Source organism: Mercenaria mercenaria, chromosome 11 (assembly GCF_021730395.1).
Source record: "Mercenaria mercenaria strain notata chromosome 11, MADL_Memer_1, whole genome shotgun sequence".
In the NCBI taxonomy this organism is placed as follows: domain Eukaryota; kingdom Metazoa; phylum Mollusca; class Bivalvia; order Venerida; family Veneridae; genus Mercenaria; species Mercenaria mercenaria.
In genome coordinates, this window is record NC_069371.1 from 12,691,240 (window position 1) to 12,763,328 (window position 72,089).

At 35.2% G+C, this 72,089-nt stretch overlaps 1 protein-coding gene across 1 annotated transcript; it reads right to left on the reverse strand.

The window, feature by feature from the left end:
- Window positions 1-8,410: 8,410 nt before the first annotated feature.
- LOC123543331 (uncharacterized) lies at window positions 8,411-26,770 on the reverse strand. The gene is made up of 14 exons (XM_053517950.1): window positions 26,462-26,770; window positions 25,791-26,017; window positions 24,732-24,866; window positions 24,110-24,235; window positions 23,104-23,235; window positions 22,313-22,376; window positions 21,848-21,990; window positions 20,470-20,725; window positions 20,124-20,201; window positions 19,378-19,487; window positions 18,194-18,411; window positions 16,853-17,299; window positions 13,507-13,730; window positions 8,411-9,077 (listed from the first exon to the last, which is right to left on the reverse strand). Exons 1-14 carry the CDS (start codon window positions 26,617-26,619, stop codon window positions 8,984-8,986), a joined length of 2,412 nt encoding a protein of 803 aa, XP_053373925.1. The 5' UTR covers window positions 26,620-26,770; the 3' UTR covers window positions 8,411-8,983.
- Between the last annotated feature and the right edge of the window lie 45,319 nt (window positions 26,771-72,089).

The following is a 72,089-nucleotide window of genomic DNA, read 5'->3' on the forward strand; positions in this document are numbered from 1 at the left end:
TGCAGCTCAAATAACTGGTCACAAATGACATGTAAACATATTACTATAAATAAAGTATGCAATATGTATTTTAATTGATTAATTCTTTGCGCATCCCTTTAATTAAAGGAAAAACAAGAGCTGTCTCCATAGGATGACACATGCCCCCGATGGCACTTTGAATGAATAGTAATGGCCGATGTTAGAGTTTAGGACCTTTGACCTACGGACCTGGGTCTTGCGCGCGACACGTTGTCTTACTGTGGTACACATTCATGCCCAATATTTTTAAAATCCATGCATGAATGACAAAGATATGGACCGCACACGCCCATCAATGCACTATCATGAAATATGACCTTTAACGTCTAAGTGTGACCTTGACCTTTGAGCTACAGACCTGGGTCTTGCGCATGACACGTCGTCTTACTGTGGTACACATTCATGCCAAGTTATTTGAAAATTCATCCATGGATAACAAAGATATGGACCGGACACGAATGCACTATCATGAAAAATGACCTTTAACGTCTAAGTGTGACCTTGACCTTTGAGCTACGGACCTGGGTCTTGCGCGCGACACGTCGTCTTACTGTGGTACACATTCATGCCAAGTTATTTGAAAATCCATCCATGGATGACAAAGATATGGACCGGACACGCCCAACTATCATGAAAAATGACTTTTAACATCTAAGTGCGACCTTGACCTTTGAGCTACGGACCTGGGTTTTTCGCGCGACACGTCGTCTTACTGTGGTACACATTCATGCCAAGTTATTTGAAAATCCATCCATCGATGACAAAGATATGGACCGGACACGAAAATTGCGGACAGACCGACAGACTGACAGATGGTTCAAAAACTATATGCCTCCCTTCGGGGGCAAAAAAATTGCAAAAGTTGTGTATTTCTATTTCACCTGACAAGACAATGTGTTATTTTAATATTTTAACCCTTACCATACAGGACACAATTGATTCTGCCTTTGCGACCAGTGAAGATCATGATCAGTCTACACATCTGTACAGTCTGATAAAGATCTGCACTGTTCGCCATTCAGTCAGTCTCTTTTTGGCTAGCACCCTAACAGTTAATGGTACTATCCAAATTGAAAGACAGACAAGTTCATTATAGAAATTTAGCAGGATAAGGGTTAATACTCTACACTTAAAGGAATGTTGTGAAAGTGGACTGAGGTATTCTAAATGTCATGTCCAACTTATACATACCAGCATACATAAAAAAAAATAAAAAATTCAAAATATTTCAAAAATATTTTCTAGAAGACGATGGTACTCTTTCTTAAGTGTGTAGATAATTTGAGTTCTGCAAAGTTGCTCCAGCATGGATAGATAGAGTACAAATCATTTTGTAATATTGCAAAATTATGAGATACAATAACTGTCATGCATAGCAATACAATTTAAACAAGGAGCTATGTTCAATAAACACTTGATGCCCCCAGTGGCATCCTTGTCGACAGATTTTGCACCTAAGTCCAAAACGAGGTCTAGGTCAAGGTCAAATTGAGGTCAGGTGATGTTTGAAGATGAGGAATAGTCACAGTTTACATCTGTATTGGTATCAATTCATTCTTGTAAAAACACTATGCATCACTACTGTAAATCAATCTCGTTAGTTGAACAAATGACAGCAAAATATTCTTCACAATTAAATTTATAACAAAATGTTTGACTTTTATATTGTCAAGAGTTAGTACCATAATAAGAAAGGACGGAATGGTTTCTCAAACAAAAATATTTTGTTTAAATTGATAACACAAATCAACATATCCAAAAAGGATAAAATGGTTTCTCAAAACCAAAACATATTGCTTACATTGGTTACACAAATCAACAAATAATGGTAACAATGTACCAATACACTTCAACAAACAAATCAATGAAAACTGAAAAAATATACGTGTACAATCAACATTATATTAAGAGACCAACCAAGGGACTGCTAAAAAGTGGTCTCTTAATGCAATGGTCTCTCAGGTACCTGGTTGCTTAATAGAGTTTTGTCAAATATTTAACCTGTCAGAATTACATTAATATGGCCACTAGTCATTTAATAAAAACAATTTAATGGAATGAATTTATGTACTGAAAACGTTCTGCATGGATTTTAACCGTTTTTTTTTTCATAAAAAATTGTTTAATAGAGGTGGTCACAAGTACAATATCGACTGTACACCAAGTTATGTAAAACACTGCATATATAGTACTTATATTCAAGTAAAATCAAGATCTGCATCTAAGAAATTAAAAGGAACATGTTGCTAGGAGCCTGACAGGAACAAAACAGGGCCAAGAATATTATTCTGATGTCCTATGAAAGCAGGGTACGGAAAAAGCTCAGCCTGGACATAACCCCTCCCACCCAGTTCTTATGAAGCAGACAAAAAAACCTCATTCTACAACTAGGACATAGGATTTAGATTGATTTTGTTACATTCTTATAACAATGGTTGTCTATTATACCCCAGTCACACATACGGCGCGGATAGCTACGTTTAGCCACCGATAAAAACGTAGTAAACCCTATCTATCCGTACCTGAACCGTACCTGAAAGTAGTAACCATATCAATTCGTAACATTCCGTACGGCTCAGGTACGGATCAATACGGATTACTACGTTTCTACCCGTAGCTAGACGTAGCTGTCCGTGCCGTATGTGTGACTGTTATAACACAGAGCCCTAGACTTTTCGACAATTCCTAAGTCAAAAATGGGCCAATATTAACTTTCAATGCAGTCAAGCAAGACTAACATAGCTAGTTATATTATTACAATTTATTTTCATTATTGCAATGACAACTTGTATGCAAAACTTCAGCCAAATTATCTACGTCAAATAAGGGTCATTATGGGAAATTACATACAGTTGTTACTGAGATGCAGTTTTATAGTAACATGCTAAATTTTACCCAAAGCTTAAGTTTTGTCTAGACAAACAAGAGGACCATGATGGTCCTGAATCGCTCACCTCTTCCCACATGACCCAGTTTTGAGTATGACGTCGTTTTTTCTATTATTTGACATAGTGACCTAGTTTTTGAGCTCATGTGACCCAGTTTTGAACTTGACCTAGATATTATCCAGATAAAAATTCTGACCAATTTTCAAGAAGATCCATTGAAAAATATGGTCTCTAGAGAGGTCACAAGGTTTTTCTATTATTTGACCTATAATTGACCTAGTTTTCGAAGGTACGTGACCCTGTTTTGAATTTTACCTAGATATCATCAAGGTGAACATTCTCACTAATTTTCATGAAGATCTCATGAAAAATATGGCCTCTAGAGAGGTCACAAGGTTTTTCTATTTTTATACCTACTGGCCTAGTTTTTGATCGCATGTGACCCAGTTTCGAAACTGACCTAGACATCATCAAGGTGAACATTCAGATCAATTTTCATGAAGATCCATTGAAAAATATGGCATCTAGAGAGGTCAAAAGATTTTAATAATTTTAGACCATCTGACCTAGTTTTTGACCGCAGCTGACCCAGTTTAAAACTTGACCTAGATATCATCAAGATGAACATTCAGACCAACTTTCATACAGATCCCATGAAAAGTATGGCCTCTAGAGAGGTCACAAGGTTTTTTTATTATTTGACCTACTGGACTAGTTTTTTAAGGCACGTGACCCAGTTTCAAACTTGACCTAGATATCATCAAGTTGAACATTCTGACCAATTTTTATGAAGATCCATTCACAAGTATGGCCTCTAGAGAGGTCACAAGGTTTTTCTATTTTTAGACCTACTGACCTAGTTTTTGACCGCACATGACTCTGTTTCGAACTTGACCTAGATATCATCAAGATGAACATTCAGACCAACTTTCATACAGATCCCATGAAAAATATGGCCTTAAGAGAGGTCACAAGGTTTTTTCTATTATTTGACCTACTGACCTAGTTTTTGATGGCACGTGACCCACTTTCAAAACTTGACCTAGATATCATCAAGATGAACATTCAAACCAACTTTCATACAGATCCCATGAAAAATATGGCCTATAGAGAGGTCACAAGGTTTTTCTATTATTTGACCTACTGACCTAGTTTTTCAAGGCACGTGACCCAGTTTCGAACAGGTTTTTCTATTATTTGACCTAATGACCTAGTTTTTGAAGGCATCTGACCCACTTTTAAACTTGACCTAGATATCATCAAGGTGAACATTCTCACCAATTTTCATGAAGATCTCGTGAAAAATATGGCCTCTAGAGAGGTCACAAGGTTTTTCTATTTTTCGACCTACTGACCTAGTTTTTGACCGCACATGACCCAGTTACGACCCTGACCTAGATATCATCAAGCTGAACATTCTCACCAATTTTCATGAAGATCCATTGAGAAATATGGCCTCTAGAAAGTCACAAGGTTTTTTCTATTTTAGACCTACTGACCTAGTTTTTGACCCCACGTGACCCAGTTTGAATCTGACTTAGATATTCATCAAGATGAACATTCTGACCAATATTCATGAAGATCTCATGAAAAATATGGCCTCTACAGTGGTCACAAGGTTTTTCTATTTTAGATCTACTGACCTAGTTTTAACCCACGTGACCCAGTTTCGAACTTGACTAGATATCTTCAAGGTAAACATTCTGACCAATTTCATGAAGATCCATTGAAAAATATCGCCTCTAGAGAGTCACAAGGTTTTCCTATTTTTAGACCTACGACTAGTTTTTGACCGCACATGACCAGTTCAAACTCGACCTAGATATCATCAAGGTGAACATTCTGACCAATTTCATGAAGATCCATGAGAAATATGGCCACTAGAAGGTCACAAGGTTTTCTATTTTTAGATCTACTGACCTAGTTTTTGACCCATATGACCCAGTTTCGAACTTGACCTAGATATATCACGGTGAACATTCTGACCAATATTCATGAAGATCTCATGAAAAATATGGCCTCTAGAGAGGTCACAAGGTTTTTTATTTTTAGATCTACTGACCTAGTTTTTAACCCCACGTGACCCAGTTTCAAACTTGACCTAGATATCATCAAGATGAACATTCTGACCAATTTTCATGAAGATGCATGAGAAATATGGCCTCTAGAGAGGTCATAAGGTTTTTCTATTTTAGACCTAATGACCTAGTTTTTGACCTACGTGACCCATGTTTCAAACTTGACCTAGATATCATCAAGATAAACATTCTGACCAATATTCATGAAGATCTCATGAAAATATGGCCTCTAGAGAGGTCACAAGGTTTTTCTATTTTAGACCTACTGACCTAGTTTTGACCCCACGTGACCCAGTTTCGAAACTTGACCTAGATATCATCAAGGTGAACATTCTGACCAATTTTCATGAAGATCTTGTGAAATATATGGCCTCTAGAGAGGTCACAAGGTTTTTCTATTTTTAGACCGACTGACCTAGTTTTTGATGGCACATGACCCAGTTTCGAACTTGACCTAGATATCATCAAGATGAACATTCTGACCAACTTTCATAAAGATCCCATGAAAAATGTGACCTCTAGAGTGGTCACAAGCAAAAGTTTACGGACGCACGGACGCACGGACGCACTGACGCACGGACGGACGACGGACGACGGACACCGCGCGATCACAAAAGCTCACCTTGTCACTTTGTGACAGGTGAGCTAAAAAGTGGTAGGGGTTTTGTCCAGTCCTTAAAGAAACAGCTGTTTGCTAGGCAATTTTTCTCTAAATCACAAAATATGTCACAAACACTAACAGACATTAATTATACAAATTCAACAGATTATTCACCATTTCTGATGAGGATTAAAATGTTTGTTCATTCAAAGGCAAGTCATGTGATGTTAAAAGCAAAGTTTTATGGCACACTACTGCAAACAGAGTTTGCTGTGTAAACATGTGAATCTTCAACTAATGAAGATACAGTAAGCCAGACATATTCTTCTGTCTCACTCTTAACCCTTATGTTCACAAGAATTCTGTTTAAAAATGCTCTCTACATCTTTATATTTGTCTATGCCTGTGCTACATTAAGTAGTATGGTTGTCTTCATAAAATGTATAATCTTTTATTTTCTCTACATTTTAAGTATAGTCAAGGTTTTTACATATATAATTACATATTTGACAGTACTACAATATTTCTTGTAATAGCTACTGCTTGAAACCTAAAATATTCATTGTTTTAAAACCAGTCAACTTAAAACTCCTTTATTTGTACACAGAGTAAGCATTTCTACAACTTTTCTTCAGGTGCCTTTGCCTTTGCCATCTAAGCTCTAACATTACACCAAAATGAGATATATTCATAAAGTAAAAAGGCACTGTTTAGGTATCACTGACTATTTACATGCCAATACAATAATAATATTATTGCAGTCATATGCAGATTTTAAGTAATTTTTCTGAACTCTTTTCTGCTCCTTCATTCAACTCACTTCAGGCTAGAGTGGCTAGAGTGTATATGTGTATATTTTTATCAAATCAATTAATAAACAACTTTGCTTGGTCCGCTACTTTTATCCTGCACCAAGCCAGTCACATAGACTGGTCCTAAAATAAAAATTTATCATTTTGTTCTCTTTCATTACATTTTACTTGACATAATGTTTTACTATTGTTATGCAATTTGGGAATACTACTTCCCAGACACTGATATAGATGGAATTGAGAAGAGGAACAACAACTCTGAGAGAGATAAATGAGCCGCGCCATGGGAAAACCAATATAGTGGCTTTGCGACCAGCATGGATCCAGACCAGCCTGCACATCCGCGCAGTCTGGTCAGGATCCATGCTGTTCGCTAACAGTTAACTAATTGTAATAGGCTTTGAAAGCGAACAGCAGGGATCCTGGTCTGGATCAATGCTGGTCGCAAAGCCACTATGTTGGTTTTCCAGTGGCATTGCTCAAATTGTCTTTTTGGACAAAACTGACAACTTCCCTACATTCAGCAGAGGTAGAGGTGGATAAGTGCAATCACATACCATATCTGTTCAATTGTCAATAACAACATAGATCCAGACACCACGATTTTGCTAATGTGATAAATTATTTTGGTCAGTTATTTTTAACAAACATATATAACCCATACAACACTCCCCAATCTTTAAATACCAATAAGACAAAGACCAATAACATACAAGGTATACGTATTTGAGTAAACACTTTAAATGAAAAATAAAGACCTTATATCCAAAATTCTGAAAGAATAATAATAAATCTGTTTTGCAGGAGTAACCACTTATATCATACTTAGCTGACTACAAACTGTTCCATCTGTAGCTACAAATGTTGCTTTAAACATTTCACAAATTTACTGTAACATGGTTTTAACCATTGGTAAAAACTGTATACTTCCTGAGTATGATTTTTTAAAATTTAATTTCATTTACCTTGGCTATGGCTGTTAAGCAGTTTCGAAAAGTGTGATTTATGTAACACTATACATTTCTCAAATCAGTAAAAATATATATGTATAAAAGAGATATGTTTTTTGTTTTGTAAAATAAGAAATTTATAGTCATTCTTATACAATGTGTAACAAGAATAACAAAATGATAATAATATATCATATAATATTACACATAAGTAATAAGTGCATAACTGCCTTAATTAAAATACAAATTGAAGAACTTTTCCACGTTTTCACGCTGAGGTAATGATGTGTTAGTAGTGGGGTTAGTTTTCTTACAATCATGGCTAGTTCCAAATCAATATATCATACATACAAATTATTTTTAAAAATAATATAAATTATAATACTGTTCATTAAAATTCATTTTGTTAATAAAATGGACGGATATTGATTTGTAAAAAATATTTGGTATGTCTAAACAAAACAGAGTTTGACATTAAAACCTATATTAGCCTGCAAATGTCTGTCAAAAATGATAAAAGTTTTTCAATTTAACCAGAGTGGTCAATACTTTAAATATATGATGAAAAAACGAAACAACATCCTTTAATCTTTAGCCTGCTGGTGGCAAGTGATTCTACCTTTGCGACCAGTGCAGACCAAGATCAGCCTGCACATCAGTGCAGGCTTATCATTGTCTGCACTTTATGCTATTCAGTCAGTAAATCATCAGTGAACACCCCTTCAGATAATAAATGGTACTGCCCATATTGAATGATGGACAGTCCATTACAGAAATTTAGCAGGGTAAGAGTTAAAGTAGTGTGCCCGTAACGATACTTGGCAATTTCCGTGTGATTGCATACGTTCCTTTTTCAAATCAGTATTGTTAAAAGGTAGATTTACTTCAATGCCTACATTGCTTTTCATGAAAAATGGAGAATGCCTAAACTGCATAATTATGGAGAATATGAAATTTGCTGTTAGTCACTACCTGAGTACATGTATGTATGTTCAAAATATATTTAGCCAAGTGTATCTCATAAGTATTTCTGACAACTATACTTCACAAATTTGTTAAAAAAAAAAAAAATACAGTTAATATTAACATATTGTTACAAACTTCCACTTCAACTATACTCAAACAAAAAAAAAAACATGTTACTTTGTGCAAAAAGAATTACCAACTAAAAGTATATATTTTTTATGATCTTCTTTCCATTTTCAAGTTTGCTCTTAAAAAAAAAAAATCTTCCTGCAGTAATTTTCTTTTATTTTCACCTAGCAGTAGTTCGTAAAGTACCTCTCACCACATCTAAAATCTACATACTATTACACATATAATTTATACAACTATTGTTGTAATATTTCTTGGAACACATTAAATCGATCTCCTTTGTGAAATCAGGCACTGGTGAATCCGAAATTAAAGTTGGTTCTAGAAGCATGTAATGTAGATTTTCTTTGTTTGAAACACTGCTTTTTGGTGTAATAAGCATGTTGCTTTTCTATGCATGAAGCATGATCAATTTTGGCATTTGTTTGTGCATATAGGTTACTTATATTATTATAAGCATATCTGTCCATATAGGTTTCTGGTGTTATTACAAGCACGTTGGTTCATTAGCTGTAAGTTAGCAGATTCACTAAGATTCTTACATTCTTGGAATACATAACAATGTTGGTTCATAAACAACTGTGTCCGGAGATATACCCTGTCCGTAGATTCTCAGCAAGCCATGGTGAGCTCTGAAAGTGGAACAAAAAATAAACAGAAATTAAATACCAGCTTTTCTGCAAGTCCTGCCATTTCCCTTTTTGGTTTGTTTTAACACGACACTGTCACAGTCATAGGCGATATGGCAACTTTCAAGCTGTTTCTGGTAGGAAACATTCCAGGTGTTCCTTCTTGTGTTATTTCAGACAGGATGCAGTTAGAACCAGTGATTTTCTGTACGCCATGCAGCTGTTAACTTCCTCACATGAAAATACTGTACATCCTGATAAAGGTTTCAAACCCAAGGGAAGGGTAAATGATTTAAAGTCAGCAAGCCTACCATTCTTAATATCAACAACATAGAAAATGATTATAAATGACAGGAATAGTTAAAACTTATAAATCACTAGCTGATGACAATACTAGACAACCATGAGAGCCTGTATCACTAACCTGATATTGTACCTGTGACATCAGATGACCTGGTTTTAAAACTGATCTAGGCCTCATTGAGAAAAAAAAAACTCTGATAAAGTTTCATGTATATACACTGACCAAATTTCACATATTAGTGGGAAATGAGGCCTTCAGAGTGTTAAAAAGGATCTTCTATAATTAGACCTTGGGAAATATCTTTAAAGTTATAGAACAGACCTAAATTTTATCATGACAAAACTGATCAGTTTCAATGTATATCACTTTGGAGTGTTAAAAAGATTTATCTATAACTTGACTGAGTGACCCTATTTTTACTTCAAATGACAATGTTTCTAACTGTACCTATATTTAATCAAAATAAACAGTGTGACCTGGTTGGCTTAAAATTTGTGGATGATGATGTGTCACTGAGAAAAAATATCATGAAAATTTAAAGTAAACAAGAGCTGTCCGTAAGACAGCCAAGCTCGACTATTCGAAATATTGTCCCAGAGGCAGGAAAATATTACCTAAAAACGTTAAATATCAAAAGAATTTTAAGTTCAAAAGGGGGCAATAATCTGACCAAAATGCATATCAGTTATGGGACTTGCTGCTATCAACTAGTTTTATAACCCCTAAGGCACATGTGAAGTTTTAATTCAATATCTGCATTAGTTTTGGAGATAGAAACTCGCATGTAAAACTTTAACCAGAATTTTCAATGTCCAAAAGGGGGCATAATTTGCCCAAAATACATGCCAGAGTTATGGAACTTGACCCAGTGAGGTTGGTAATTGATCTAGAAAAGAAACAAGAGCTGTCCATAAGACAGCCAAGCTCGACTATTCGAAATATTGTCCCAAAAGCAGGAAAATATTACCCAAAAAGGTTAAATATCAAAGAGTTTTAAGTTCAAAAGGGGGCATAATTTGACAAAAATGCATATCAGTTATGGGACTTGCTGCTATCAACTAGTTTTATAACCCTGAAGGCACATGTGAAGCTTCAATTCAATATCTGCATTAGTTTTGGAGATAGAAACTCGCATGTAAAACTTTAACCAGAATTTTCAAAGTCCAAAAGGGGGCATAATTTGCCCAAAATACATGTCAGAGTTATGGGACTTGACCCAGTGAGGTTGGTAATTGATCTAGAAAAAGAAAAAATAAGTTTCAAATCTATATGCCTTTTAGAAATAGCTGTATGTACTTGCACGCAAAACTTTAACCAGGATTTTCTAAGTCCAAAAAGGGGAATAATTTGCTCAAAATACACGTAAGAGTTATGGGACTTGATCCAGTGAGGTTAGTAATTGATCTAGAAAAAGGAAAAATAAGTTTCAAATCTATATGCCTTTTAGTAATAGCTATATGTACTTGCACGCAAAACTTTAACCAGAATTTGCTAAGTCCAAAAGGGGGCATAATTTGGCAAAAATGAAAGTCAGAGTTATGGGAATTGATGCGTAATTCCTGTGTGACTCTGACTCATAAAATGGCAGGTATGGGGCATGTCTTAATGTATGACCAAGTTTTGGACCAGACATTAAACATAACCTAGAAGTATTGTTCTCTGTGACCTTGACAATGAAGCTAGGGTCTTAAAAATTATTTCAAAATGCTTAATGGATGGTAGAGTTATGGACACGACATCAAACTGACCCTAAGATATACTTATCTAATATAAACTGTTACCTTGACCTTGAGGTTAGGGGCTTGAATTTTGCACAAAGTCTAAAAGGGTGAATAATTTGCTCAAAATACATGTCAGCCTTATGGGACTTGACTCAGTGAGGTTGGTAATTGATCTAGAAAAAGAAAAAATAAGTTTCAAATCTATATGCCTTTTAGAAATAGCTGTATGTACTTGCACGCAAAACTTTAACCAGAATTTTCTAAGTCCAAAAGGGGGCATAATTTGGCCAAAATGAAGGTCAGAGTTATGGGACTTGCTGCTATCAACTAGTTTTATAACCCCGAAGACACATGTGAAGTTTCAAATCAATATCTGCATTTGTTTTGGAGATAGTAACTTGCATGTAAAACTTTAACCAAAATTTTCTAAGTCCAAAAGGGGGCATAATTTGCTCAAAATACATGTCAGAGTTATGGGACTTGACCTAGAGAGGTTGGTAATTTACGTAGAAAAAGAAAAAATAAGTTTCAAAGCTATATGCCTTTAATTGACGGCTGTATGTACTTGCATGCAAAAACTTAACCAAGGTGTGACGCCGACGCCGACGCCAGGGTGAGTAGAATAGCTAGACTATTCTTCGAATAGTCGAGCTAAAAATAAGTTTCAAATCTATATGCCTTTTAGAAATAGCTGTATGTACTTGCACGCAAAACTTTAACCAGAATTTTCTAAGTCCAAAAGGGGGCATAATTTGGCCAAAATGAAGGTCAGAGTTATGGGACTTGCTGCTTTCAACTAGTTTTATAACCCCGAAGACACATGTGAAGTTTCAAATCAATATCTGCATTAGTTTTGGAGATAATAACTTGCATGTAAAACTTTAACCAAAATTTTCTAAGTCTAAAAGGGGGCATAATTTGCCCAAAATACATGTCAGAGTTATGGGTCTTGACCCAGTGAGGTTGGTAATTGATCTAGAAAAAGAAAAAAATAAGTTTCAAATCTATATGCCTTTTAGAAATAGCTGTATGTACTTGCACACAAAACTAACCAGAATTTTCTAAGTCCAAAAGGGGGCATAATTTGGCCAAAATGAAAGTTAGAGTTATGGGACTTGCTGCTATCAACTAGTTTTATAACCCCGAAGACGCATGTGAAGTTTCAAATCAATATCTGCATTAGTTTTGGAGATAGTAACTTGCATGTAAAACTTTAACCAAAATTTTCTAAGTCCAAAAGGGGGCATAATTTACTCAAAATACATGTCAGAGTTATGGGACTTGACCCAGAGAGGTTGGTAATTGACCTAGAAAAAGAAAAAATAAGTTTCAAAGCTATATGCCTTTAATTGATGGCTGTATGTACTTGCATGCAAAAACTTAACCAAGGTGTGACGCCGACGCCAGGGTGAGTAGAATAGCTAGACTATTCTTCGAATAGTCGAGCTAAAAAGATAGTTGGAGCTGAAGGGGGTAGGAGAAGCTTAAAGGACTTTGGTACAAGGCCACCAAAGAATATCTGCCAGCAGTTTCAGAAAAGAGGATTTAGCCATAGCCATATCCGCTCCTTGGCGGAAATGTTTTTTAACAAAACAGAAAGATTTGAAGGAACTTAGTAAAGGTTCACTATGGGGCACTGTTAAGAAATGATATCTATATTGGGCCAGCAGTTTCTGAGATGCTTTCACTTTCTTCAACATTCTCATTGGTGACCTATATTAAAGAAATTTGAAAGGGGACCGACCATAAAGCATTCTTTTGAAGTAAGTTTGGTTGAAATTGGCTTGATGGTTTAGAATAATTTCTTTTAAGAAACTGTGAACAATACATTAATAAACAGATAACAGACATTCAGCAGTCCTTAAACCTCACCATAAAAACTTGATGCTCTGGTGTGCTAAAAAAGTAGTATGATACAACAACTTGTTAGGATAAAGTGTTTTTGAAAGCTTAGATACTTGACCACTGAAAATTTAACAAATGAGCCATGCCATAAGAAAACCAACATAGTGGTTTTGCGATCAGCATGGACCGAGACCAGTCTGTGCATCTTTGCAGTCTGGTCAGGATCCATGCTGTTCGCATTCAAAGCCTACTGCAATTAGAGAAACCATTAGCTAACCATATGGATCCTGACTAGACTGCGAAGGCTGGTCTAGATCCATGCTGGTCACAAAGCCATTATGTTACTTTTCTCATGGCGAGGCTCAATTAGTATTTGGCATTTGGTGGATCACTTCTTGCAAATCCCTGTTGTGCCAGAAACTGGAAATCATAAATGGCAACAGCTCAATTATAAAAACTTTGTCAGTTACATACAAAGCATTGTTAAAGTTTACAAGAAAGTGTCTAAAAGGACCATTTATATCAATCATTACCTTAGGTAACACAATAAATTCTAATTTACCTAAAACTTAGAACATCTTCAGCTTTGATCTCATTGTCAATATTCCAGACAGATTTCATTCTCATTTCTTCTTTTGCTTTTTTCTTCTCTTCTTTCTTCTGTAACCTTCTATTCCGTCTGGCTCGATCTTGCTCAGCAAATGTTGGTCTATAAGCTGGTCCACATAGTCTCTGGTCTGCAGCAAGTGCTGATTTCACTGTTCTCACACCCACTGAATTGATGGACTGTAAAAAATACTCTTTTCATTTAAGAATGGAACAAACACTCCTAAAATGCTCAAAAAATACTTTGCAGAAATATTTTATTGAATCACAAAGGACAATGAATGCATCTGAAAAACAAACATTTACTAAAAATGGAAGACCTGATAAATCATAATGTTGATAAGTTCATGTACCGGTTGTCAAAATCAGCAAAATAACTTATACGGAAGCGTAATTCCTCTGTGACTCTGACTCATAAAATGGCAGGCATGGGGCATGTCTTAATGTCTGACCAAGTTTTGGACCAGACATTAAACATAACCTAGAAGTATTGTTCTCTGTGACCTTGACAATGAAGCTAGGGTCTTAAAAATTATTTCAAAATGCTTAATGGATGGCAGAGTTCTGGACACGACATAAAACTGACCCTAAGATATACTTATCTAATATAAACTGTTACCTTGACCTTGAGGTTAGGGGCGTGAATTTTGCACATTGTGACAAGGCAGATTATCATGTTATGGTTAGCATTAATGTTGACTGATCAAATAGGGTGGTTATGATGAACCTAGTCTGTAAACTAAGATTCAAAGTTGGCCTGAATAACTTTGGTAGACAGTCTCCCAAGAAACTCTGCTGTAAAATTACTTTAAAATTTGACCTGCGGTTTCTGAGATGTTCAAAAATTTTCCAAATATCCATATACAGAGAAAACTAGTCCAGTCTCTGTTAGCCATGTTTTTAGACAAATCATAAGGACCTGAAGGAATTTGTTAGAGTGTCACCGAAGGAACATTGCTGTGAAATTATTCTGAAATCAGGCTAATCGTTTCAGAGGTTTCAAGAGAAGACATTCAAAGTTTTCTAAAAGGCTATATTGGGAAAAGTAGTCCTGCCCAGTTGCAGTCAAGTTTGTAACATTTTAACACTAGATGCCTACGGGCAACATGTCGATCCCACCAACAGCCAAAAGGACTTGGTAGTTGCACATGACACCTTGTCTTACTGAGGCAAACATTTATGCCAAATAAAAAATGACTGCAAAAAGTTACAATATAAGCTATTTATAGTAACAACAAAGGGAAGTAATTCCAGGTTCTTGCACATGACACTCCGTCTCATGATGATGAACAATTGTGCCAAAATCCCTCCATGCATGAAAAAGAAATGTTCCGGACAAAGTCATTCTTGTATCTGACATTTGACCTCTACGTGTGACCTTGACCTTAGACCTAGAGTCCTGGTTCTTGCGCAAGAGACTCCGTCACATGTTTGTAAACATTTGTGCCAAGTTACATCAAAATCCCTCCATGCATGAAGAAAAAATGCTCCAGACAAAGTCATTATTGAATTTAACATTTGACCTCCAAGTGTGACCTTGACCAATAAGGTAGGAACCTGTGGTTTGCACAAGACACTCTGTCTCACTGAATATTCATGCCAAATATAAACGAGATTGCTCTTTGCATGTCAAAGTTATGGTCCAGACAAACAAATCCTGAAGCACGCATGCACATACATCGAACAGCCATTTGGACAACTATGTCTTCGCTTCCGCAAACGGGCTTGACAAAAATGACATAAAGGCCTCTGAAAGTCCCCTAAAAAACTTTCCTGTGAATTTCAGCCATACAGAAAACACTAGTCCCATCTCCTAAAGGCAGTCTTCTGAATGAAACAGAATTATACCAACGAATTTAGTTGAGGGACACTCAAGAAACATTGCAGTGAAATTATTTTGGAATGGTGCTAACATAAATGTTCCATATAGAAACAAGAGCACCGCCTTGCGGGTGCTGACGCTCATCTGATTTTTTTGTATAATAGAAATATTGTCCTACCCATGATTTTCTAAGTCTAAAAAGGGCCATCATTCTTGCAAAAAGCAGGATAGAGTTATGTTTCTTGATGTACAGCGTACGCTTATGATGGTGAGAAACTGTTGCAAGTTTTAATGCAATAGCTTTGATAGTTAATGAGAAAAGATGACTTAAACATAATACTCAACCAAGAAAACTGATTTTCTAAGTGCAAAAAGGGGCAATAATTATTGCAAAAAAGCAGGATGGAGTTATGTTTCTTGCTGTACAGGGTCAGCTTATGATGGTGAACAAGTGTTGCAAGTTTCAAAGCAATAGCTTTGATAGTTAAAGAGAAAAAGTTGACCTAAACATAAAACTTAACCAAGAAATCTGATATTTTCTAAGTCCAAAAGGGGCCATACATCTTGCAAAAAGCATGATGGAGTTATATTTCTTGCTGCACAGGGTCAGCTTATGATGGTGAACAAGTGTTGCAAGTTTCAAAACAATACGTTGGATAGTTTAGGAGAAAAGTTGACCTAAAACATAAAACTTAACCAAGAAATCAGATTTTCTAAGTCCAAAAGGGGCCATAATTCTTGCAAAAAGCAGAATGGAGTTATGTTCCTTGCTGCACAGGGTCAGCTTATGATGGTGAACAACAGTTGCAAGTTTCAAAGCAATATCTTTGATAGTTTTGGAAAAAACCCTGACCTAAACATAAAACTTAATCAAGAAATCTGATATTTTCTAAGTCCAAAAGTGGCCATAATTCTTGCAAAAAGCAGGATGGAGTTATGTTTCTTGGTTTACAGGGTCAGCTAATGATGGTAAACAAGTGTTCCAAGTTTCAAAGCAATACCTTTGATAGTTTAGGAGATAAGCTGACCTAAACATAAAACTTATCAAGGCAATGCCGAAGCCGACGCCGATCAAGTGATGACAATAACTCATCATTTTCTTTTCAAAAAATCAGATGAGCTAATAGAAGGAAAACTAGACCTGGACCCTGGCAGTCGTTTTTAGGAAAACAGAATAATTTGAAGAAATCTGGCTTAGGGTGACCCAAGGAACATTTCTGTGAAATCATCTCAATTTCAGGCTAGCAGTCTCTGAGCAGTTTTTGAAGCTTTTCACTTGGGTTGCCACAGCAACTAGGCCTGCATGGATGACCCTAAGATTTGAAAGAATCTGAAAAAAGGACCACACAAAGAACATTCCTGTGAAGCTTGCTAAATTGTCAGGGGTTTAGGGGAAGGTGCTCTACACCCTTCTTAGGCATAAGCTATTGTGCAGTGTTCTACATCAGATACAGCAAGTACCAAAATAATCGAAACTTACAACTATTTCCCCTGAGTTGTCACTATCACTGTTCTCATCATCGTCATCATCATCATCATCATCGTCGTCTTCAGAATCCACTGAATTATAAACTTTTATTGATGTCTCTGTGTTGGTACGCTTTAATGATTTTGATGAAAACTGTTGAACACTTTGTGATTTTTTAAATGGCGGTTTTGACTTTGTCGTAGTTGAAAGAGATTGCACAGTTTTACTGGTAGAGTTACTGCTCTTTGATAGATTATCTTCCTCATCGGAATCACTTAATTCATTTATATCTAAAATTTCCATGGATTTTGTTGCTGCGCCCATATGAAGGTTTTTTCTGCGCTCAATTTCATAGTCAATTTCATTGAAATTAGAGTCATTGTACTTAAAACCAGTTGGTAGTCGAAGTCGAAATCTCACTTCTTTAACACGCAACACTTCTATAAATGGGAAATCAAGCTGAAATAAAACAACATTTATGTCTTTAATATATACTGGTTTGGTCTAAATTATCGTATATTGTTTATATTTTATGTTACACTGCTTTACAATAGTCAATTACTAAGCCTAATAAGTAATTTTAAATAAATCTTATATTCTTGCATATTAACATGTAAATATCATATCTGGTAAATTACCTCATTTATGATGTATCAATTAAAAGTTTATGTGTTCTTGTATCAACAACTGCACCACTGCGGGTGCCAACATTCATTTCTAAGTGCTTGACATAAGACAATATGCAAGAAAAGATTTATAACTCTTAACCTTCTTACTAACTAGCTGATGATAAAAAAAATATAAAGTTTCAAAGCATTCCAGTAAAAAGGACCAAAAAAAAAAAAAATCAAGAAATATCTATTTTCTATGATATAACAGATCATAATTCTTACTAATCTAATATAATCCAGCATTTTCTGGTTGAATGATTTCTGGCAAAATTTTGGCTCCTTATAGATAATTTCAGATTAAAATTTGTCCAAACTATGTCTCCTATAGTACTAACGGGATTTGAATTAAACAATACAGGATTTATCAGTACAAAGTAAAAATATGCATAATTTATGGCTTTTCAGGTTGAATAGTTTTTGGAGGAGTTATAGGCCTATGAAATAAAAATGCTATATTTCAGTGTGTTCACATTCTAGCACTATCTCTAATCCTATTCATACTTCACAGAGTGTGTACAAAATGGGACAGACTGGATCAGTAAGTTCTAATTACTATGACTTTTCACTGCAATGAATATGTACAATATGAAACACTTACAACCATTCTAGAAATATGACACACAATTTAAAATGTTTGCTCCCTTTCAAAGGCGATACAATAAAAATGCTTCAAATATCATACCTGATTTTTGGCATTTGTTAATCTTTTCAACATCCGTATGAACTCTTTCCGTGGAGCATCTTTCACCAGGATAAGGTCTATCACTCCATCGTTGAGATGTGTGTATTTACTCATACCCCTTGGTGCTAATTCAGATCTTCCTGGTATGGTGAACAAGCCTATATTGAGGAAATCTAACTTGCGAGTCCTCCATGGTGTATCCTCGTGCTCCGCAAGATCTGTTGGAGAGAAAGGAATGAATATCAGTACTATTAATTAAATTATGTCTCCCAATATGTCAGAAGATATTGATTACTGTAATCCTGGTCTGTTTGTCCATCTATCTGTCAGACTGTCACAAAAGTTTGGTTTGTCCTGACTACTTTTTTGAAACTACTGGTTGGATATCCACCAAACCTTTTGGAAAAGTTATCATCAAGCTATTTTCACATATCATCAGCATTTTCTGGTAGAATGGCATCTGGCAGAACTATGGTCCTTAAAAGTAATTTTAGTATTGATGGAATTTAGAATAAACTGTATAGGAGTGATCAGTACACAGCCAAGATGAAAATATTTAAAGTTATGACTTTTTTGGTTGAATGATATTTGATAGAGTTATTATATTCACACAATATAAATACTGGTACTTGTAAAGTCAATGTCAATTCAGATTTGTGTGGATATCTAATATTACTACAAATTGGTATGTGTAGTCTGTGTTATACTTAAACAGGGTATTTGTGAGCTTGACCTTGAGAGCAATGGTACTTAAATGGAAAAGATATTGGGCCACCATAGCCGTCCTAATTAATGAGTGTTGTATAAAATATCCTCTTTACTTTTAATGCTTTTACTTTCTACTGTCCTCAAAATTAACAAATGTTTAACATTCGTTCTTGACTTTCACTCAACATGTACCTTTGTGCTGCGTCCATATACTGTAAAACCATTAATATTCGTGGGGGACTAATCTTCGTGGATTTCGTGGTTGAGTCAATCCTCGAAATTTAATCCCAACGAACAAAAAAAATTTGCCATTCATTTTATGTTCAAAAGTTAAAAATCCACGAATTTATATCCCCACGAAAGTGCCATTTTGACCAAAACCATGAAATTTCATGCCCACGAAATTAAATGATTTTACGATACTGTATATCCATTCATCCTGTCATTTAAATAAAGTAGTATGAAAAGTTACTCACTGACTAATGTATCACTGTTATTTGACTCTGCCAGTGGATCAAATGCTTGCACGAGATCTTCAGTGACACTGTTATCATCAACTACCTCCTCGTTCCAGCAGACGTCACAACTATAACAGGAGAAATTTAAACAGTCACGTCATAATATGAGCCACGCCATCAGAAAACCAACATAGTGGCTTTGCGACCAGCATGGATCCAGACCAGCCTGCGCATCCGCGCTGTCTGGTCAGAATCCATGCTGTTCGCTTTCAAAGTCTATAGTAACTAGAGAAACCGTTAGCGAACAGCATGGATCCTGACCAGACTGCGCGGATGCGCAGGCTGGTCTGGATCCATGCTGGTCGCAAAACCATTATGTTGGTTTTCTCATGGCGCGGCTCATATGCTTTTATTTCAACCGAGCTCACTGCAGAAAATACGACAGCACTCTGATGTCTGGTGAGATTATCTATTTATTTGATTCAGTTTTGTATTATGTTCCATAATCTAAGGGGAGAGAACTATAATTATTTGGAAAAAAATATAGTGTTGGTCAAAGCTATTATTTCTTTGGAGTTATCTTTTGGATTACAAGTTATTTAATAAAATAAATGGGAATTTTCTATGTTTTCATTGGTTGATGAAATCCACAAATTATTAATTTTTGATTTTCATAGTAATTTTTAAAGAGTCACATTTTTGTTTTGGGAGTTAACTTAAAGAGGATTTAAAACTTGTAATATTGGCAAAAAAACTTTACATACCCTCTGTAACATGGCTGAAACTTGCGGTTGTTTGGTAAACTATCTGCAGGTATATATTCAACATCACACTTGTAGGGCCTGAAATTATGAAAACTATGTGTCCTTTATTAATATTACATATAATACCATTTATCACTGTGACAATGGACAAAAGTTTCTATTTTAATCCGGAAACTGAAACAAAATCACATTTGGACTCTTCTATTTTTATTTGTTTTCAACTGGAAGTGATTATTATAGTTCTCTTAAAAAGTGAACTAAACATTAGATTTAATTTATATAAAACTGAACCATTAAACCAATAATGGGGAAAGTGAGATTACACAGTAAAATAAAAACTTCATACCTTAATTTTGCTTTGGTCAGGGCCTTAATAAAAGCAGGTTCCAGGCCTCTCTTTCCAAGTGATTTGTATCTTTTTCTGAAAGTTAATACATTTCCAGCAAATCCATACTGACAGTTAAAACACCACTGCATGAATTTATCCTCTCTATAGGCAGAGCAGACATCCACAGGTATGGACCTTCCCAATATAATATAGAGTACCGCACTTGTTACATCATCTGTGCCCATTACTGAACGTACAGTGTCATTTGTTGATCCTGGAAAAACAAGACAAATATACCAGATTACTATGAGTAATATGATTGAAACTGGTACAGAAACCCTTGAACTGGTATAGAATCTCCTGAAGTGGTACAGAAACCTTTGAAATGGTATAGAAACTACTGAGTGATAGGCAATTAAGCTGCAGCATGTACAATTCTGGTAGAGTTAATTCCGTACTATTACCAGGGCCCCTCCTGCTAATACAAATAAAATACCTAAAATGTTCAAATTTATCAGCAGAAAACAATTCAAAATAACTTCTTTCTCTGTTACACCTATCTCTTGTGTTTTATATTTTGGTGTCTAGTATTGTCTACACAAGATTTACTAAGGTAAAAGTAATTCTGTTTCCCAGTTGGTGGCAGGGTCCTACCCAGGCCCTTTCAGCCGGGCGCCGCGCCTGGCTAAAATATCTTAGCGCCCAGCTATAAAATTTCAATATATAAATTTTCATGTATACATGTTATCTGTAAACGTAACCAGTCGATAATTACCTGTTTTGATCATGCCTGGAGGCAAACTCGATAATGATATAGTCGCGGAACGTCGTCACGGACAGTGTTACAAACAATCGGCTCATTTTACCGCCAACTGTCAAATTGTACTTTCGTTTTCGTGCATGACATTTTTTTTTGCAAACCACATTTTGTTTTGAGCAGAAATAAATAGGGTTTAAATACTTTTATATAACAAACAAGTGGGTTCCCTGCATAGTTTAACAAATAATTTAATTTAAATGTATTAAGATGAGAAAAGAAATAATAAATTAACAACACATGTTACAAATTCTCTGGGCAAGTCTTCATTAACAGTTACTTTTTTGAAATTCTTCCCATGTATGGATTTACATTTAGTGTTACTTCGTTATCAAATTTTTCATAACATGTATTTCTTAAACTAGTATTCAAGGTGACAAGATCTAGGTTTCTGCCTATTTTTGTTTAAATCCTTTAAATTGGAGCAATAGAAAAACATTACAGCATTACTTGAGCAAGCAAAACTTGTGCTGTGTTAATGAAAATGAAAAGATGATGGGTACAAGCTTGGGGCAGTGTTAATGAACAAAGAAGTTACTAAGTTTGTAACACAGTATTATACGACAAGAAATGTCTTACCTATAGGAATAATACCCAGAGGTAAAGCAGCTTTTGTTGGTGTAAAGCCAGATTTCTGGTCTATATCCTTTCTCTTCTGGGAAGCTGCCAACAAACCATCAGCTACCTTACTGACTGTTCCATCTCCACCCATTGCAACAATACTGGAATATCATACAGAGTACAGTTATCTCAAGTGTGCTTAACAAGTTATCATAATGGTCGAGTACACGAAACAAATTCTTTAGTATTGTCAAACTTTCTTTAAATATAATTTAAGTCTTGTAGTAAATAAAAATCAAATTTCCATAGTACTTTACTCTGCTACTGACAACTTTTGATACATGTATTGTGGCAACTAATCTTGTATTAAAATCTTGAATACTGGTAACATTATAAATTTTCAGATTAAATTTAAATAAAAATGTTAAAAGATTTTTAGCTCTCCCTCCATACAATGAGTAAGTTGAAAGTGAGAACAATTACCAGTCAAAATCCTCCAAGTTTATGTGCACCATTTCCTGCTTTATATGCTCATTGTGCTGAACCTCTGAAACAACAAAATAATTGAGCTGTGCCATGAGAAAACCAACATAGTGGCTTTGCACCCAGCATGATTCCAGACCAGCCAGCGCATCCGCGCAGTCTGGTCAGGATCCATGCTGTTCGCTTTCAAAGCCTATTGCAATCAGAGAAACTGTTAGCGAATAGCATGGATCCTGACCAGACTGCGCGGATGCCCATGCTGGTCTGGATCCATGCTGGTCGCCAACCCACTATGTTGGTTTTCTCATGGCATGGTTGGGACATCTACTTATATTAGCCTCTTTAAATAATTGAAAATAATGTAGCTAAATCCATGGTATCATGTGCAGATTGTAAATATCTCCATTGCCTAGTAGTTTGCCACAACACAAATTTGTAGATTTCTTTGAAATTAAACTGTATAGGAATTTCATTTTCTCACTAAGATGTTATTTTGTAGATATATGCTGTCTTGACATACGTAAAAATAAGTACCCAACCAATGTTATTAATCTAATTCACCTGCATTTTTGTATAAAGAAATTCACACCTGAGTATCACTGTGTTACACATCAGGAGAACTCAAAATTACCCAGACAACACAGTCTTACTAGATACAACTTTTATGTCTTTGTCACATCAAAATTCTTTTAAACTGTATAATATCCTATTGGAAATATATACTCATTGAATGTAGTAAGTAAACTGGAGTTTGCATGGAAGAAATAAAGACATTAAGGTGGCAGACTTACCTACACAGTCCACATGTACATCTGCAGCTTGAAATAATGGTGTCACTTTATTCTTGTAGACTGAACTACCACTCTTACTACCAGCATGAGTTTGTAGAAATAGCTTGATGGACTTTGGCCGACTGTGCATTTCTGTGAGAAAAATTCCAAAACAATGATGAACATTATTATAACTTTATTGGTACATGCAAACTGCATGATTAGCATAACACTGAGTACAAGACTATGAATTGGAAGGTCATGTGGTGTATGTTTCTTTTGTAACAATTTGACAAAGATAGCAGAAGAAATTAGTCCCCCAACTATACATCTTCATTTGTAGAGAAGTTGTAAGTTACACATGTGGAGAACAAGTCAGTACTGATACAGAACTCAGGTACACTGGTCAGGTTAACTGGCAGCTGCTGCATAAATGAAAAAATATCCTGAAACCAATGTTAAGCCAATTAAACAAACTTTCTGCTATGGGTATGCTCCATCTGAAAACAAGTTCTTTGGGTTTCCACTATACTTCATTTTTTGTGTGTCAGCAATTTAAAGTATGTATCACATGACTGTGGTTATTTTGAAAAAAAAAAATTATATTCAAGTCATGTAAGACTATTAATATTGAATAAGATGAAGACAAGATGTGTCCCTATGATGTTGATGTCTGCTTTTGCTGGTGTATTAATAGTTCATAGCATTAACCATCGTCATGCTAGACTCAACTGATTTCGCCTTTGTGACCAGTGCAGATCATGATCAGCCTGCACATCCATGCAGTCTGATTATGACCTGCCCTGTTCGCCATTTAGTCAGAATCGTTTTTGGTATGCACCCCTTTAAACAGTTAATGGTTCTGCCCAAATTGAAAGATGGACAAGTTTATTATAGAAATTTGGCAGGATAATGACTAAACAGCTTTTAATGTAACTTCTTGTGAGTTCTACTAGGATAAAGCTTTTGAAAGAACTGATAAATAGTGTCTATTCAAATTAGAGACTAAAAGAAAATTAGGCTGTACCTGTCATGTACTCCTGTATTTTCCTTACATACATTGAACACAGAGCTTCGCTGGGGTGTTCAAACACAATCAACCTCTCTGACAGCGTGTTTGGACCAAACGTATCAGCAACATGAAGAGAAAATCCTGAAAAAGATGTCAGCTCATCTCTTTATTAAAATATGAATTCAAATATAAAATTATAACATTCCAAAACAGACACATGATCTCAGTGTTAATGGAATTGGTGTTACTATTTGCTATGGCAGTTAAATCACTATAAGTTATCAATTTAGAAGTTCTGTTCTGGATCATGACCTGACATCTATCCATACAAGTTTCTCCGTTACAGTCAAGACTACATAAAATTTGTATACACATAACTATTTTTTCCTGTAGTTGCTACAGTACTAGTAATATCTAATACATCAAGTTCTTTCTAAGCACTGGAGTAAAATTTGCATATGATACAGATAATATTGACATAGCTACAAAATTAATGTACTGACATCAACAGTTTGACATTGAGCCCAACAATGTGAGCTGACTTGGAGTGTTGGCATTAACAAGTGATGCTATGTAACCAGTTTGGAATACAGAAATGTAAGCTTCATAGGTTATGACGTGCCCTGCAAAAACTTACCAACACAAATCCCTTCCTCGCTCGAACTTTGATTGGATTTCTTGCGTTTTGTTTTGACGCCAAAAACATCTTTCAGCATAACAGTGTTACGATCCTCGCCTTTACCTTTTCCCTTGAATAAACCCTTCTTTTTACCTGGAAATTATCCACACCATTATATCACAGCAATGACAGTAAAATTTAAAAACACGAAATAATACCTTTAATCATTTAATTAAAGGTTTAAATGGATCATAAATTTATTTTCTGTAATTCGCCAAGTTGTCTTGTGGTCAGTCTAGCTTGACCCAGCACCAGGTATATGCAAACATAGTCCAAATAAAAGTATGTTTAGGAAGCATGATAATTTTTGACTGTTGGTGGTCTATCATGTCTTAAGAGAGAATAAAACTACAAAATATTAGATCATAGCATAATCCATCCCGATTTGCACAATAAGGCTAAGGCAACAGAAACGGGTTCAGTTTGTGCAGAGCACGGCTCATCAATTCCACAGGTTTGGAAAATGAATGACACTATAATTCATAAGCAAGAGACTTATGGCCTTACGTTTGTAACAGGCTCAGGAATAATGTGCAGCCTCGAACCTAGGCCCTTCAGCTTACCATGCCAACGCTCTACCAATTGAGCTACTGAGGCTACCCGATATGAGAACCACTACACACCTTCCCTCATATTGCGAGACATTGGCACTCCTGGCCAATGTCTGTCGCAGACAGTGTTAACCAAATTCAGATGCACACCCCAGCCAAACTGCTTCACCAGGCATGGGCTCAAAGGGTGAACATCTCGTAGAACCTCCAAATGTAACAGTCTCAGGAAAAATGTGCAGCCTCGAGCAGAGCTCGAACCTTGGACCTTCAGCTTACCATGCCAACGCTCTACCAATTAATTAAGCTACCGAGGCCACCCGATACGAATACCGCTATAGACCTTCCCTTTTTGTGCGAGCCATTGGTACTCCTGGCCAAAGTGTCACGAATATGCTATCGGACCTAGGCTGGGAGTCACTGGAAAGTCGGTGCAGACAGATCAGGCTAGCAATGATGTTCAGAATACAGAACAATCTTGTTGACATCCCCTCAGACAGGTACCTACAATGCAGCGATGCTCGCACTCGAGGCCAACACAGGTTCTTCCAAGACCGCATCAGTGACAACAGATATGCCAACTCCTTCTTCCCTAGCACGGCTAGGGAGTGGAATAACCTCCCCATGACTGTTGTTACAGCTCTTACCTTGGAAGCCTTCTGGTCCCTCTTGCTGGAGTGGCCTGTCACCACACCACTGAACTGACAACATTGTAAATAATTTTAAAGAATTTTAAATGACACTTTTGGAGACTGAAAGCCATTACACAGACTCAGTCTCGCAGAGCTAATTACGGTTTTTAAAGATCCCAGCTCTTAACAGGAAGAAGAAGATGTCTGTTGCAGACTGTTAACCGAATTCAGATGCACACCCCAGCCAAACTGCTTCACCCTGCATGGGCTCCAACTTGAGTCTACAGGTGAACATCTTGGTGGAACCTCCACATGTAACAGTCTCAGGAAAAATATGCAGTCTTCACCAAGACTCGAACCTCGGACCTTCAGCTTACTGTAATTGAGCTACCGAGGCCATCCGTATGAGAACCGCTACACATTTAATCCTAAGGAGTACAAAATCCACTAGCATTTGACAAAGAACTAAATATTATGGCTTATTTCGCCTAAGAAGTTACATATTTACCCGACGGACAAAGTGACATCGTATCCATCTCCTTTGATGTGGAAAATGTCCTTGCAGTCCTCCTCGTCAGCAAACAAACGTTCTTCTTGCGGAAAATTAGGACATTGCAGGATCGGATTCCCATCTTCATCAAAAATATATTCTTCTATATCAGTCATTTTTTATAACGTTAAAGTTTAAATCTGACGAAGTTGTATATCTGTGTCTGTTATAACATTTAGATGTACATCTAAATCCGATAATCTATTGTCTTTGCAAAGTATACATTTTAATCCTGTTTGGTATCCAATTTTAACCCGGTAGTGTAAACTTTCTCGTGACTAATTGGTCTACAGCGTATTTGATTGGATAATAGCTCATTCGGATTCATTCGGAATCAACGTTTCGTGGCAACTATGTAAACAATCAGCTGCTTCGCAAACTGTGATTCATGTCTACAAATTATCGATTGTGAAAAACATTAAGCTGTATAAATAAGAAAACATAAACATCCAGCCAGTCTTGGTCTACATGAAAACATCTTATTGGTGTTGTTAGGCGTTCTACCAAGTTAATCCGCACTCATATTCATGAATCGATCATTGTTCGATAGTGTTTAAATTTATATAAGTGCAGACCCTATAGTATATTGAAAATAAATCGAATTACTGCTATCTACTGTAGAGCTAAATAAATAGGAAAGCAGTTTGAGTTCGTAACTCATAGGTTTGAGTGGGAATCCTTTATTAGGAGTTGAAAAAATATAACTGATTAAAATTACACTCAACTCTGTTATTTTTACCGGGTATTATCATTAAAGGAATATTAGACGGTTTGACCCCTTGACATCTTGACCCCTTAAAATTGTTCACCAAAGATGACACCTTGATCCCTTAGTGACACTTTGACCCCTTAGATTTTTTTGCGGCTAGGGGCATATTTTTCTGCAGTTTAATTTCTTAATATGCATGTAAGTCATTGATAAAAGCTATATTGATGGACTTCTACAAGTTCTAGATAATATGAGTAGGTGACAAAGTATATGCATGGTCTATGGGTGTTGGTTTATTCACGTTGGTATTATTAAAAATGTTGTTTCACACACGTTTGCAATTATCTAAAAAATTATTTAGATGAAATTACTAATCATGTTAGTAATAAGATATAAATAACTTCATTTACTAATTGAATGTTTGAAACTTCAGATTTATTAGTATACTACTTTATTCATAAATGTACATTTTTAAAAATAAATACAAGTAACGCTAAAACTAATGTTTTTCTCTTCATTCATTTTTTCTTTCACTCATTCTTTCTCTCTTTTCATTCTCACATTTCTTTCATACAGTTTAATAGTTCAATAAGAAAAAGACATTACATAAAACATAACATATATTTAATAAGTACACTTTGTATACTATTTACATGAAACACTGAGACAACATAAATATAAGACATTATACAAAAGACAGAAAATTGTAAAACAGAAAAGTCAAACAAAAGATAACCAAGACGGTACTTTAAAGGTCCATTACTAAGGGAAAGTGAGTTGGCAATTTTTTTCATAGCCAGTGCATAGACTTCTGCAAGACACTAAATAATGAAGATTGGCACGTCAAAATTTACAGAAGGTCTTTGGAACTCAAAGAAATGTATGTGTATTATGTTGAAATTTCAATGAATCGACAGAATGACCCCCAGGTCTTTTTAACTTTCTTCATACTTCATAGAAAAATAATTGTACATATACTGCGATTTATTTCGAATTTCTACATACCAACTTTCATTTTCCAATAAAATGAAATAGTTTCTGTGATTTTTAAAAGAAATTAAAATGTTCACTTTCCTTAGTATTGGACCTTTAACAAATAAGAAAATACATGACATAAAACATAATATACTACGGAAGCCTATTAGGGACATTTTGTCTTAGTTTTTATGCATAACCTCTTATGTATGACATATTATGTGTTACGTGTTATCAGTTACCTCTTACATGTTACGTATTACCTCTTGGGTGTTATATCTTGTGTGTTACTTATCAAAAGTAAGATTAGCCTAGTTCTCAATAGGGAAACAAAATTGACGGACGTTAACGATTACTGCTTGTTGCACTTTACCTCTTTTGGTGACCACTAGCGCTAAAACTAGAAAAAAAGGCTTTAAACGACCTATGCCATGAACAGCATGATGGATCTTGATCAAACTCGGTCTGTACACCAATATAAGGTCATTTCCAAAGTTGTTTCAAAACGCGCAATGGTCCCCTTGAAGGGTTCTCTAGAGCTAAACACAGAAATACCTTTAAACATTTTTTCATGAAGTCTTTTGCTGAATTTCCATTAAACTTTGTCTGTAGTTTAAACACGGGGCATTTGATCCCTTTCTGAAGTCCTTAGAGACAGAAATTCAAGCGCCTTTAAACAACTTTTTCTGATGACCACTTGTTTATCATCATAGTAAACATATGTAGGCAAGACTATATAACTAGGACAAGGTCATTAGCTCAGTTATTGTGTTTTCTTTTGGCATAGAAATAAGTTACGTTTCGCATACAATTCCATTTTTTGTCTAAAATTCTTGATATATAACTTCGAAACTTTGAACACTTGCTTACCATCATGGCCACACATTGCCATATAGTGCAAGATATATCTAAGTCCACAAATACAGTAGATTGTTTGTCTTATCTATTTTTTATCTTTTGTCAGATATTTTGAAACCATACTTCCATCAATTCTTCGAATAGCCGAGTGCACTGTCAACCGACAGCTTTTTTTTCTTGTTGTTTTATGGGAGACATAAAATTGTTCTTGTCAGTGCGTCAGTCCGAATATATGTCATGTATATCTCAAAAAGTATTTAACCTAGAGTCACCAGACCTAGGATTGTTATTAAACATGTTATTTTGTACTTCTGGTGTTGTGGTTTGAGTTTACAAAGCCAGAGCATGGCTATGACTTAAACAAAATACACTCATTGTAAAAAGGAAGTCGGGGTTTTGCTGTTCCTAAAAATAGAGAATGGCTTAAACTGTCCCAAATGGGCATATGCAGTATTATGTATTTCATTAATGCCCAAAATTAGACTCGATAAAACCCATTTCTTATTTCCTAGTGATTCACTTCAGTTTGTTGTCTTGCAGGATAATATATTTCATTACTGCCCATAAACAGGCTTAATAAACCCATTTCTTATTTTCCGTTGTTTTTTTTTTTTTTTTTTTTTTGTTTTTTTTTGTTTGTTATCTTGCTGCATTATTTATTTCATTACAGATCTTGTGCGTCGTCTTTTGTTAACTGCGCAGTTAGTAATCTCTGAACTAACTTCTGTCTGTAAAGTTCTGAGCACTATATTTATACAAACTGTATACTTTATCTATTATAAAGTACGATAGCCACAATAGAGAGTATATAAGTCCTTAGACATAGGATGGAATACCTAATTCCTAATGCCTTTGACATAAGATGACATACCTAATGCCTAATACCTTAGACATAAGATGTAAGATGAAATACCTAAATGCAAAATTATGTACATTTTATATATGAATATATATAAATAAGACTTAAATAGTAGGAATTCGCAGTTCGCGCTGCACAAATGACTGAAGTTTTCTTCCAGCGTATTTATAACTTCACCAGTATTAAAAGCTATTTAACACCTTACACCAACGTTTAAAAACAAAACATTTATCACTTCGGCAGTTTAGTGTCCCTTTTTTAGCTAAGAATTTCGATGAAAATATTCTTAAAGCGTACGTGCGATTTTTGCTACAAATCAATGTTCTGCGTAAACCCAAGTTAAATTTACATAAAACTTCCCTGATGCAAAGCAATTGGTTCAAACGTCATAGAAGTGTTCCCTAACAAAATCTGTATCATATCCAATAGTTACAGTACCTTTATTTTCACAGATGCAAAGAAAATTGATATGATGAAATGAAAGATATTTTCATTATATAAATAAGGGATTAAATCAAGATTTTCTTCAACAAGTGTTAATAGCTCTCTATATAGCATCTTGTACATGTATGGAAATTTGAACACTATAGGTTTGAGCAGTCTTACTAGACATTCTGAGACTTGGCTATATATCTTCCTATGGGAACCACACATTTCACAGCATATATTGACATCTTCTTAGCGTACTTTCTTGCCAAAATCATACCGATCAAATACTTTGGTAACAAAATACATTAGGCCATGCGGAATGTAGATTCAAGTTAACAGAGCTATTCGGTCGAGCTTTGTAAAAGAAAACATATCAGTAAAGGATTCAGTTCATGTTTCCCGCTTCACCTCTACCTTACGTGTATAATCTACGAGATAATAAATAATAAGTAACGCATAATACATCAAACATAAGAGGTAATGCATAAAAACTAAGACAAAATGTCCCTAATAGGCTTCCGTAATTACATTTAATACGTACACTTTGTATACTATTTACATGAAACACTGAGACAACATAAATATTAGACATTATACAAAAGACAGAAAATTGTAAAACAGAAAAGTCAAACAAAAGATAACCAAGACGGTACTTTAACAAATAAGAAAAATACATGACATAAAACATAATACACTTTGTACACTATTTATATGATGAGCACTGACACTGTTGTTTCAATTTGATTGAGTTTTAGATTTACATACGGCCGTAAATCTCACCAACACGGGCTAGAAAGTCTTCATACACAATATCATGGTCATCGTACTTGTCCCATAGCTCACCAATAGGATTGTCCATTGACGCGTACACCTGACAACGGTTCCTGATCACTGCCTGCGGAGAAACAAGAGCAACAGTGATAGATACCAACTTTCCTTCCTGGAGAAGAAGCGGAACTAGCACATAGAAGGGAGCGTGCTCACGGCTCTGTATGTGAAGTGATGTTCGGAGCATCACCACGAGTGACGTCAAACGGTTCTTCGTCAACCGATTCGTCGGTGGTACTGTCGGCGACTGGTAGAAATGTTAGAGTCTGCAGATGTACCCATACTCAGACTCCGGTTGAATGCCCCTAGCGGAGTGGCGCCGCTGCTATTCAGAAGAAGTGCTTACATAGGTGACAAGTAAACGCTAGCTCCTGACCAAGCCGATTCGCTCTGCGGTACTGAACTCTGGAGATTTCTGTAACAATCAAGTGCAATTCTTTGTCATTAATGTAAACACCTCTGTACAGTTTGACGATGGACTGCCGTTTTTGTAGAATTTCCATCAAAAATGGTAAACTCTTGTACAAAGCGACCCCTGAGCACGTTTGCACCAAATCGTAAGTACGGCACTGTCAAGCAACAACCATTTCTTCGTAATCGGTGAATTTTCATTACATGCATATGAAATAATCGGCCAAAAAATGATTTCAACGCAGTGTGCGGTGGGTACAATTGCTTGGTGTTCCGTGTCAATTAGACATTTGTGGAGTATGTTCTGATAAAGGCCGAATTCTCGTCTGCTTCTCACAATAAGAGCGGGCGCCTGGGTAGAACCACCGACCTTCCGTAAGCCAGCTGGAAGAATTCAACGTCCCGAATGAGGCTCGAATCAACATCGATGAGGGGCAAGTGATTTGAAGTCAGCGATCTTAACCACTCGGCCACGAAGGTCCCTCTGATTAATATAACAGATTGTAACAGTGCCCGGTTGGATATGACATTCTTTTTTCAATATATGTAGATTTTTATAGGTCTGTCATGTTATGGCTGTGTAACGATGAAATGACCCAGAAGGTCAATTTTCAACGTTGCAAAATGACCCAGTATATAAATTACCGACGGGGTCTAAATATAACTTACAACACCTTTACATGACCGAAAGCAAAATATCAACTGATACGAATGCCTAATATATTATGGGTGGATCATGTCAAACCACTCTGTGAAATGAGATAGTATTGCGCAAATTCCGAAACTTTATGAGGAAATCGTACAGCCAAACTTTCTACATCATGATCAACAATTCGGTTATTTAACTTCGCCTTTTTCTAGTGAGATCGCCTATGTCACAAAACGCTTAAAACGCTTAAAGCCATAAAGTGTCCTACTTTCCGCTGAAAGCATGGAATTAAAGGTGACCGATCAGGCAAATCTGAAAAATTCTGAGACGGCTTTTCATGTTTCGTTTGACCTAACTAGAGAAATGTTTTCCAAGTATTTTGCCAAATTGCTCACCAAAAACTGAAATAGTGTCTTATCTTACACTAGGCAATTTCTTTTTTGTCTGATACACAAGTGATACAATTATGTGTAATGAACAACCAGTTTAGTACTGTCACTCGAACCAACGGTCCAAAATCGATGAGAGCTTTTGAATTTTACGTTAAGTTCTGAAAAAATACAGAAATATTAATTTTTCATCTGTATGATAATAGGCATATTGCGTAAGATTATTGGGATCAGTTTTCAACGTTGAAATATGACCTGCCGATAGATGATCAGTTTTCAACGAGGGGCAAATTTTTACGCGTGGGTGGGTCATTAAATAACGGGAAGGGTCAATTTTCAACGTTGAAAATTGACCATTAATCCGTTGTTTCAACGGGGTCAAAATTTAATGTGACACCGTAACTACAGAAAAATAAAAATGATATTTCACTGTTTGAAGCAGTGAAAATATCAATTCTAGATCTAGAATCTATATCACTGATAAATTTCGCTGAAAAAGCATAAAATAAAAATTGCAACCTTGTTTCATTGTGACTGAAATGTACAGACAATCTATCTAGTCTAATTACCTTAATCCTTGCCTTTTAATTAAATAGTTCATTTTCGATCAAATCCACTGTGAAGTGATACTATGTGGGATACGGCATTCAGTGTGTTCCATGATTATTATTTAGTAATATTAGAAATGTTCTGCATCTCAGGTTTGATGATGCAGCAGCTGGTGTATTACCGCACTAAAACGTCCATACGGCATAATTATGTTCGAAAAACGATGACATGGCAGTGCGTTCGTTTAAACTCATTACTCTGGGAGAACATTCTCGCCATTTTTACAATAATGTCTGCAGGCATGTTGCACTTGGTGTAAAAAAATCAACTTTTGCCAATCAGTTTGGGATTTGGTGGACTTTTTCTCTTGCTATTCCTGCATCAGATGGTAATTTTTTAACCTTTAATGACATGCCGTTCTTGAGTTATGAAATTTAAAGCAACTGCTGGTATTGTGCGTTGCGGACACTACATACATTTATGTTATACTCATATAACCTGGTCAAAAATAGACATGTTTAACATATACCATTATTTCTAAGCTAGTCCTTGCATTTGGTAAAAGAAAAAAACAATATTTCTGTCCTTCATGAACTTTTATTTTGAAAAACGACTTATTAATTAACAACTGAATGACTGCCAAATTTTGTGTTAAAAATACATCAATAGATAGTTTTCTCTAAAATATAGTCCAGCAAGTATTATTAAATGTTATTTCATACACTTAAACTTTGATACATACTTCATCAGAAAGAGCCATTTATTTTAACGTGAGTTTGAAATGCAGTGCCATATAAATAGAATACGAAAAGGTTTAAAAACGTTGCGGACACTACATAATTGCATTATTGAATTCAAAAGTAATTCCATTGTTTAATGTCACTGTCAATGAGATAATTAAATAACATTGTTCACTGAAAGTTAAATAGTAAGCTTCTGTATGAAAAATTAGCCATGTTTATGATAAGTTTACCGATCAGTATGTTGGCAAAAATATTTTGTAAGGTAAACAGGCCAAAAATTTGTGATATCTTCCAAACAGCAGTGTTTATCTTTGCTATATTTGATGCATGAACATTAGAATATTTGTTTAAGAATGACTTTTATAGATAAAACAAACTGTAATTCTAAAACAAATTCCAACTTGGCATTTAAGAAAACGTTGCGGACACTACACATAATTATAATTAGTGTGCTTTCCTGCCAAGCCGGAATATAAAAATCTAAACAAGAACGTTTTAAAAGATATTCAGTATTAATTACATGTTTAAATCCTCAATTGCTTTGTTTTATATTAAATTGTTTGAATAGTGTAAATAGAATACAGCTAAAGCTTGTGCTAGCGGGTGTTAGCTTTCAATGCCTGGAACGATCCCTTTTTTTGAGAATTTACTTTACTAAATTTTAATAATGGAAGATAAACAGACTTACTTTACTGAAATAGAAATGTTGCCTAGCTTGTATGGTAACCAAATCATTACATAATTACTTGAAACGTGTCCTCTCCAAAAGAGTTTCCAATGGAAATCAGAATTTATAAAGACCAAAAGAAGTATATATATATATGTATAGTAATTCTGTAGAAACATATAAATTCTCTGAATAATAACATTTAAATTCCCTCAATAATAACAAAAGTAAAAGTAAAATATTTCAGTTATGACAATTCTATCACAACCTCTTTCAAAATAAACAAATTGTGGAACATTCTCTGTCCGAAACTGTTCATTATTCCCAAGCTGAAAATACATGGCTGTATAGCAATAAGAAAAGATCATTTCAGAACAGCTATTTTCAAAAAGTAGTAAAACTGGTTAACTTGTTTGTAACAAGAAATTAACAGTAACAAACTAACAGAATAGAACTTGAAGTCAGTTTATAAATATCTGCATCTGTCAATAGTTTGACAACACTTCAGTTCTGTCTAGCTTTCAGTGACTACATTTTATCTGTACTAAAACACAAAATAATTTCTCCTGTTTGTGCTCTTGGAGGATAATGCAGGTTCGTCCAAAACGTCTTTAACATTTCTTCAATAAAATCTTGGTTCCTTTCGAAAACCGGCTAGATTTTATCATGGGTTCTAGAGTTACTGCACCTGAAAGGGGCAAAATTTTCTATTTTGGCCCTTTAAGCCGTAATTATAGTGGTTTCATTTATGCTTTGATTCGATACAGACTTACACAGAATGTTTATCTTGATGATCTCTAGGCCAAGTTAGAAACTGGGTCATGTTGGGTCAAAAACTAGATCACAAGATTAGATCAAAGGAAAAGCTTGTTAACACCCTAGAGGCCATATTTATGACCCTATCTTTATGAAACTTGGTCGGAATTTTTATCTTGATGATTCCTAGGCCAGGTTCGAAACTGGGTCATGTTGGGTCAAAAACTAGGTCACCCACTCAAATCAAAGGAGAGACCACATTTATGGATCATCTTCATGAAACTTGGTCAGGATGTTTATCTTGATGATTCCAAAGCCAAGTTTAACAGGTGAGCGATATAGGATCATCATGACCCTATGTTATGGTGTGTAATTTTAAAAAATGTTTCTTTTAGTACCATATAAATGTCATGCATGTCATTTGTTTATTTATTACCTCCCTTTAATATGATAAAATATTTCATTATATTTTTAGCTCACCTGTCACGTACTGACAGGGTGAGCTTTTGTGATCGCTTAAAGTGTGCATGTGTAACGTAATGGTACAAGTACAAAGTTAAAGGTTTCTTCTATGTTAGCCTATACATGTCTAGGGTTGGATACCGGTTCCCGGTATCGGTACCATACCGAATAATCACTTCGAAAAGTACCGGTATTATACCATTTCATAAAGAACCGGTTCCGATTTCGATATTTCCATAAAAGTAATTAAACAAAATAATTACCAAATCTGCGGTAAAAGAAAAGAGGAAAACTAGGGATGCTTTTGAGAAGAGCGCATGTCTCCCACAACTGCCCCTATGAACAAGAGTTGTCCGTAAGACAGCCAAGCTCGATTATTCAAAATATTGTCCCAGAAGCAGGAAAATATTACCCAAAAAGGTTAAATATCAAAAGAGTTTTAAGTTCAAAACGGGGACATAATTTGACCAAAATGCAAATCAGAGTTATGGGACTGTTGCTATCAACTAGTTTTATAACCCCAAAGGCACATGTGAAGTTTCAATTCAATATCTGCATTAGGTTTGGAGGTAGTAACTTGCATATAAAAAATAAGTTTCAAATCTATATGCCTTTTAGTAATAGCTGTATGTACTTGCAAGCTAAACTTTAACCAGGATTTTCTAAGTCTAAAAGGGGGCATAATTTGGCAAAAATGAAGGTCAGAGTTATGGGACTTGCTGCTATCAACTAGTTTTATAACCCCAAAGACACGTGAAGTTTCAAGTCAATATCTGCATTAGTTTTTGGAGATAGTAACTTTCATGTAAAACTTCAACCAGAATTTTCTATGTCAAAAAGGGGGCATAATTTGCTCAAAATACATGTCAGAGTTATGGGACTTGACCCAGTGAAGTTGGTAATTGATCTAGAAAAAGAAAAAATAAGTTTCAAATCTATATGCCTTTTAGTATTAGCTGTATGTACTTGCATGCAAAACTTTAACCAGAATTTTCTAAGTCCAAAAGGGGGCATAATTTGGCCAAAGTGAAGGTCAGAGTTATGGGACTTGCTGCTATCAACTAGTTTTATAACCCCGAAGACACATGTGAAGTTTCAAGTCAATATCTGCATTAGTTCCTTCAACAATTTGCGTCATTTTTGTTGTAACGAGCTATTTATGACTTCTTTGTTTATTCATAAAGTTTAGTTCCTTTTTTTGACAAATAACTTGCCTTATGAGGACTTAGAATTTATGGTATAATCCAGCAAAGGCCAGTATTAAATATGTATACTCATGTCATTTGATTGAAAAAAAATGTCAAAAATCAGAAAAGCAGGATAGATTTAAGCATATTAGGTCTGTTGCGGACACTACAAAACGTTGCGGACACTACAAAATCTTTTGCAAGTTAAAATGCTGTTCAACTGTATCTTCAATTGTCAATACTAATAAAACTAGTTTGAAAACACTACTCATGGTTTCATCTTGGACCCTAAGTAATACAAACTTATATATGTATTTAATATTCTTCTCGACAAAAGCTGCAAGGCTTCTTAGCACATTTTATGTTATAGCCCTGTTTCATTTTTATTTTTGTTGGCACTTTAGGTTTAATTATAAATTCCGTTGTCTTACAGAACGATATGGACATTTAAAACACAGAATTTGAGCTGATAAAATTGGTTTCTTAAAAATAATAAGTGTTGCGGACACTACAAAACGTTGCGGACACTACAGTCAGCAAATCCAATATGTAAAAATTATTGTTGGCATAGCAGCAAAATAATTTTGCACAAATAATGTGCATCACAACTGCGTTTTGTAATCAGTAACTTGCTGTCATTTGGATCACTTTCATTTCCTGTATCTACTGCGTTGCGGACACTACAAATCTTCTGATTCAAGTACCCGTGAAAATACAAGAAATGTTGTTTTAGCAATATCATTTTTTGGTTGCAATTCCATACTTTATTATTGAAAACAACATACTTGAGCAAATATCTAATTATGTTTAATAGTTTTTATGCATTTTATAACATATTTTTCACCTATTTTAAATTAACACAGTTGCTTTTAGAAAAATAGCATAACGGAGTATTGTTTTGCATAAATTGCTGTATCTTTGACAGTTTTTATCCGATTTGATTGAAATAAAAAATACCTGAAAGCGATATTGTTGAAGTTGTAAAAAAGGTTACAAACCATCTTCAGCATGTCATAGTCATTCCACAAAATTCAACACAGTTTATCCAATTTTACAGTGCAACAGCATAACGCTGAAAAATGGCTAAAAATGCGACACATTCTGTGGAACTGCTGAAACTTATACAAATATAGATGTATTATATATCATTTTTCTCGTCCGCAGACACTCTAGCTACATGGAAACAATAAAAATAAGTCATTTTAGCCTGGTTTTTCTCTTGAAGAGCAATATAACAGAGAGAAAATGTCTCTGCAGACATTATTGTAAAAATGGCGTCTACAACTATAGGCCGTAGCGAAAAATGCTGGACCTGTCCGTAGCGGAGGATGCTGGTCCGTATTTATAGTTTTATAAACTCAGGCTCGCAAATATTCAATTCGCTGTCGCAAATTTATACTGATGAAATTTTGCTGAATGGTAGCCGAGTTTCAGTGCAAATTGTTCCAATTTAATAACAGTGAACAAAATAGAAAATATGAGACTTAAAAAAATAAAGATACAGGCCCTGTTAGCAATTGTAGGAATACATGAAAAAATACAGCACTGATCATAATTATTCTAATCGCATTTGAAATAGTTGCTGATATATAAACTGAAATAGTTCAAATTGATGTCTAAAAAAATTCTTTTTTATACAAAAAGTTGTTTTTAGCTCACATGACAGGGTGAGCTTTTGTGATCGCCCTTCGTCCGTCGTCCGTCTGTCCACAATTTCTTGTGAGACCACATTTTGCAATCAATTTTATTCAAACTTGCACACAACTTGTATTGGCGAAATATCTTGGTTCCTTTCGAAAACTTGCCGGGTCCCATCATAGGTTTCTGAGTTATGGCCCCTTAAAGGGTCAAAATTTGCAAACTTTGGCTTGTGAGCACGATAGAGACCACATTTTGTAATCAACTTTAATCAAACTTGCACACAACTTATATTAACATAATATCTCGGTTCCTTTCGAAAACTGAGTTATATCCCCATAAAGGGCCGAAATTTGTTATCACGATAGAGACCACATTTTTGCAATCAACTTTAATCGAACTTGCACGCAACTTGTATTGGCATAATATTTCAGTTCCTTTCGAAAACGTGCCAGATCCCATCAGGGGTTCCAGAGTTATGGCCCCGTAAAAAGAGTCAAAATTTGCTATTTTGGCTTTTGCAGCCATACAGAGACTTCGTTTATGATTTGATTTGACACAAGCTTGCAAAATTTCTTCGACAACAATAAATCTTCTTGGAATTAATGATAGATCTGTCAGATCCAATCATAGGCTCCGGAGTTGCGGCCCCTTATTGACCCCTGTAAGAGCCAAAATTTGTAAGTTTTTACCTTGTGAAGACGATAAAGTGACATATTATATTTGATTTTAACCACACTTACACACAAGTTAAGTCACAATAAGATCTCGGTTCCTTTCGAAAACCGTCTACATTCCATCCTGGGGTTTAGAGTTACTGCCAAGTTCGAAACTGGGTTAAATGGGGTCAAAAACTAAGTCAGCCGGTGAAATCAAAGGAAAAGCATGTTAACACTCTTGTTCATTTGATGTGCATGAAACTTAGTCACTAGGTCAAATCAAAGGAAAAGTTTGTATACACTCTAGAGGCCACTTTTTATGCATTGTTTTCATGAAATATTTGACTTGTTCGAATCTGGGTCATGTGAGGTAAAAAACTTGGCCACTAGGTCAAATCAAATAAAATGCTTGTTTACACTCAAGAGGCCACGTTTTTGTCCAATCATAATGGAAACTGGTCTGAATATTTGTCTCCATGAAATCACTAGGTAAAACATGTTTACACTGTTATGGTATGTTACTCAGGTGAGCAATCGAGGGCCATCTGGGCCCTCTTGTTCTTGTGCGTCTGTTGTTTTGTTGCAAGTGTGTGATATTATTTGTTACGTAGAATGATACAGTCTGTTTCTAGCTGTATACAAAGATTTTACTACATGTGGAACAATTGTTAATTTGAAATGAATCGTAACGTGCATTGATTTATTTGAGTCCAGTAAACATCCTTAGAAATTACTATTTGAAATGGCTGGTCCTTTCTGCAGCTGAAGTTTATATATTGAAAAAACATATAAAGTAGGGTGATGTAACTCTATTAATTGAATGTCACTTCATAGTTTACGAACTTCTTGAAGAAAGTTTGGTCCAGCATGTGGGGCAGCTAGGTCAGTTGAAACAACTCATCATCATCATCATCTTCGGTAATGACAAGCAGTCCTTTTGGACTATAATGGCCATGCACATGTTCATGATTACCACGGTTGTTCTAGTATGTAAACTATTTTGGATATTATATCCCCACGTCGATGCAATAAGTGAATAAAGAACCAGTGTATGTACTGAGGTGGCAAATTATGTAACTGATAGAAAATTTATTTGCTATTGATAATGGTGAAACCAGTAAAGATTAATACATCTATAGACTGTAGGTTCTGTTTTAAGAGGAATATTTGTTTCTTGAACCAAATCTGATCAATAATTTATATAACAGATACCAGTACGATAGAGTTGTTATGTCTCCAACCACACTCCTATCTTCACCAAACTTGAACAAGTTGTGTTTGACCGTAAGTCCTCGGCCAAGTTCGATAACTAATCAAATCGGCCCAGGCACTTCGGAATGATGGTCCTTGAATTACCAAAAAGCGGCTTTTTTACTCTTGTCAGCGCTCTAAGTCGAACATTTCTCATCCGATCATCACCAAACTTGAACAAAATGTGTTTGACCACAAGTCCTCGGTCAAGTTCAATAACTAGCTTAATCGGCACAGGCACGAAAATCGGTCTTTTTAGGTAACCTGTGACGTAGTAATAGGGTGAGCATCTATGACCGCCCTCCGTCCGTCGTCCGTCGACAATTTCTTGTGAACACGATAGAGGCCACATTTTGCAATCAACCCCAATCAAACTTGCACACAACTTATATTGGCATAATATCTCGGCTGCTTTTAAAAGCCGACCAGATCCCGTCATGGGTTCTAGAGTCACAGCCCCTTTAAGGGTCAAAATTTGTTACTTTCGGTTTGTAAGGTTACACACTACTAATTAAGATAACACTACTAAATTCCTAAGGGTACAGACTACTAACTTCTTAGGTTACAGACTTCTAAATTCTTAAGGTTACAGACTACTATATTTCTAAGGTTACAGACTAATAAATTCAAAGGTTAAACACTACTAAAGTCTTAAAGTAACACTGTACTAATTTTTAAGGTACCACGCTACTAAATTATTTACATAACTAATTTTTAAGGTTACACAGTACTAATTTCTAAGTTTACACGTTACAAAATGCTTAAGGTTACATACTACTAATTTTAAAGGTTGCGTACTGCAAAGCTCGAAGGTTACACGCTACTAAACAAATTCTTAGGTACAAACTACTAATTTTAGGGTTACACAGTACTAAATTCTAAGACTACACACTACTACTTACTGACTTTTAAATTTTATTAGGGTACAGACTACTAAATTATGTAAGTTGCACTCTTCTAATTTTTAAGGTTACACATTACTAAATGCTTAAGGTTACAAACAACTAATTTTTAAGGTTACACCGATCTAGATTATTAAGGTTACAAACTACTTATTTATAAGGTTACACACTAATGATACACAGTACTTAATTCTAATGAGACACACTACTGAAGTCTATGGTTACATGCTTCTTATTTTTTCAACTAAATTCTTAAGGTAACAGACTTTAATTTTTAAGGGTTCAGACTACTGAATTCTTAAAGTTACAGTGTTCCTGGATTCTGTACCAGTACAGACCTATTCTCCGCACGTAAGTGCCGACTTCCCCACATGAATTAGAGATGGAGGACTAATGATTTCAGACAAATAGTCACAGAGAACATACGTCCCGTCCGACGATCGAACTCACGACCCCGCGATCCGTATACCAACGCTCCACCTACTGCTCTAAGCAGGCGGACGCAACACACATCGGAAAACTCATATGTATTGTATAGGGGAAACACACAAGAATAAATGAAAAAGTTTGAAAACAACGTGCATGCATACGATGAAAATGATTAAGTTTTATATGGGAAAACACACATGAAAATGAAAAAAATTAAGTTTTATATGGATCAACACACATAAAAATGAAAAAGTTTAAGTTTTATAGGGGACAACACACATAAAAATGAAAAATGTTCAGTTTTAAATGGGACAATACACATAAAAATGAAAAAGGCTAAGTTTTATATAGGACAACACACTAGAAAATGAAAAAAAATTAGGTTTTATATGGGACAACTCGCATAAAAATGAAAAACTTTAAGTATTGTATGGGGCAACAAACATTGGAAAACACATTTATAAGTAATAGAAAGAGCATTGAAACTTGAGGGTAAACGATTTGTACGAGGGGGCGTAGCACACATAAAAATGAAAAACTTTAAGTATTGTACAGGAGAAACACACAAGAATAAATGAGGAAGTTTGAAAACAACGCGCACGTGTACGATGAAACTGTTTAAGTTTTATACGGGACAACACGCATAAAAATGAAAAAATTTAAGTTTTATATGGGACAACACCCGTAAAAATGAGAACTTTTATGTTTTATATGGGACAACACACATAAAAATGAAAAAGTTTAAATTTTATATGGGACAACACGCATAAAAATGAAAAATTTTATGTTTTATATGGGACAACTCGCATACAAATGAAAAATTTTAAGTTTTATATGGGGCAACACACTAAAAAATGAAAACGAATTAAGTATTGAATGGGGCAACACACAAAAAAATGAAAAAGCTTGAAAAAAATGCGCCGCGCGCGTACCCTCCTTACCAACCCCTGCCGCCACCTAGTTTGAGATGTTTGAGATAATACTTAATCTTATTGTTTGGTGCTAAAAATGGAAACGTTTATGCTTTATATGGGACAACACACATAAAAATGAAAAAAATTATGTTTTAAATGGGACAACTCACATAAAAATGAAAAACTTTAAGTACTGTATGGGGCAATACACATTGGAAAACTCATAAGTATTGTATAGGGGAAACACACTAGAATAAATGAGGAAGTTTGAAAACAACGCGCACGCGTACCCGGTACACCTTCACTTACGGCCCGATCTATTCGCACTTTGAGTAGTTTATCTTGTAATTTCATATGACACATGTACACTTGTTGCCCACTGCTTGCTGTGCTGTGATTGGTTGATCCCCAGGATGTTGGAGGAGGCATCTGGAGGAAGTGTTATGATGGGAGGGATACTTGTTGTTTGTCCTGAAATAGATAGCAGATTTAAAAGTTTAAAAGTTTAAGCTTTATAGGGGACAACACACATAAAAATGAAAAATGTTCTGTTTTATATGGGACAATACACATAAAAATGAAAAAGGCTAAGTTTTATATGGGACAACACACATAAAAATGAACAATTTTATGTTTTATATGGGTCAACTCACATAAAAATGAAAATTTTTATGTTTTATATGGGACAACACACATAAAAATGAAAAACTTTAAGTATTGTATGAGGCAACAAACATTGGAAAACACATTTATAAGTATTGCATAGGGGAAACACACTTGTAAGAATAAATGAAAAAGTTTGAAAACAACGCGCATCCGTACGATGAAAATGTTTAAGTTTTATATGGGACAACTCACATAAAAATGAAAAAAAAAATAAGGTTATTTTGGGACAACGCAGATAAAAATGAAAAACTTTAAGTATTGTATAGGGCAACAAACATTGGAAAACTCATAAATATTGTATAGGGGAAACACACAAGAATAAATGAGAAAGTTTGAAAACAACGCGAAGGTGTACGATGATAATGTTTAAGTTTTATACGGGACAATGCGCATAAAAATGAAAAATTTTATGTTTTATATGGGGCAACACACTAAAAAATGAAAGAAAAAAAGTAAGTATTGAATGGGGCAACACACAAATAAATTAAAAAGTTTGAAAAAAATACGCCGCGCGCATACCCTCCTTACCAACCCCTGCTGCCACCTAGTTTGAGATGTTTGAGATCATACTTAATCTTATTGTTTGGTGCTAAAAATGAAAAAGTTTTAAGTTTTATATAGGACTACACTCTTCAAAATGGAAAAAAAAAATATGTTTTATATGGGACAACTCACATAAAAATGAAAAATTTTAAGTTTTATATGGGACAACAGACATAAAAATGAAAACTTTTAAGCTTTTTATGGGGCAACACACATAAAAATGAAAAACTTTAAGTATTGTACAGGAGAAACACACAAGAATAAATGAGGAAGTTTGAAAACAACGCGCATGTGTACGATGAAACTGTTTAAGTTTTTACGGACAACACGCATAAAATGAAAAATTTTTAAATTTTTATTGGGACAAAACCCCATAAAAATTAGAACTTTTATGTTTATATGGGACAACCCATAAAAATGAAAAAGTTTAAATTTTATATGGGGCAACACGCATTAAAAAAAGAAAGTTTTATGTTTTTATGGGGCAACTCGCATACAAATAAAAAATTTTAAGTTTTATTGGGGCAACACACTAAAAATGAAAAACGAATTTAAATATTGAATGGGGCAACAACAAAAAAAAGAAAAAGCTTGAAAAAAATGCGCAGCGCGCGTTTCCCTCCTTACCAACCCCTGCCCCCACCTAGTTTGAGATGTTTGAGATAATACTTAATCTTTTGTTTGGTTCTAAAATGGGAAAAAGTTTATGCTTTATATGGGACAACACACATAAAAATGAAAAATTTTATGTTTTAAATGGGACAACTCGCATAAAAATGAAAAACTTTAAGTATTGTACAGGAGAAACACACAAGAATAAATGAGGAAGTTTGAAAACAACGCGCACGTGTACGATGAAACTGTTTAAGTTTTATATGGGACAACACGCATAAAAATGGAAAATTTAAGTTTTATATGGGACAACACCCCTAAAAATGAGAACTTTATGTTTTTATGGGACAAACCACATAAAATGAAAAGTTTAAATTTTAATGGACAACACGCATAAAAAAGAAAAAATTTTATGTTTTAAAATGGACAACTCGCATACAAATGAAAAAATTAGTTTTATATTGGGCAAAACACTAAAAAATGAAAACGAATTAAGTATTGAATGGGGCAACAGACAAAAAAAATGAGAACTTTTATGTTTTATATGGGACAACACACATAAAAATGAAAAAGTTTAAATTTTATATGGGACAACACGCATAAAAATGAAAAATTTTATGTTTTATATGGGACAACTCGCATACAAATGAAAAAAATTAAGTTTTATATGGGGCAACACACTAAAAAATGAAAACGAATTAAGTATTGAATGGGGCAACACACAAAAAAATGAAAAAGCTTTAAAAAAATGCCCGCGCGCGTACCCTCCTTACCAACCCCCTGCGCCACCTAGTTTTGAGATGTTTGAGTAATACTTATCTTATTGGTTCTAAAAATGGAAACGTTTAAAGCTTATATGGGACAACACACTAAAATGAAAAAAATTAAGGGTTTTTTGGGACAACCAGTAAAAAAAGAAAAACTTTAAATATTGTATGGGCAAAAACATTGGAAAAATTTATAAATATTGTTATAGGGGAAACACACTAGAATAAATGAGGAAGTTTGAAAACAACGCGCACGCGTACCCGGTACGCCTTCACTTACGGCCCGATCTATTCGCACTTTGAGTAGTTTATCTTGTAATTTCATATGACACAGGTACACTTGTTGCCCACTGCTTGCTGTGCTGTGATTGGTTGATCCCCAGGATGTTGGAGGAGGCATCTGGAGGAAGTGTTCTGATGGGAGGGATACTTGTTGTTTGTCCTGAAATAGATAGCAGATTCATGATATTGAATTTTGTTGTACTACTTAAATGAAGGAAACAAAAAAGTCAGTCAGCTTTGTTTCAATATGGATTTGTATGCGGCAACACACAAAAATGAAAACTTTTAAGTACTGAATGGGACTACACTGGAAAACTCATGTCTCGAGTCTGTATAAAAGTATTAAGTTATAATAGTGGCAAAGATAAGGTGTATCAAAACACTAGTGTAATTCTATGCAAACATAATGCATAATTTATAAAATATTGGTGCCGAAAGGCCGAATGGGGAAATGATATTTACTTTAGTCCATACACCAGTAACAGTAGGGGTGTAATGATACTTTTGCGAATTAATTTTGAGCAGAAAGTTGAGAATGTTTTTAAAGATGAGTACGGAAATTATTTTATTTTAGATATTTGCATTTATAATCATAGAATGACTTTGGTAAATATATACGGTCCAAATGAGGATAAACCAGAATTTTATGAAAATATTAAGCAAAAAATATTAAACATTGGAAACGATTTTAACATAATATGTGGAGATTGGAATCTGGTAATTAATCCCGATCTAGATTATGAAAATTATAACACAATTAATAATCAAAGAGCTAGAAAAAGTGTCATGAATCTAATTGAAAATGAGGGTTTTATCGACGTTTGGCGAATACTAAACGAAAATAAAAGAAAATATACATGGAGAAGGCAGAATCCAACAAAGAAACAATCAAGACTCGATTTCTTCTTAATAAGCGAAAGTGTAATGAACTTAGTAATAGACTCAAATATTATTCCTGGTTACAGATCAGATCATAACGGTATTACTTTAAAACTTAAGTTTAACGATAGCTTAAGAGGAAAGGGTTACTGGAAGTTCAATAATTCCCTTCTAAAAGACGAAACATATATTAAGTTGGTTAAAACTACATTAGAAAATCTTATCGAACAACATAGAACGGAAGATAATGAAAATGATGGGGACACTATAAACGGAAATTCTTTTCAAAACAAACATATTCAGTTAAATATTAATGATCAACTTTTTCTAGAAACCTTTTTAGTTATTCTCCGAGGGGAAACCATAAAATATTGCTCCGAAAAAAAGAAAAGAGAAAAAAAACGGGAAAAGGATCTAAAAAATGATATTCAAATTTTAGAAAATAACATTAACGCTAACTTTATGAATAGAAATGATAGTACATTTAACGAACTACAAGAAAAGAAAAGCGAACTAGAAACATTAAGACAGAAGGTTATTGAGGGTGTAATGATTAGGTCAAGATGTAGGTACGAAAATTTAGGAGAAAAGCCATCAAGCTATTTTTTCAATCTCGAAAATAGAAATTTCATAAGCAAAACAATTAATAAACTTATAGATGAAAATAATGTTGAATACACCAACACCAAAGACATTTTAAAATATCAAAAAAGTTACTATGAAAAGCTGTATAAAAATAACATACATGTAGATGAAACACCTATTATAAATACTATTGGAGATAATCCCAGAAAATTATGTTTTCTAGATTCTGCAAAACTGGAAGGACAGCTTGAAATTGAGGAATTAAGTGGTGCCTTAAAAAATATGAAAAACGATAAAAGCCCCGGGTTGGATGGATTTACTGTAGAGTTTTTCAAGTTTTTTTGGAAAGATGTTGCATACTTTGTTCTGAGATCATTAAACTTTGCCCATCAAACAAACAATTTATCAGTAACACAGAAACAAGGGGTCATAACTTGTCTTCCAAAACCAAATAAAAATAGATTTTTGATGAAAAATTGGAGACCAATCTCTCTTTTAAATGTTATTTACAAGTTAGCTTCAGCTGCAATAGCAAATCGTTTAAAATTATTCTTGGATAAATTAATACATCAAGATCAAAAAAGTTTTATATCCGGCAGATTTATTGGAGAAAATATTAGACTTATCTACGATATTATGTTTGAAACGAATTCAGAAAATTTGCCTGGTTTACTGCTTTCTATAGATTTCCAGCAAGCCTTTGATTCTATCTCGTGGACATTTATACACAAAACCCTAGATTTCTTCAATTTCGGGAATTCTTTTAAAAAATGGATACGTCTATTTCAAAACGGAAGTGAAACGTGCATTCTGCAAAATGGTCATTTATCCGACTTTTTCCTTCTCGAAAGAGGCTGCAGACAAGGTGACCCAATTTCACCTTATATATTTATTTTATGTTCTGAAGTACTGGGATTAATGATTAGACGTAACAATAGTATTGTAGGTATTAGCCTGCGAAATCAACAATATAAAATTAGTCAATATGCTGACGATACACAGATATTTTTAAACGGAACCGAGGAATCTCTTAGAAATTGTCTGGTTACACTTGATAACTTCTATAAAATGTCAGGTTTAAAAATAAATATAGAAAAAACCAGAGCTTATTGGATAGGTTCACTTAGAAATTCCCAACGTCAGTTATGTAGAGACTACTCACTAGATTGGAGTCAAGAACCAATTAAGATACTTGGTGTTCGGTTTTCTGCCAATATATATGATATCTGGAATCTAAATGCTCTTGAAATATTACAAAAATGCAGGAATATATTAGATATTTGGGCAAAAAGAAAGCTCACCCTTTTTGGGAAAGTAACTGTGTTAAAATCTATTGTTTTGTCAAAGTTTGTCTATATATTTATTGCACTTCCTGACCCATCTGATTATCTTATTAAGGAATTGGAAACTATTGCCTATAAGTTTTTATGGAACAACGGACCTGACAGAATAAAAAGAGTTATTGTCACAAAGAATATAGAATTCGGAGGACTGAACATGATTAATATTAAATCTTTTATTCAAAGTTTGAAAATTAGTTGGATTAGGAGATTAGCTATTTTTAACTGTGATACTTGGAAATCTCTGTTAACGTTTTCATTTGATAAAATTATCTCTTTTGGCTCGCAATATGTAAAAGTACTAGTATGAGAAGTACATAATCCATTTTGGAGGGATGTGCTCAATAGTTGGTGTAGATTTGTTGAATGTTGCGAAATCAATGATTTAGAAGATATTTTATACTCGCCTTTATGGTATAACCACCGTTTCAGAATAAAAACAGAATATTCAGAAAACTGGTACCGGAGAAACATCATATATATTATAGATTTACTCGACAATAATGGGAATTTTTATAGCTTAGAAGACCTTAAAACCATTTACTCAGTAAGAGGAACTTTTATAGATTTGCACCGTGTTCTTTCAAACATACCAATTGAATGGAAAAATATAATAAGACAAAACGCAAATGAGGTTATTAAATATAAGACAAACATGTTTTTGAATCCGTATTTAAAAAATGTAATAAAAGATAAAAAAGGTAGTAGTATTTTTTACGACACAATTACAAATACAAAGAGTGTCGTGGTACCAAACAAATGGGTACAAATAATGGGGATTTCCGATGACGAATTTAAAGATTATTGCAAAAACTTAAAGACAATCAAAGAAATAAAGTTAAAAGATTTTCAATTTAAGATAAATCATCATATTCTTACTACAAACTCATTTTTACATCTCATACATAAAATAGATAATAATTTATGCTCTTACTGCAAAAACGAGCGGGAAACAATAGAACATATCTTTTTTTCATGTCCAGTTATTTATAATTTTATAGTAAGCATCAAACAGTGGATGAGAAGTGAGTGTGAAATAGATTTGAATAGGCAAGAAAAACAATTTCTTTTCTCATTTGTCAACGATAACTCTAAAGGAAGCTTTATTTCTTTATTGCTTAAGTATTACATCTTTAAATCAAAATTTAAAGAAAATTGTATACATCTTCTAAATACTCCATCGTTTGTTTTATACTTAAAACAAAAATTCATAACAATGAAGTATATCGCCAAGATAAACAACGATCTTCATAACTTTGAGGAAAACTGGTCAATTTTGTTACAAAAACGTGATATATGATTACTAACCATTACCCTGATTAAGAGAAATAAATTATAATATCCATTAATGACAAAAAGTTAAATTTAAAATCCAGTGATAGTAGGAAAAGGGCAGCACTTTTTTTTCAGTTTTTTTCCCAGTTTTTTTTTCTCGCTTGTATTTCTGTCAGTTTTTTTTCTTCCATTGTCATTCATGAGGTCCGTTTATTATCTTAATTAGAAATATCATCAACTGTTTTTACAATTTATTTCCTTTTTTTACACAAAAGCATCATACAATCATCATAAAATTGTTTTTATGTGCCAGAAAAATTAGTGAATAACATCAACTGTTTGTAAATATGGTTGTATGTACGGTACTGTGTATGTATGTAGTAACTTTTATTACATATCTAAATATTTGAATGTATTGGATATTGTAAGGTTAATAGGCGGATGGTTCTCCGACCCCTATTATACCGGTTACGGAGATAATAAACGGGGTTACCCACAAGGGGCCTCAAAAAAAAAAAAAAAATATTGGTGCAAGAGTTATGCTTTTTGTGTCATAATGATGTAAGTGATGATGTGGAACAACTGTTTTAAGTTTGAATTAAATCCACTTGGTAATAGGTGAGATAGAGTGAAAATGTATCAACATTAACCTTAAATATTCTAAGTAAAAACGGGTAAAATCCATATAAAATTGGTGCCAGATTTATGCACCTTGTGATTTATGACGTGGGTGATAAGATGGAAAAACTCTTTCAAGTTTGAATCAAATCCATTCAGTAATAACTGAAATAGAGTGAAAGTGTAATAAAACTTTAACCTGAAATTCTAAGTAAAAAGGAATTGGTACAAGAGTTTTGGCCCTTGTGTCATATGGTGTGTCAGTGATGATGTTGAATAACTTTTCTAAATTTAAATCAAATCCATTTGGTAATAACTGTGAATGCATCAAAACTTTAACCTGAAATTCTAAGTAAAAAGGGGGATAATCAATTAAATATTGATTCAAAACTTATGGGCCTTGTATCATATGGTGTGAGAGATGATGCGGAACAACTACTTTCAGTTTGAATTAAATCCATTTAGGAATAACTGAGATAGAGTGAAATTACATCAAAACTTCAACCTTAAATTCTAAGTAAAAAGTGGGAATAATTCATGAAATACTGGTGTAAGAGTTATGGCCCTTGTGCCATATGATAAGAGTTATGATGAGGAATAACTATTTCAAGTTTCAAACCATCAAGTAATAACAGAGATAAGGAGAAAAAAGAGAAAGTGTAAAAAAATAACCATAACCATGGTGGGGACACGGACAGACTCCGACGCCGGGGTGAGTAGGATAGCTCTCCATATACTAAGTATGTCGATTTTTGTTTGTTTTGCGTTTAACGCCATTTTTCAACAGTATAAATGTCAGTTATGTATGGGCGGGCAGCTAACCTAACCAGTTGTTCCTGGATTCTGCACCAGTACAAACCTGTTCTGCACAAGTAACTGCCAACTTCTCCACATGAATCAGAGGTTGAGGACGAATGTCTTTTATCAAATCGCCACGGAGAACATTGCCTCACCCGAGGCTCGAACTCGCGAACCCGCTATCCGTAGATCTGCGCTCTCCCTATTGAGCTAAGCGGACGGGCCTTCGTATAGTCGAGCTAAAAATGAAAACCTTTAAAGAACTTTTGAACTTTATATAAGTACTTTTACATAAAGTACTTAAAACATCATGTGTGTGACGAAAATGTTTTAGAATCGTTTTCAATCAAGAAACAATCTAGTATATGTAACGAGGACAGCAACGCTCAACTATTCAAAAGCACTGTTACTAGTGTAAGTTTAAGAAATGAATAACAAAGGCATAACTTCGTTAAACAATTAATGCAAGCATTGAAAGAGCTGGCACTTGTACATTATGTGTCAGATTATAACAGCAACAGTAACTGTAAACAAGTGTGTTACATATAAAAAAAGCTTTTACCGGGGAAGGGATAGCAGATTTTGAAAAAAAAAATGTGTTGATACCATTGAAAAAAACACACAAATACAATTTTGCGAATTGCTATGAGAGTGCAAAGCCTGCCAATACGGTCGTTTCAAGTAAAATATTCGTTTCAGGACACAGAATTATGTGGCAAAAAAGGCTTAGCTGCAAAACTAATGAAACCTCTACCGTAATGATCTAAAATGTAGTGTATGTTTTTATAGCATGCGATAGTGGCAGCATAAGTGTCTCATAGCAAATTAGATTTGAGATAGATTTTCTCAAATTTGAGCTGAATCTAGACAGATGCATGACCGTTTCCGTTATTAACTGACTTCCGATAGGTACCTTAGGTAAGTTTTAGACCCAACCGTCTCCAAGGAGCTGGAAGATACAATTCGCGCATTTATTCATTTTATGCAACAATTACTCATTCGCGAAAATCTTTAGTTTAAAAAGCATCATAAATAATCAATTGAATATAGATGGCTTTAAAATACATCTATCTGTTTTATCTAGAAAACGTACCCGGGACAAACACGAAACTAACCTCTAACCAAAAGGATCAAATTTTCCGCATCGATTACTTCCCCTTACAGCACATTCCATTGTTTAACCAGATCGAATTTTTTTTAATTGCATTAATCGCATCTAGATCAGGACCGTAGGAACAGGGTGTGTCATGGAAGTCATGGAACTGTGTTTGTTATAGGTCGGTTGTTTTTCAAAATGTGTGCCCCGCCCCCCAGTCTGAAAATGCTTCCTACGTGTCGGCAGATGGTACTATTTATCGTGCGCAACTTTTTTGTATATCCTTTTCGCAAACCTATAAGACCAACTCTGTTGTAGGTCCAGTAGGAGAGTGTAAATTGGCCTACTCCTAGCCCAAATGTTCAGGGTTTTAACTTTGTAAGGAGCTGGATTTGACGCGGAAATATCAACAAACCTCGACGGGCGTGCTCGGTATTTCGATGCTGAATAGTGAAACAAGATTTAGCTTACCAAAAGGTTCCTTATAGCGATATAAAATATTCTTTTTAAGGGATATTGTTTTAGCATAGTGTTACAAATGTTTAATAATGAAATGAGAAAATTATGTTTTGGCATTTTGGTGCAAAACTTAATTAGATCAATTTAAGAACTAATTTAAGTAGATTTATTAACAGTTTTATCATAACCCAGAGTTGTGTGTTATATATATATAAAAACAAGTGCAGTACATATTATGCTATTGGAAGCATTTGTCTTGCAGTCTGTAATTCACTTGGAAGTAACTTAAAGTAAAAAAACGGAACCGGATATTTTCATCACGCGACTACACCAGCGAGTACCTGCACACTTAACACAAAGAAATCTCATACATGCATTTACGATTCGAAAAACAAATCAAGAAGAGTAAACAAGAGCTGTCAGTGGACAGCACGCTCGACTATTCTCAGTGCTTGATTGTATAATATAAGCAATGCGTAAAACTTTAACATTACAATAGGCATATTCTAAGTCGAAAAGGGGCCATAAATCAGTCAAAATGCTTGATAGAGTTGCCTCTTCCTTTGTACAGACTGGGGTCATGATGGTAAACAAGTATACAAAATATCAAAGCAATATCTCAATGGATTTTGAAAATATTTGGGGTCGTACGCAAACTTAACATTTATCCTAAGTCGAAAAGGGGCCATAATTCAGTCAAAATGCTTGATAGAGTTGCCTCATCCTTTTTACAGACTGGGGTCATGATGGTAAACAAGTATGCAAAATATCAAAGCAATATCTCAATGGACTTTGAAAATAGTTGGGGTGGTACGCAAACTTTAACATTTGTGTGACGCTCACGCTAACGCTAACGCTCACGCCGACGCCGGGGCGGGTAGGATAGCTCCCCTATTCTTCGAAAAGTCGAGCTAAAAAGTAAGCAAAAGAAAGCACTTGCAAATCTAAAAGGTTAGAAGCTAAAGGAATCACGTAACCAGGGACAATTTCATTGCGTTTTTGTTTTGGCGGGAGTCTGTTCAACAGCCTTGTCAAGTGAATGAATACAAAAGTCGAAAAAAGGCATCATTTTGTAAAAATGGGAAACAGGGTTGTGGAACCTGCACAGCGCTTATCAGCTCATGACAGTAGACAAGTGTGTGAAGTTTCAATCCATTCCCAAACAGTTGGTACTGGATACCAGCTTACATATAAGAATTAGCAAAAACCGCTAAGATGATAAAGGTCACAATTTGTAAAAATGCCAAAGTAGAATTATTTAACCCTTTTCCTGCACGTCATATTATGACAGTGAACAAGTGTGGGGAAGTTTTAATCCTTTCCCATTATGGATACCGAGATACTAGCTTAGATACAAAAGCTTGACCAAAAACTGCAAAATCGCAAAAGGGGCATGATTTTGACAAAAATGCAAAGTAGAGTTATGGGACCTGCACCCGTGCATGTCACAAAAATGGCAGTGAACAAGTGTGTGAAGTTTCAATCCATTCCTATTAGTGGAACTGAGATACCAGCTTACGTACAGACACTGATAAATCGAAAAATGGGCATAATTTTGAAAATAATGCAAAGTAGAGTTATGGGACATGCTTAGTGCATGTCAGATGATGACAGTGAACAAGGTGTGAAGTTTCAGTCTATTCCTATTACTGGGTACTGAGATACCAGCTTACATGCAAAACCTAAACCAAAAATGTCTAAGTGGAAAAGGGGGCATAATTTTGTAAAAAAAAAACAGCGAAACAGAGTTATGGAACCTGTGCAGTGTAAGTCAGTTTATCACAGTGAATAAGTGTTTGAAGTTTCAATCTATACCCACAAGTGGTTACTGAGATATCAGCTTACATACAAAAACTTAATCAAATTGGGACGCCGACGCCGATGCAAGGGCGAGTCCAGTAGAGATTCTAAGTAATTTTTAAATGGGGGATAATTCATGAAACATTGGTGCGAGAGTTATGGCCCTTGTGACATATGATTCGGGCGATGATGAGGAATAACTTTTTTTAAGTTTGAAACAAAGCCATCAAGTAATAATAGAGATAAAGAGAAAGTGCATCAAAACCTTAAACAAGGTGCGGACCCGGAAGGACGCAGACGCAGTAGGATAGCTCTTACTTCGTATAGCCGAGCTAAATATTTAGGCAACTGTTGCTAAAATATTCAGACGTCTTACATGAACGTGTCAGAAATCTTGTTTGCATTTAATTTTTCATCGAAATTTAGTACAAAATGTTTCCAGTAATAAAAGTTCGAAGTTTCAAGGACAGACTCGGACAAAAGCACAGCTTCCAGATTTACATGTTGTAGTGTAATGAGCTTCAAAATAAACATAATGAATGTATAAGTCCAAAAGGGGGCATAATATGGCCTTAACGCATGTCAGAGTTTTGGGACTTGATATTATTGCCTAGTTTTATAACCCCAAAGACACATCTAAAGTTTCAGTTCAATATCTATATTAGTTTCGCTGAAAGTAACTTTCTTACAAATCTTTAACCAGGATTTTCTAAGTCTAGAATGGAACATAATTTGCCCAAAATACAAGTCAGAGTTATGGGACTTGACCCAGTGATATTGGAAACTGACTTGGAAAAAGAAAAAGTAAGTCTCAACGCTATATTCCCTTTTAAATAATAGCTATATGTTCCTGCATGGGAAAACTTTAACCAGGATATTCTTAGGCCCCTAAGGGGACAATTTGACCAAAATGCTGTCAGAGTTATGAGACTTGATGCTATTTACCTACTATGGTTTTATAAACCCGGAGACACATGTGCAGTTTCAATTCAATATTTACATCAGTTTTGGAGATAGTAATTTGCATTTAAAAAAAAATAACCAGGATTTTCTAAGCCCAAAAGGGGCATAATTCGGCCAAAATACGTGCCAGAGTTATAGGACTTGACCTAGTAAGCTTGGTAATTGACCTAGAAAAAAAGAAGATAAGTTTCAAAGCTATTTGCCTTTAAAGATAGCCATATGTACTTGCATGCAAAACTTTAAGAAGGCAGAAGAGGAAGAGAGAAGAACGGGAAAAAGCTACTGGGGGTTTCAGGGCGGGCTGATCACCTCATTGGGCGTCCCTCTGGAGGGGTTTTTTGTGGAAAGCACCAAAATTTTCCGATGAAGAGATTTAAAACCAAATGTGTGACCCCGGGGACCCGACCCCGGGGGGAGTAAAATAACTAGACAATAGCGAGCTAAAAATATTTAAATTTCAATTGCTGTTATCTAATTTGATACAGTGAAAAAAAAAAAATGGGCTTTTTCAAAAATTTTAAAACCGCGCCGACGATCAAACCCCCCCCCCGGAAGACCTCATAGTTATTTTTACAAAAGCTGTCCCAGGGTCAGCCCGCTGGGAACTATTTCGATGGGGGATTTCTCATAAAATAGGGTTGTCAAAAAATTTTCCTTTTGTGCAATTGAGTGGGGTAATAAATGCTAAAAAATTTTTTTATTTTTTAATCAAATCGCTTGTGAAATAACAGAGGTTTTAATAAAAAATGCTTTCAAAGGAACGGAAATATAAGATATGCGAAAGGGCCCCCTAAAAAAATTAGAACAAAAAATCCTAAAAAAATTTTTTAACTGAATAAAACACCCAAGGGGTCATGAGGGACCCTGGATCGCCCACCTAAAGGTAATAGGCAAACATTTCAATGTCAAACTAAAAAAAAAATATTAATGGGCCCCAATTAAAGGTAAATTGAAATTTCATTTTTAAAGATTTTTTTTCGTCAAAACTGTGTTTGTCATAAAAATTTTCAAGGCTGTATTTAAAAAACGGGGAAAGTGGGTCAAAGGTAAAGGGTTCACAGTCAAGTGACACCCATATTACTTGGGTCATAGGAAATTTTTAATTAAACAGTTTTGGAAAATGGATCAGAAAAATTTTTTAAGTTTTTTTCCCTATATAACTCCCAAAAATAACTAAGTGACCCCGGGGGGGGGGCCTTTTTTTTAACCCCAAAGGGGGAAAAAATTTGAACAATTTTGGTAGAGGCTACTAAAACAAATTTTCATTTCAAATATCAAAAGCCTAGGTCGTTAAAGGGGTTTTAACAAAAAGAATTTTTTAAAACTTTTTCCCTTTTTTTAAAACTAAATAAAACTTGGGGCCCCCGGGGGAGGGCCCCTTTTTTCACCCCAAGGGGGACAATTTGAAAAAATTTTGGGTTTAGGGGCCATAAGACAAGGTATAAACCAAAAAAAAACAAAGGTTTTAAGTGTTTTTGGTTTTTAAAAAGAAGGGTTTTTTTAAACTTTTTTTCCTAATAAATCTATGTAAAACTTGGGACCCCCGGGGCGGGGGCCGTATTTGACCCCAGGGGGGTAAAAAAGAAAACTCTTGGAGAGGACCACAAGATTTGCTTTCATACCAAAATCCAAAACCCTTTGATCGTTTTGGTTTTGTTTTTCAAGAAAATTTTTAAAGTTTTCTCTTTAATTTTAAATCGTATAAAAAATGTGACCCCCGGGGGGGGGCCATATTTGACCCCAGGGGGACAAATTTGGGGAAAACATGGTTGGACCAAAAGATGATGGGTACATACCCAAAAATCAAAGCCCCCGGCCGTGTGGTTTTGTTTCAAGAAAAAATTTTTAAAATTTCCCCCATAAAATCATATGAACCCTGTGAAACCCCCGGGGGGGGGCCATAATTTTACCCCCGGGGGGTAATTTGAATAATTTTGGTAGGGACCCTAGATTATGCTACACACCAGAATCAAAACCCTAGGCCCCGTTTGGGTTTTGGGCAAGAAGATTTTTAAAGTTTTTTCCTTTTGGTTGCCCCTGGCAACCAGAGTTTTTTGCAAAGGGGTTCAATTTTTTGGTTAATTTTTAAAGGGGGCCATCCAAGGATCATTCCCGGAAGTTTGGGGTTTAAATTTTGCCCGGGGTTTTCAAAGAAAAGACTTTTTTTTGAAATTTTTTGACGGACGACGGGGCATCAACGGGCCCCAAATTTTAGCTCACCCCTTTTTCACCCTTTGTGCCGGTAGCTAAAAAAAAGATCTTTTTAAATCGTTTTAAAAATTTTGACTTTTTAAAAAATTTCAAAACCCAAATTATTTGTACGACCACACCCCTTTTAAAAAAAAATTGGTTTCCCTGACTTTTCCCTTTTTTCAAGTGATTTACACACACAAAGCTCGATTTTCAAATTTTGAGCCGGAACCCGGGGTCAAGCTGAAGATTTTGCTGAGAAAATATACATTTTTTAGAAAAAATCAGCTTGAAAACCCGTTTTTTCCCGGTCATATTGGGAAATTTCCCCTTTTTTGCAATTTTTAGCCTCACTTTTCTTTGAAGAAACAGGATAACGTGATCATCTCTAAGCAACCGAGCATCAAACAGATACGCGGGAGTTTTGTATGGTGGCTGATTTCTGCCATCTCGTTCTGGCGTGTTGGCGCGTTTGCAGAGCGCCAAGACGCCAACACGCCAGGACGACAATTATACGCGCCAAGACGACAAAATCCATATTTGTCGTTTTGGCGCGTTCATTTGTCGTCTTGGCGTGTTGGCGTCTTGGCGCCCCCCGCCACCGCCAACGCGCCAACACGCCAAGACGACAAATGAACGCGCCAAAACGACAAATATGGATTTTGTCGTCTTGGCGCGTTCATTTGTCGTCTTGGCGTGTTGGCGTCTTGGCGCCCCCGCCAACGCGCCAACACGCCAAGACGACAAATGAACGCGCCAAAACGACAAATATGGATTTTGTCGTCTTGGCGCATATTATTGTCGTCCTGGCGTGTTGGCGTCTTGGCGCCCTGCAAACGCCAACGCGCCAACACGCCAAGACGACAAATGAACGCGCCAAAACGACAAATATGGATTTTGTCGTCTTGGCGCGTATAATTGTCGTCCTGGCGTGTTGGCGTCTTGGCGCCCTGCAAACGCGCTAAGACGCCAGAACGCCAGGACGACAACTTCCCAATTTAGCGTGTTGGCGCCCCCGCCAGAACGACAAATGCCTTGTTTGTCGTCTTGGCGCGTATAATTGTCGTCCTGGCGTCCTGGCGTACTGGCGCCCTGCAAACGCGCCAACACGCCAGAACGAGATGGCAGAAATCAGCCACCATAGTTTTGTTCTAATCATGAAACCGATAACTAAAAGTTGTTTCTATGAAAAAATAAAATGTTTAGAGCCGAGTTTACAGTAATACAAAAGTGAAACTGAAACTAGATCTAGACATTATAATGATCAGTTACGTGTTTTAGATCTACGTGAACTGTATTTCGGGATTATATTCAAGTTGATTTTGTTTATGCGGCATTTTTAAAGAAAGAATAAAGTCTAATTAAAGTTGTTTAAAAGAAAATTGTTATTGTTTACATAAATGTTATAGAGACAAGAAAAATAACTCATGCACACCGCAACAGTAGACACATGTAGATAGTTCTTTTATGTAAAAAAAGTATGACGTAGTTTGTACATGTGACGCACGACGACTAAAATGAAATTTTATGCCTGGTGTCAGTGGTATGCGAGATCGATTCCCAACAAATCCTGTAAAACCTTTTTTTCTGGCAAAAACGACAGAAAGAACTTTTTTTTGATTATTGCAAACCATATTTAGATTTTATATTTTTAACCGCGAGTTAAACTATTTTAAACCATTTACCGCGTTATTTCTATAATTATTCAATTATTCTTTTACTGTATGTCTGTGATAAAGTTATAAACATATGTTTTTATACTTCTTTTTTATGACGTATGAAAAATAGCGAGTCAACAACTGAAAATTGTTTCATCAATTTTAAAATACTCCGTTTTATCGCCGTATGAAGTTTCATAAATAAATGTATGTTGAGTCAATTAATGACACTGACATGTCATTTCCGGTGTGAAATATTTTATTTTATGAATAAAAGATAAAATCCCAATAGATTCTATAACCATTTTAAAAACAAAATAGCTAAGCTATATTTGTGTTTAAAGACTATCTAAAATATCGAAAGACGCGTCATTTTATTATTGTTTTTAAAAATTTATTGTAGGCCGATTGTGATTTGTTAAATTGTTTTGCGTTTTAAAGCCGTTTTTCAACAATAACGGACAATTACCTTAACCAGAGTTCCTGGATTCCGTACCAGTAAAAACCTGTTCTCCCTAAGTAATTCTCAACTTCCCCACATGATTATGAGATGGAGGACGAATGATTATAGTCAAAATACCCCTTATCAAATCGTCACGGAGAAGAAAAACTTGGCCCGGGGATCCGCAAATCTGCGGTGGCCTTATTGAGCTTGTGAAGCAAGTTCTACAACTTATATAAATCAATTTCGACATTCCTTTCCTGATGAATCCATCATCAGGGTAGGAGCAGAGAAACCAGTTTCCCTTTTAATGACAAGCATCCAAGCAAAGGAGCAACTGGTAATATTTCTCACGTCTTTGGTATGACGGGGCTGGAGATCAAACCCAATACCCCCCCCCCCCCCGCCCCACCGGAGTCGAAGCTGACCCGGACTAGCTAGGCTCTCTGCACTGTTAATGAATACGCTTTTGAAATGAAGGCACATATGCAGGTGTTATGTTCTCTCTCTCCCTCTCTCCCTCTCTCTCTCTCTTCTAGAATAACTGTAATGATTTTTTAAAAAAACAACGGAGGAATGTATATACATGTAGATAAGGTATCACAGAGGGGGACATGGATGTTTTTGTCATACTAAAACATGCGCACGTATTAATTACTTCGTGCTCACGTAATATCTATTACTTCCGCACGTAATAAGAATTACGTTACGTGCGCACGTAATAGTATAAAAATACCTCTGAGTACATATCACTCGGCATGACTGAAAACTTACTATAGAGATCACTAATTAGCTATTACGTGGGCACGTGCATAGCTGTTTCTTAGACTAACACGTGCGTACTGAGCAACTATGCCGGTTCTTTTTCGTTGCAGCCGTTTCGTCTCGAAACTGTCTGTCTTTCTATCTGAGGAAAGGAAAAGCGGTAATCCAGAGGAAAGTCGGGGCATCTGTTTCTCATTGTGCAACCATGACCTATTGTTATTTTGTAAACAATTTATACCTACCGCTATAATGAATTCAGGTTTAATACCATTAGAATAAAATCAAATGTCTTCATGCGCGCATACAAATGTTACCACTTGGGTATATCCCAGGGCGTCTTGTAAACCGATTTTAATATAAACGCAATATATAATATAAATGCTAAATGCAACAATTCTAATTGGAATATAACAAAATGGAGTAAAGTCCAAAAATTTTCTTTCATCTATAACCAAAAATCTTTTGCAGGAAATCGGAAGCATTTTACGTAAGGGCATTTTGGCGGGAAACTGCACGTGCTTTTCATGTCACTCCTTCCGTAATGACCTTACATACGCTAATGTATATTTCGTGCTTCTCATATCGAAATTATAGTTTCGTGTCAAAGGAAACGTTTTTGATTGAATTAAGTCGAATAAACTACATAGATATGCTTCCATACTTGTAATACCGATCTAACTCGGTTCCGGCGACATTTCTGCGGGTACGTGTTTTAATTGTGTGGTAAGGATTTAGTAATATTCAACTCGTATATCATTTATTCATGCAAAATGAACACCTATGTCGTTTTTTCAACTTACTTGATGAAGATCCTTCATTACATATTTAAATAAAAAATCACCGAAAATATGAAAAAATGGAAACTTGTAGGACAAAATCCTGCCTCCTGATTTATTCGACGAAGGTTTTGTTTTATACGAATGTCACACAACAAGAAGAACATTCCGTATACGAAACAAAAACAAAAACAAAACACTAAATATGTAAGGAGATATAGAAGCAAAATTTTTTATTTTAAAAAATCAATATTTTATCAAGTATGTGAAATAACTCGCTAAATTACTGTAAATCCAAACAAGAGCTGTCCGTAAGACAGCGCGCTCGACTTTTCTCAGTGCTTGACTCTGAATTAGAGCATTGCCAGTAAAAAAAATTCTAAGTTAAAAAGGGACATATCTCTGTCAAAATTCAAATCAGAGTTACGGGAATTGTGTGTCCTGGTGTAGACTTTAATAGTAAATAACTATTCTGAGTTTCAAGTAAAAAGCTTTAATAGTAACAGAGATATTTGACTTTATGAAAAATTTTAACAAAAAATTCTAAGTTAAAAAGGGACATAATTCTGTCAAAATTCAAATCAGAGTTATGGGGATTGATTCTCCAGGTGTAGACTTTGATGGTAAATAAGTATTTTAAGTTTCAAGTCAATAGCTTTGATAGTAACAGAGATATTTAACTTTATAAAAAACTTTAACCAAAAATTCTAAGTTAAAAAGGGGCATAATTCTGTCAAAATTCAAACCAGAGTTATGGGGATTGTTTCTCCTGGTGCAGACTTTGATGGTAAATAAGTGTTTTAAGTTTTAAGTCAATAGCTTTGATAGTAACAGAGATATTTGACTTTATAAAAAACTTTAACCAAAAATTCTAAGTTAAAAAGGGGCATAATTCTGTCAAAATTCAAATCAGAATTGTGGAGATTGTTTCTCCTGGTGCAGACTTTGATGGTAAATAACTATTTTAAGTTTCAAGTCAATAGCTTTGATAGTAACAGAGATATTTGACTTTATCAAAAACTTTAGCCAACGGCGACGCCGACGCCGGGGCGAGTACAATAGCTCTACTTTTTCTTCGAAAAGTCGAGCTAAAAAATGCAAAACTGTTTCTATGTTGCTATGGTAACGCATATGAAATGAAAGTTTTGAATTTTAGTTTTAGAAATGCTCTTGATACGAAATAAAACGAAACAGACACAATAGTTAGAGAACAAGCCTATGTAGATGTATAAAATAAAAAAAAAATCTTATTTCATAAAAGAGTTTTCGGTCGTCCTTACATGAAAAAGTTTTGCACGATCATTCTGTCTTATACCATAGTCACACATACGGCGCGGATAGCTACGTCTAGCCACGAATAAAAACGTAGTAATCCGTATCGATTCGTACCTGAGCCGTACCTGAAGTAGTATTCCGTAACAATCCGTACGACTTATGTACGGATCGATACGGATTACTACGTTTCTATCCGTGGCTAGACGTAGCTATCCGCGCCGTATGTGTGACTGGGGTATTAGAATACAAAATAAAAATTCGTTTCAAGAAGTTGGATCATTGTGTATTGTGACGACATACAATTTATAGGGTTCAGCAATATAAACTAAAATATATTGCAAAATAGTTTTCTATACCACCATTCTAAATGATTAAATATCTTTTCAGCGAAAGTCTTAGATAGATGTAATAATCAATTATTTTTGGTTCATTACCGACGTCTGGTCATTAAATCTTGGTGGATTTTGAAAAATATAGTTAATTAATTACCAATGGAATGGTGTTGTTTCACATGCATATTTAGCGGGGGCCATTTTTGGTCCTTATCATATCCCGTCCTTTACATAAAATTCTAAGTAAAAAGGGGGCATAATTCATGAAAAAATGGCGCCAGAGTTATAGACCTTGTGCCCTATGATGTGATTGATGTTGTGAAACAAATATCTTCAGTTTGAATCAAATCCATTCAGAAATAACTGAGATAAAGTGAAAGTGCACCAAAACTTTAACCTGAAATTCTTAGTATAAAGGGGGATAATTCATGAAATATTGGTGCCAGAGTTATGACCCTTGTGCCGTATGATGTGGGTGATGATGAGGAACAAAGAGAAAGTGCATCAAAACTTTAACCAAAATGCGGACACGGAAGGACGCCGACGCCGGCGCCGGGTCGAGTAGGATAACTCTCCATACTTCGTATAGTCGAGCTAAAAAATCAATCCAGCTAAATCAACAATAATACCTCTAAGAAAGATGAATTTTCTCACTTAAAAATATTGATTAGAACAGGGATCGGACGAGAATCTGAGACGTTTTAATTAACTAGTTTACTGTTTTGAGCTAGTAAACATCCATTAACAAAGTTTAATGACATGTGGCGTTTTTGCACACAAAATTCAAACCATTTTTTAAGCTGATAGTTCTTTGCACGAAAACTCCAATCCTTTAAGTCGAAAGAGGGCCATAATTGCATGTCTTTACATTCAGCCCCGATAGTTACAATCCACACGATGACTGTGAATGTGAATACATGTAATGCACGTCAGTCTTTAACTAAAGTGTGACGCCCAATAGAAAAATAGCGCTCATCATTTTTCGAATAGTCTAGCTAAAGCCTGAGTAACAGAAGCTAAGATTTGCTTATCTTATTCGTGTAATATTCTAACATGCTGTGTTAGGTAATGAACGTGAGGTTGGAGTTCGGATTTTACCATGAGCAGAAGTTGACCATGACCACAATAATTCATATTTGAATGAGGGTTTTTAAGAATAGTATTTAATATTGCTGTATTATAAAATCTACATTACCTCCGCAGTTCTAGATACGTATGCTGTACTTGCAGCACTCAGTCAAAACGTGCTAGTCCTTCCTCTCCCGATCTGCCGCTTACTCGATACTGATTAAAACCGGCGACGCCATCTGAAAGTCAAAGGTTCATATTAGTCTATATAAAAAACTTCTACATGGCTTTTTATATAAATCAACGAACCATATAGTATACATATTAGGAATGCCTTGCCGGTCAATAGTAAAACCAATTACCCGGTGTTCGACAAAAGACATGAAAAATGAATTTCGATTAGTTAGTGTTTTTCAAATGTTGACTGTAGCCCACTGTGACAAAAACTGTGTTGTATTTTAACCGGTCATATAGCAAAAAACTATGGACTGATGCTTTATAGAGAAAATCATGTAATCATACACAGTTATTGAATGTTTTGCCGGTCAATAATTGTTTTATTGCCAAACTTCGGAAATATCTCTGTAGGGAGAGCGCTGATCTACGGATGTCATGTTCTCTGTGATGTTGTGTTCTTTAATACGTCGTGTCTGAATGTAGAATTTGGCAGTTACTTGGGCTGCTACAGATTGCATGAACGCTGGTTAGACTAACTGTACTGAAATACTGTTGAAAAACAGCTCTGAACGCATTTCCCCCCTCAAGGTTTGAAGGCTTAAATTACTGAAGCCCAGTAAATCTACTGTTTAATAGCACACATTATTAAATAAGGGAATGGCTAGGTATAAGTTATGTATATATACTTCTTGCATACCAGACGGGGATTTCCGGTATTTTTACCGGTGCTGGAAAAATCTATCTTACACCCCGGGGTGTAAGATGACTCTCGTGCTTTAAATGACGTATTACGAACTATATATATGTGGAAGATTTATGTAGTTATTTATATTTTATTTCGTAAAGCGGAATAAAAATCCAATACCATGACAGTTCCTCTTTGTTCCTGATAGTATATTTCTCGATTCAAAACACGTTATTTTATAAAATATTCATAACGTTACGCTGGAACTGATAAAACAAAACCGGAACTAAACATTGTTATTTGTCTTTGAAACGTCATGACGTCTTTCCTGTTTACGGACGTTGATTCCCGCCTTTTGTTTAAATACGCTTCTATAAGAAATAGTTCTAAAAAGAAAGCCGTTCGACTGATTTTATTTTTATTATAAAATCTTGATATCGGTATGCAAGAAAAAGATTCTGTCACTGGTTATAGGTTCAGATGGGAATATCCGGCTCTCGGGTAACTGTTTATGCGGTAACTCGGTAGGAACCTCGTTACCGCCTAAACAGTTACCCTCGAGGCCGGAAATTCCCATCTGCACCTACAACCAGCGAAAGAATCTTACAATATAAGGTTTAGGTCGCTGACTTCAAATCACTTGCCCCTCATCGATGTGGGTTCGATCCTCACTCGGGGCGTTGAATTCTTCATGTGAGGAAGCCATCCAGCTGGCTTCTACCCAGGTGCCCGCTCGTGATGAAATAATGCACGTAGGGGCACCTGGGGGTCTCCCTCCACCATTAAAGCTGGAAAGTCGCCATATGATCTATCATGTGTCGGTGCGACGTTAAATCCAACCAAAAAAAAAAACAAACAAAAACATCATCAACCTCCGCGCAGGAACATTGTCAAACAATATACTATATTGATAAGGGGAAGTAACACTGATGGAGTTTTGCATATCATAGTAGGTTGTCTCCCACGAAAATTATTCATAGATTCTGTAGGAAAATTATTTTCGGTGATTAATTTCAAATATGTCTTTTAATTTGTGAATATTTTAGCAGATATGACAGTATATCCCAATTTCTCCTCTTCAATTTGATTTGAAAATATTTATTCTAATTGAACATCTTGCTTCCAATTTTGTTTTAAAAGTACCACCGTCATCATCTTCATCACTTATATTGAGCATATAGTGAAACTCACTCAATTTTTCGATTTCTTTTACTTTAGAGTCAAATAAATCATATTTTCTCAAACATGCATCTTATAAGCACATATGTCCAAAAAGGGCCATAATTCCCCCAAACTATTTGACAGGCTAATGTACTCTTGCATGAAGATGGAAATCATGATGCTACACAAGTGTTCAAAGTTTCAAAGCCACATGACAAACAATTTTGACAAAACATGGACTTGTACGAAAATTCACGTCCAAAAAGGGCCATAATTCAGCCAAAATAGTTGACAGAATTACGACTCTTGCCTACAGATAGAGATTGTTATAATAAATAAGTGATAAAAGTTTTCAAGCCATATGTCAAACAGTTTACACAAAACATGAATTGACAAGAAAAGCTTAACCAAGATTTGTAAGTTAAATGGGGCCATAATTCAGTCAAAATCCTTGATAGAGTCATGTAATCTTGCCTAAAACTAGACAAAGTGGTGGTACTTACGTGCTGGTAGTTTCAAAGCTTTGTCTCAAAAGCCTTGGTCAAAATATGGACAGGTACGAAAAACTTAACCAAGGTGTGACGCCGACGCCGAGGTGAGTAGGATAGCTCTACTTATTCTTCGAATAGTCGAGATAATAAGATAAGAGAAGACAAATTTATTTTCAGTCGGCAAAACACGCAACAATATAACATAAGAACTCCAGGGGCTTTCAAACCGACTATGTATTATTAACAAATTTATAAGGAACAAAAGTAAACAAGAGCTGTCCGTAAGACAGCGCGCTCCACTATTCGAGAATTTGACAGTAAAATGAATGTATGTCTCAATAAGAGACCTCTACTTTAAAGCGAAGATACACCAAGGGGCATAGTTCTGTCAAGAACACAAATTAAAGTTATTGGGATTGCTACCACACTTGCAGATGATGATGGTAAAGATATATTTTGAGTTTCAAGTCATTATCTTATATAGTACCAAAGTTATGTCCAGAAAACGAAGTTTGTTAAAAAAAAATAAGTATGAAAGGGGCATAATTTGGTCAAAAATACAAATCGGAGTTATGGGAATTGTTACCAGACATGAGATAATGATGATAAAGATACATTTTAAGTCTTTATCTTATATTGCATTAAAGTTATATCCAAAAAGCGAAGACTGCAAAAAAAAACAAACTTTAAGTACAAAAGGGGCATAATGCTGTCAAATATACAATTAGAGTTATGGGGTTTGTAACCACACATGCAGATGATGATTATTGATTATAAAGAAATATTTTTTAATTTCAAGTCATTATCTTTTAAAGTATCAAAGATATGTATATAAACGAAGCTTTCGAAAAAAAAATTATATGAAAATAATTTCAAGTATAACAACTTTGTGACCTTGACCTTGGTTATACTGGGCCCAGCCCTGCACATACTTTTTTGTATTTGTATACTGTACACTGTTTATGTGAACTTACAGTAAGATATAAGCAATAGTAACAAATATATGACAGAAAAACAAAGGTTGCCGAAAAACTTTAACCTTAGAAATAACTTAAATATAACACCTTGGTGACATTGACCTTAGGAATAATGGGTCCAGCCCCTGTACATACGTTGTTTGTATGCTGGATAATGTTTATGTAAAGTTACAGTAAGATGTAAGTATAACACCTTGGTGACCTTGACCTTGGGTATAATGGGCTCAGCCCCTAAACATACTTCGTTTGTATACTGGACAATATTTATGTGAAGTTACAGTAAGATATAAGAAATAGTAACAAAGATATGACAGAAAAACAAAGGTTGCCGAAAAACTTTAACCTTAAAAATAACCTAAGTATAACACCTTGGTGACCTTTACCTTGGGTATAATGGGCTCAGTCCCTACACATACTTTGTTTTTGTATGATGTTACGGTAAGATATAAGCAATAGTAACAAAGATATGATAGAAAAACAAAGGTTGCCGAAAAATTTTAACTAAGAAAGGTCACGCCGACGCCGGGGCGAGTATGTAAAAAACCGTCTCAGCAAATAAAGCACAAGAGATGTATAAATTAAAACAAAACTAAAGGAAGTTATCATTTCAGGATCAGACCTGAGATGAACTGAACGAGGGTTCGAATTTTGTCAGGAGAAGCATTTCAAGCACAATCCTTACGTTCGACATGACTATATATTAGAATCACACCTGGTTTTTACCAAGTTTTAAAGTAATAAAGCTATAACATACCTGCTTTCATGAAACATGCTGCTACCAGGCCGTCGTCGGCATTTCTTCTGCACCATTTTCTAACTTTTAGCATTGTTGTCAGCCAGTCAACTAGTTTTCCACTTTTTGACTTGTGAGCGGAGACTCGTGTATAGCTCGTGTGTTTGAGTGGTCAAATTACAAACCATTCAATGGGTGTACTTTAGCCTCTGGGCTTTTTATTTATTTTGTAATCAAGGACATGATAAAGTATGCATTCACGTCAACACAACACACACAAAAAAAAGAAACATTAAAGTGATTATCGGGTATTTACATCAAGATATCCAATAATTTCAAAATATATCTAAAGGTCACTTTAACGTGGTTTCTGATAAAAGTGATTTTTTTTTCGGAGGAGAGGAGGTTAGAAATATAACAATACATGTATATATAGTGAACGGCCTGGATTGGGGATAGAAATATAACAAAATATATAGTAAATGGCCTGGTATCCTCGGTCCACGAGTCTTCAAATGGGAATTTGGAGACCAGTCTCAAAATGCTTCCGTGAGAAATTGATCAATTTTAAAACTGCGCAATACCCTTCAGATGTGTCAGACTCCGAATTGGGCTTTATAACCTCACATCCTGATTGGTTGTTTGAATGTACCAATAGCAATGTTCCATTCTGAGACCGGAATCTGTATCGTGATTCTTCTATCGTAATTCGCCTCTCCTGTCGCACACGCTTTCTCATAACTCTCATCAAAATCATCATCACACGTGGTCGAGTGCTTAATGCTGCCCTCTCTTTCGTTGGTTCGAGCATCGTCCGGAATTAAGATCCTTTGGAAGTGTCACGGATCGTTACTTTTATAGAGTGTTTTATACTTAATAGTAACATGCGCCGTGCATTAAGTCTTTTCGAGAAACTAATACTTAACTCTCGCGCATGCGCCAAATCAATATTTATTGGAGAGGTCTATCAAGACCTCTTTCAAACTAGGAGAATTCAGACTAATCTACTAATTTTACGGCGTTAGATTTTATTTTCTAGCGCAAATTACGGTGAGCCAGTCTAAAATGGTACAATGCTCTTGCGCACACGTCAGTTTTAAAATCCTCTAAGTCGAAAATAACTGTTCGTTTAAAATAAAGAAATATGGTGTAATACTATTGTTATAAATGTTGAAAACGGTTAAGTTATTAACAAAACAAATATAGAGATATATATTTACTATTCTTTGATCGCAGTATTCAAAGATATGCATATGAATTGAATCACGTTAAAATGTATTTCGTTCAATTAAATGAACTTATTGTTTAACTGGCGGGTTCGTTTGCCCTATTTGGAAGATCTGCCGGAATTAGAAAAGGTCTTCTGAGCTTCTGTGTCTTCCACCCGATAGTGGGAGATTTTAATCACGTGATCAAAACAAGGCCTTACAAACTGAGTTATAGACTAGAACAAATAAAATGTTTGGAATTTCTTTTTCAAATAGTACATTAACAATAAAAATCTCTGAAAAAAATACATTTAAAAAACCAGGTCCAAGTTCAGTGTAAAATTATTGCAGTGGTAGCTTTTGAACATTTTTTAAATGAAATTCAGTATTAACTAGGAAATGCTTGGGCCCTTAATATGTCACAGTGACCTGCAGCAGGGAAACTCGTCTATAGCACAACCTATCATATAACCAGAGACAATAATTAGATATAACAATTGTTATCTATATGTCTGATATAACTTTAAAAGGAGCAACACTGGACCTCTCCTAGGTTTCTTTTTTAGAAGAAGCCTACTTGTTATAGTGTGATCAATTCGTAACAGAAAATGCCAAAATACTTCAGAAAATGGGAAAAGCACCAAAATTGGCACAGCTATTTATTAAAGCATTAAAAACATTTTTTTCATGGGACCCATTTGATATCTGTCAAGATGGCCGATATGGCGGCCATTTTCCAAAATGGCCGCCAAAACTCAATATTTACCTTAGAAGATTCTAATGAAGGGTCATTATATTTACATTCACCCCCAAAATGCACTAAATATAAATGTATATAATAAAATAAATCCTAAATTTGCATCAAATGCAAAAATAACAATTCAAATGATGTTAGTTTCTTTCTGTTTCCATGGTAACGGCAAAAATCTAACCTTTAAAACTTAGTTTAATATTATCATTGTGTAGTTTTCATATTTTAAAGAATATTTTTGTTTTAATATATGTAATTTATATTATTTCACTTGAATTCCCTCACAGCAGCATATTGAAACATTGTTGTTATTCCCTTACCAGTATTTAGCCAGATGGGGCTTATGGTTGCCCCTGTATGCATGTCAGTACGTCAGCCATGCAGAGTGGGATACTGCAATAACTTTGAAACTACAGCAGAATTTTTCATGATACGTGGTACATGGATAGATGGCAATGCAGAGAATGCCAGTGTCATTTAAATTTGTTCCTATGGCAACAAATTTTGTTGCTATGGCAACAAATAGTGCACGAATATGACACAAAGTGTCATCCTGCATTTCTTCAAAACAAGGAGAGATTGTTTTCTTGAGAAATTTTACATAGACAGAGGGACAAACTGAGAACATGCTTGCTATTTTATTTTCTCCTCCTGTACATCATTTTGTCCGTCTGTATGTCGGTCCATCATTTGAAAATGGCGGATTCTTCAATAAACTTCAAAATTGCAAATTCTAAAGACTTCTTTATGAAACCTTGTTTATAGATGGTAAGTAATATGGAGAATGTGAAGGTCAATTAACTTAGTTGCTATATAAAATTGTAGTTTCTTTGACACAAAGTACGACAACTACCCCTTTCAGTTTGGGACTTCGAAATGCAAGAATAGATTATAGCGATGGGCTAGTAGGATCAAATGAAACAATGTTCCTTATTATGCACCCGCAGTCACAATGTCTGCGTAATAAATTGCTAACTGTGTAACAAAGAAGAGTAAGGCTGAAAATATAAAAGTTGCTTTCATGGACAACACTTAGTAACTATTCTGTGAAATATATTACTCTGAACAGTGAACTGAAATCTGAAATAAGGTACATGTCAGATACTCTTGTCAGTACACACAAGCACGAGATTGTAGACAACTTTAGTTAACTTGCATAAGGCAGTGCAGAGCATTTCAGCACGTTTGACAAATTACGTCTTCCTCGACAGATTTTAAATCGAGGTTGCAAATGCACTTGAGGAGCTATTGGTACGAGATTTCGGGTACTTGAGACAAAAACTATTGGAAAGGTTCCAATATATCAAAGATCTCTCTGGTCAGCCTTATTTATCTTGACTAGGAATTTTAGGAAAGTGATAGAACACCCGACACCCATATGTGCCCGACCTAATGGGCAACCTTTTTTTAGTATGTTCAAGAGGTGTAGCAGACGATGCAGGAATGCACATTATAGTCCTAATCTATATGTGAACAGATGGTTGATCAAGCTACTTGACATGTTTTGCTGTAAAGAAGAGTATCGAAAGCCTCCATTTATACCCCAGAAATATAATACGAACAGTTTGCTTGTAGGAAGATGTAGAAAATGCATTTAAAAGCTTGATTCACCGGTAAGCGCGAGCTGTACTGGTTAGTTTTGTTTGACAAGACAGTGTTATTCTTACATTGGACTGCTTAACTGGAAGTACAAATGGTAAATAGATAATATCTGTCGTCTTAAATCTTGTTATTTAAATTGGTATCAAAATTGTGTTTCGAATGTACCTGTGCTCATTAGAAAAATCCACAAGTACTCACAATTAATTTAATTTTAATTTCAGTAAAATGTCCAGAAATAGATATTAGAGCACATTTTTCTTGTAGAAATGATAGATTCTGCTCTTAATTTATACCCCCGTTACACTCAGCCACGTTCCCACTACGTCGTAAAAACTAGCAGGATGCAGT

Coding starts and splice junctions, on each gene's coding strand:
- LOC123543331 (XM_053517950.1), bottom strand. CDS start 26,619: ATGACTGATATAGAAGAATATATTTTTGATGAAGATGGGAATCCGATC. Junction 20,726..21,847: donor TCTGGGTATTATTCCTATAG/GTAAGACATTTC, acceptor TTGTTTTTCCAG/GATCAACAAATGACACTGTA. Junction 17,300..18,193: donor TAACAAATGCCAAAAATCAG/GTATGATATTTG, acceptor GTTTTATTTCAG/CTTGATTTCCCATTTATAGA.